This window comes from Pongo pygmaeus, chromosome 15 (assembly GCF_028885625.2).
Source record: "Pongo pygmaeus isolate AG05252 chromosome 15, NHGRI_mPonPyg2-v2.0_pri, whole genome shotgun sequence".
Lineage (NCBI taxonomy): Eukaryota > Metazoa > Chordata > Mammalia > Primates > Hominidae > Pongo > Pongo pygmaeus.
Genome location: NC_072388.2, coordinates 66,335,365 through 66,396,312, shown reverse-complemented (window position 1 = coordinate 66,396,312; position 60,948 = coordinate 66,335,365). Strand labels below are relative to the sequence as shown.

Below are 60,948 nucleotides of genomic sequence, written 5' to 3'. Positions count from 1 at the left end.
TTCTCCTACTTACTCTTACAGCTGCCCTGGGCTTGGGTATTATTGCCATTTCCATTTTGCAGATGAGAAAAATAGGCTGAGGAAAGTTAAATGAACTTCCTTAAGACACCCAACTAGGATGGAGAGTCTGAACTCAAACCCAAGTCTGCTTGAGCAAAGCCTGTCTGTTCCTGGCCCACGCCACCACACCGCTCCTCTTGCTTCGACAAGACACGAAGGCAAAGCAGGGGCTGGTATCCTTTGGTGTGCGTTAGTGCAGCAGGGGTGGTTTGTCCCAGGCCCCTTCACCTTCACCCTGTACTTGAATCACTAGAACCATGATTACTGTGCCTCCTGCACTCAAGGTCACCCTCCCAACCCCTTCCCACAATTCTGTATGTAAGTTTCAGCATTCTTTGGGTGAAAAGCCAGGGGGGCCCCTTACTGTTACAGATGCTATTTTAAAGTCCATTTCTACAGCAGACTGCTCTACCCTGTGCACGCCTGATCTTATGTCAAATGTTCTTGGTGCAAATAGAAAGGAGCTTGGAAGGAGTACCAGAAGATCTGAGTTTGAACTGCATTTTGCCTTTACTAGCAATCTAACCTTGACCAAACCATACAACCTCTCTGAGCCTTAATTTCCTCATTTATAAAGTGGGGATAAAAATAGCTGTCCTACCCAGAGAGAGAAAATATGTCAATTGTAAGGCACTACTATCTAAATTTTTTGGGGAAGAAATGATCCCTAATGTAAGGAATGAGGAAAACCCAGGTCATGGAGTTAAGTTCACCGGAGAGCTGGAGAAAGTAGAGGCTGGATGATGCCATGCATTGCGCCTTAGTTCCTAACCCTTCTTTCTGATTCTCTAACTGATATCTTAGCTTCTACAATAGAGCCTCTCTGCTAAAGGATGAAAATATTAATATTATATATTAAAACATTTTTCTTTGACCTCAATGTTTACTTTTTGTCTCTGAGTTTAAATGAAATTCACACATTTTTGCGGGTCCCTAAAAATATTGTGAGCACTGAGCCCCGCGCCTACCGCGCCTCATGCATAAGGTGCCAGGAATTCAGATCTTCCGAAGCCTTTCCAGCCCATTGTGCTTTCCTCTGCGCAATGCTGCCTCCCAGAGCCTGGGGGAGAGCCAGCTGCCAGCTGCCGGCCACAGCTAGAGAAGGAGATTAGGCGTACTATTCCTCCGTGGCAAGGGGGCACAGGGGATGGCCCTTTTCATCAGGTAGACCTTGCTGCTAGACTAGCTGCTTCTTGCAAACGTGTCCCTGAGACACTGTCTCCTGTGTCTCTGACAGTGTACTAGGGACAGCCCACATGCCTGCCTGTAACCCTGACTCTCTCCCTTCTCCCTGCCTTATCTCCAGCAAAAAAACAAGTTTTCCTGTTATCCAAAGCCTACTGTGTGCTGAGAATATTATGTGCACGATGTCCTTGGGTCATTATACTATACTTATGATGAGGCAAATCTCCATTTTACAGAAAAGGAAACAAACTCAGGGGAAAGTCTAGAGTTCCTGCCACTGGTAGCACATGGCTGTCTACTTCCTGTACTGGTTTGAGGAACCCAACATGACTCCCTCTGCCCCCATCAGAACCCACTGCTTTCCTTCTGAGAAAAATGGCTTGACCAGCCCAAGAACATGATATGCATGGGGATGGGTTTAGAAATTCTTTGTCCGCATTTCCTACTCCCAGCTTTGAGAGGCACCTTTGTTGATATTTGAATATTCTGGCCAGGGACAGGAGGTTGATGGAAGACCTACGGCCCCATCAGGCAATTAGGGGAAGACACAGGATCAGATTAGGTTTAGGTATTAGGTTCAGACAGGAGGAAAGCAGCCCAGCTTCTCACCCAGAATGGGGCAAGAGCAGCTGGATGAACCATAGGTTCCTTTTCTTAGAAGATTCTGTGCTGCCTTGGACTTCTGAGAGCTGTTTGTCACTGGGGTATGTTACAAAAAGGGGTAAGGGCTTCAGCCTCTCTTGTTGTCCCTCTCCTCATTTCCCCCCCATCCCGCTAGGTTGAAAAGCAGCCATTAGACCCCTCAGATCAGGCCTAGGCATGCATAGGGTTTGCGAGAGAATTAGAAAGGGTACCCTCTCTGGATGGGTTAGTGACAAAAGGACACCCCCAGAGGGTGTTATAAATTTTCAAAATGCCCTTTCCTCTTGGCTGAGGCACCCAGTGCCAGGACCTAGGCTTGGCGTGGGAATGGGGGCTGGACGTCATTCCCACTCCCTGCTCAGCCTTTCTGCAGGACCCAGGACCAGTACGAGGGGCCTGTCTCAAGTCAGGGCTCTCAGCTGCCGATTTCCTACGTTCGGTATTGTGGAATTTCCAGACTTTCCAGATAATATTCATTATTTTCCACCTCCCAATAAAAGAATCTAGATTGACTTCTGAAATAACATATTCTCTGTAATCTTTATGGTACAAAGCAAATCGTGAGCCTTAGAAGTTCAAGCCTTGCCTTAGGCAAATTCCTTAACTGCCATAGGCCTCAGTTTCTCCATCTTGGAAATGGGGATAAACAAATGACCTTACATGGCTGTTTCCATGAACTGACCGCGGGGTCCACAGTGCTGGCACATAGTGGGTCTGCCACACCACGTGGTCTGTGGCCCTCAGGTAGCCCGGGCCTGCAATGATATCCACAGTGGATGTTGCACGCCTGGTCCCCACAACTACAAGCTCCGGGCCTGAAAGACACTCAAATGCAGGCGGGTTGGCTAGGACAGGGAGGGCCGAAGAGACCTGCACCGCAGCCACCTGCGCCGTGGCCCGGGCAGGCGGCGTGCTCCTAGGCGCCCGTGGCGGGGCCGACCCCGGGCTGCGGGAGGCAGCGGGGTCGGAGGGGACAGCGGGCCGGGCCGGCGAGCGGGCGAGCAAGGAGTTAAGCCGGGCGGCAGAGCGAGCGCCTGTCAGACGCGAGCATGTGCAGTTTGCAACGCATCCGTACTATGGGTGAGTGCCGCCGCCGCCGCCGCCGCCGCCGGGGGCTCCTTTCCTCCCGGGCAGCGGCGGCTGCAGCCCCCCGGACCCTGCGCCGCCGCGGTGGACGCCGACACACAATGCGGGACTAGGCGCGGCGCGGGAGTGCCAGGCGGCGTGGGGGAGGCACGGCCCGCAACTCGGCGCGGGGGGAGCCAGAGCGCCGGGCTTGGGGGCGGGGAGCAGGCGGTGCAGGAGAGCGCCCCGAGTCCCGGCGCTGGAGGAGGAGCGGGAGCCAGCCCTGGAGACGGCGCTCCTGGCCGCACCTGCGCCTGGCAGGCGGCCGGCTCTGCCCAGCCCCTGCCCACGGCCCCGGCCCCGCACCGGTAGGTGCCCCCGATGCCCGCAGAGAGGCCTTTCCGCCGCCCAGAGAGGTGGCCGCGAGGGGCCGGCAGCCCGGAGCGCGGGGTGCGCGGGCGATGGGGACGGTGATGGGGAAGACTGGGCGACCGGACTTGGGGCTCTAGCAGATCCCTCTTCCTCTTTGCTTTCGGTTTCGAGGCTGCTGCCCCGGTTCGAGATCTAGCCGCAGATTAGATAGATGGTGCGCCCAGGCTTGGATTCCCTGCGGGGGATGGGCGCACAGGGGGGCGTGTTGGGGAAGGGGGTGCGCGTTGGCAACTTTCCCTGCCTGAAACAAAGGGGTGTCAGGGGGAAGCGAGGGGCAGCGGTAGGTTGACACCTCCTCTTCTTCCGGGCGGAGAGCACCCAGGAGGCCACCTCAGGAGGGTGGAGGGGGGTGACAGTCTGGGTGGAAGCTGGGGAACCAGGGCTTGGGAGTGGAAACCACGGACCCTCCTGAATTAGAGGCTGAGGACTTTCCTGAAGGGAAGGGAACGCTGCTAAAATGACCCTGCCGCCTTCTCCCCAGGGTGCATGGAAAAACTGGGTGATGGTGGACCCCACACCTAGGCGCCCTCCACTCCCCAGGTCCGTGTCCCGGGGCCCAGCCCAGCCCCCTGGCTGCCAGCTCTTCACCTGCCCTCCCTGATCTCTGGTCCTCCGTGAGAGATGCCTGGCTGGGATGGGGGGTGTTGCAGCCCAGTTCCTGGCAAGGGCAGGGAGACATTGGCCTCTTTCCCAGGTGTCTTCCTTTCCCTCTTTCTATGCTCAGTCAGAAACGGACCCCCTTCCCTTCCTTCCCGGCGACTGTCTCCTTTCTTTCCCCAGGGTTTCCCTGGGGGTGTTTGGCTGCCTCAGGTACAGAGCTTGGAGATAGGAGGGCAGAATGTTCGGGCACTGCTCAAGGCTCTCCCTGGAGGGAAAGAGCAGGACCCCAGGGAGCTGTCTGCTGGTGTAACCTTGGGGGCTCTGCTCACCAATTCTCGTGTGTTCTCAGCACCCTAGTAATAAGTGAGCTATTGCTGTGGCTATCAGTCTTGGGTAATTGAGAGGCCTGGGTTTCTCTCTGCTGTACCAGGAAGAAGGATCAAGGGAGGGCCAAGCAACCTGCCTTGGGGGTGGTATAGTGTCTTTCTCTCTAGAAAACAAATGGGCCAGTTTCCAGGTGCCCAGTCCTTGGCCTTATGTCTCCAGGAACAAGGTGCCTTCAGTTCTGAGCTGGCTTACATGTGACCACCAGCTCCTATCCTGTGGCAGGACAGCCCTTTGGGAGCTCAGATTTTTTTCCCTGTTTGGAAGACAGATACATCTGCTTCCCTGTGAGACAGAAGGCACTGGAGGGCCCCAGACTAGTGGAGGACTCTCCTGCCTGCCCGTGTGAATGACCTAATGATACAAGGATACAAGTAGGTTGGGCCAGGGTGGGCCTGTCAGGACACTTTTCTCTAGAGACACCTTGCTCTGGGGTGTGCTGAGATGACACTTAGCCCCCATCAGGGGCTTTGTGTTTGGAGACAGATATAGGCAACTGCGGACATAGCATGGCAAGCGTTGGGTGGGGACAACAGGCTTTCTTTAGTGTTTATTTTGGCCACTTATAGGTACAGGAGCAATGGAGGTTCCAGGACCAATAAGGAGTAGCAGGAGAAAACTGAGTCCCCTGAGCTATATGTTTGCGGCCCTGCAATTTGTGGCTAAAGTCAGATGCAGGTGCTGGACCAGAGAAGCACAGCTAGGCCCACTCCTATGGACCTTCCCACTCTTAACGGGCAGGCAGGATTGATTATCACTCAATTCCCCATTGGAGGGGCTTTATTGGTTTGTCCCAAGCTATTTATTCGGAGCTGAGGGTAATGATATGGAGGCCTGACCTCTGAGCCTCCAGTGGTTAGAGCATGGGCTTTTCCGTGGCATGTTCCTCAAATGTACTGACCTTAAGATGGGAAATTGATACTCTCCTAACTTCCTGTTTTGAAGTGATGAGGCATGAACTTTTACATTTATAAAGTGATTTAAGACCCTCGAGTCCTTGAATGAAAGATATTAAATGAGTTAGTGAGCCTTATACTGTGTTTATTTCAGTTGTATCAGATTTACATATTGTTTCTAAAGGGAAAGGTGTCATTTTACAGGAAGGGACCAAATTACAGCTTTTGTGATAGGCAAAGCTCAGTGTTGGTTTTAAAAGTGTAGTTTTTATCAGAAAAGCTCTCGCTGCAGCACTTAGGCAGCAAGTGTTTTTTTCTGCTTACCTCCCAGGATGGCTTGGAGGTCCTTCCTGGTGGGCTTTTTCCTGGTGTACAGTTTCCAGCTAGAATGTTAGTGACTGTCACCCTCCAGTTTCTGAGGAGGGTCTCCGATGATGTTGGGGACTCTGATGTCATAAGGAGAGACCTGGGTAAGGGCAGTAGAGTGAGGCAGCTTGGTCTTATCGACAACTATATCAGATCTGGCTGTCCTTGAGGGGAGGGAAGGGATAGCTAACCCTCCCAGAGCCTGGCTGTTTTCAAGTTTGTATCCTTTTACTCTTCTCCTCCCCCATCTCCCTACCTCCCATATACAGACAAGGTGGTTTGGGTGTATTTTTTAATTGCAGGAACATTCCTTTTAAGGCAAGGATAATTTCTGACCTGGCAAAGTCTTAGCTCCCTTTGTGGCAACACCTGGCTAAGGAGGGAACATCAGACGGGATTCTCATGTTCTGAGCTGAGGAATTTCAGCCTCTATTGGCCAGATCTTCTTCTTACTCTACATCACTTCTCAGAAATCAGGCTTTGTATTTGAAAAGTAAAGTGTAAGCTGATTTCTAGGGAAGGGGTAGGAGGGGGGCACTTTTGGTTTGGTTCCCCTTAGGGAAACTGAGTCCCACTGAGAGTTGTCACACTGGCCGTGGTGTGTGAGAAAGGAAAGTTTTCCTTTCCTGGGATTTAAGAGCGTTTAAAATCAAGTACCCGAGTAGATCCAGAGGTTATACTTTTCTGCTATAAGATAAAGATGCACTCAGAATTTACATACCAGAATTTACATCAGTACCAGGGTGTTTGATTCAAGATGTATATTTGCCTCAGACTTTGAGCTTTGGGATGCCCCATGCTGCTGTGATTCAAGCAAAAGGCAGTGGTTTTCACCCCGACACACACATCCATAGATAGAACTGAGGCTAAGTCAACCATCTTATTTCCAAGATGGAAAGGAGGGTTTGCTCTTTTCCCTGTTTTCCCATTCATCAGGCTGCATTTATACATAGTGTGGACTTCGGCTCTCCTCCCCTGTGAGGCTATACTTCATGCTCATTTTAATATCAGTTCCGCTATGTATAAATGTAGTGGAGCTGAGGTCACAGAGTGATGCTGGCCCCCTGCTCCTTCAAAGGATGGTTCCGAAAGGCGACTTTCCACCCTCCTCTGATTTTGGTGCTTCCACTTACCTTTGGATCACAATCCAGTCTGGCAATTTGAGGAGCAACCAAAGTCATTGACAATTCGCGTTTTTGAACATCCAGCTTTTCACCATCTTTACTCTGCTGGCTCCCCAGTAGGGAGTTTAATTTTTTTTCAGGATTCTTAGCTCCCAGTGCGGCTGATATTGTAGAAGAGACAGCATCTTTGAAATGAGGGCAAACCGTCTACACGGACAGGTCTCAGGTCCTCAGATTGCTCCTTCCGGCTGCTCCATCTTCCAGAAGCATGACAGTTTTTTTTGTTTTTTGTTTTTTAAATAAGACTTCAGCTGTTAATTAATGTAGGGAGAGCTAATAAATATGAAAAGATGAGGGGAGAGATCACTTTCTGCCACTCCTTTGCTTTCCAAAAGCCCCTCATTCAGAGCATACTGGATTATCCACTTCTGACTGCTTTTGCAGTTAGACTTGAATGACGAATGCCATCTAGCTGGCCCATTCATTCATTGTTTCCTTTCAGTTATTAAGAGGCAACCCTGTCACATGAGCTTCTGAAATGATCCGTTTCCATCGGAAAGGTCACTCACCCTGAGTTTTAGTAAGGCCTTGACATCAGGCCTGAGGAGCTAGGGATGCCAGCCAAGGAGATTGAAGGGCTACAAAGAGAGGATTCTTTTCTAGACTTCTGAGGGGTGATTCAGGCTTCAAGATAAAATATACTTCCTGGGGCTCCATGGTTTCATTGCTTGCACAGTCAGTGGAGGGACAGGCCCTGGTGCAGCGAGAAGCCCACCTTGCTGACAACAACTGCTATTCTTCAGAGCACCAACAGGGACTTGTTTTTAGCCCACTGACAACCCCCATCTCCTTTTTCATTGCTGTCCTTGGCCAAACCCCATTTTAGTCCCGAAGTCCTTAGTATCTCTCTCCCCCTTGTTCCCAATCAAAAAGGGCCTTTTCAAAGCCAGGAATAAGGGAATAAGGCAGCCAGAACATTGGTCTTACTTTCATCTACTTTCTTAAAACACATATGGACGAGAAATGTCATTACCACTGGGCAACACAAGCAGCGGTTCCAGATTTTTGTCTTATTTTCTTTCTTTTTTTTTTTTTGGTTTGGCATAAGCAATGAGATGACCTTCTTATACTGACCTATAGATGCTGTAAAGCTTTCATACAGCCTGCACAGTTTCTAACACATGGTGAGTGCTTATTAAATCACCAGCTGTGGTACTTGGATGTGATCAGATACCCAGATTTCTAGGTCATTGGGCAATGATTCGTTTGTGTGTGAGCTGATAGTTGGCAAAGGCTTCAGGAATCAGGAAATCTGGGATCCCTCCCTGACTCACTCACTTGTGTGACCTTGGACAGCCCACTTCAGCCCTCTGAGACTTAATTCCACAAATAGAGCTTCAGGTGGCTTCAGTGATCATGGCAATAACAATGACAGCCACCATTTATTAAGCTAAGCATTTACATATGTTCTTTTCTCACATCAATGAGATAGCTACTATTAATTATCCCCATCTCACAGCTGGAAACACTGAGGCTCTGCAAGATAAAGTGATCACTCATATCATACAGCTAGTAAGTGTCTAAACTGGGATTTGAATTGAGAGCTATCTGATTCTTTTTTTTTTTAATAAAAAAATTTTTTTTAGAGACGGGTTCTCTCTCTGTCACCCAGGCTTTGGTGCAGTGGCACAATCATAGCTCACTGCAGCCTTGAACTCCTGGGTTCAAGCGATCCTCCCGCCTCAGCCTCCCTAGGACTACAGGCATGTGCCACCATACCTGGCTACTTTTAAAATTGTTTATATGGAGACAGAGTCTCTATAACTCACTATGTTGCACAGGCTGGTCTCAAACTCCTGGCCTCAAGCAATCTCCTGCCTCAGCCTCCCAAAGTGCTGGGATTACAGGGATGAGCCACATCTCCCAGCTAGTCTGAATCGATTGTGTTTTATAAGCTTGGATCAGATAATAGAACAAATGTTGGGGAGAGGGTAAAAGTGGAGGCAGTATAGATTAACACATAAAAAGGAGAATTGACCAGGCGTGATGGCTCATGCCTGTAATCCCAGCACTTTAGGAGGCTGAGGTGGGTGGATCACCTGAGGTCAGGAGTTCAAGACCAGCCTGAGCAACATGGTGAAACCCCATCTCTACTAAAAATACAAAAATTAGCTGTGCATGGCGGCTCGTGCCTGTAGTCCCAGCTACTTGGGAGGCTGAGGCAGGAGAATTGCTTGAACCTGGGAGGTGGAGGTTGCAGTGAGCCAAGATCACACCATTGTACTCCAGCTTGGACAACAAGAGTGAAACTCCGTCTCAAAAAAAAAAAAAGAGAGAGTTGATGTGGATTAAAGACAACTAGTTAAAAGGAGACAGAAGTACAGATTCTTATTTGAAAAACATCATCTCAATGAATGTTCAGTAAGGAGAGGTCTGTACCCTGCAGTAGGGAAGTAGACCAGATGGCCTGGGAGTTACTGTAAAGGGAACACGCTTTCTGCTTGGCATAGGAATATATCTCATAAACCCCATTTCATTTTGAAACCAAAATTTTCCTCTTGCTTAACGGTCTGTTTGGGCAACATTTTTCTTTCTGTTGTCCTACTGCCACTAGTCATAGAAGCTTATCTTTGCAGATTCTTGACCCTAATCCTCATCCTCCAACCTAGTTTCTGGGCCTTTCCCTGCCCATCATTATAATTCAGTTATGGAGACCTGATTATGACTCTGGGGTCCCAGCTACACTGAGCAAGTACAGCAAACATTAGATTATCCTGTTCTTCTGAGAAAGTATTTATAGCCCCTGATTTCTCCATTCAAAGGTGACCAGCTAGTAGATTGGGATCCATTCTTGTTTGTTCCAAGCAAGTTGTCTTCTGTTTTTTTTGTTTTGTTTTGTTTTTGTTTTTGTTTTTGTTTTTGAGACAAGGTTTTGCTCTGTCACCCAGGCTGGAGTGAAGTGACACAATCCTAGCTCAATGAAGCCTGTATCCCTCTATCTCCTGGGCTCAAGGGATCCTCTAGCCTCAGCCTTCCAAGTAGCTGGGACTACAGGTGCACACCACACCTGGCCTCTTCCACCATTTTGAAGTATTCATGGAAGAGGAATGAGGGTTAAGGTGGTGGTCCAAGGAAGGTGAGCTGACCCCTCTTGGAGAGCTAGCATGAGGCTGTATGATGGAACAGTGTGCAAGGGGTCAGGAGACTTGGGTTCTCCTCGCAGCTCAGTGACTCTGGGCATGTGATGTAAGTTTTTTGGCTTTTAGTTTTCTTATCATTTGGACAAGATATTCTCTAACATCTCTTCAGGTAATAATGCTAGATGATCCAGCCTTTCTCAGGAAATAACTCAGCTGGTCTGGAACTGTCAGAAGTCAGAGCTGGGAGGGAAGAGATGGTGTTGAAGCAGAAAGAAGCCAAATTGGAAGCTAAGGGACAAAGTCAGAGCTGGAGGAATTCCCTTCTCAAGAAGGGGGTCTAGGTCCAGTCATTGCTCTTTTTTTTTTTTTGAGATGGAGTTTGGCTCTTGCTGCCCAGGCTGAGTGCAATGTGACTTCGGCTCACAGCAAACTCCACCTCCCGGGTTCAAGCGATTCTCCTGCCTCAGCCTCCCGAGTAGCTGGGATTAGAGGCATGTGCCACCACGCCCGGCTAATTTTGTATTTTTAGTAGAGACAGGGTTTCTCCATGTTGGTCAGGCTGGTCTGGAACTCCCAACCTCAGATGAACCGCTGGCCTCAGCCTCCCAAAGTGCTGGGATTACAGGCGTGAGCCACCATGCCCAGCCCAGTCATTGCTCTTTTAACCACTTCAGTGGGGCAGCTGAGAGGTCGTGTCTGTACACCCTTATACTCACCATTTCTATGTCATGGGGAGCAACACTTATGTCTTGTCTTAAAACTTAAACTGAGCCAGGCAGGGTGGCTCACACCTGTAATCCTAGCACTTTGGGAGACGGAAACAGGAGAATCACTTGCCAGTTCAAGACTAGCCTAGGCAACACAGTGAGACCTTATCTTTACACAAAATTAGCTGGACATGGTGGCGCATGTCTGTACTCCCAGTTCCTTGGGAGGCTGAGGTGGGAGGATCACTTAAGCCTGGGAGGTCGAGGCTGCAGTGAGCTGTGACCACACCACTGCACTCCAGCTTGGACAAAAGACCGAGACCCTGGAGACTCCAGGGCCTGCTTCAGTCCAGGATTCTTCCCCCATCCCTGCTCCTTTGCCACTCGGGTCTCCAGAACTTGAGGTCTCTGGTTGATGTTTTTTTGTTTTTGTTTTTGTTTATTTTAGAGACAGGATGTTGTTCTGTCACCCAGGCTGGAGTGCAGTGGCACAATCATAGCTCACTGTAGCCTTGAACTCCTGGGTTCAAGCAATCCTCCCACTTCAGCCTCCCGAGTAGCTAGGACTATAGGTGCACCACCTATATTAGCACCTGGCTAATTTAGCTGGTGCTTTCTGGGCAACTCAGTGTTAGTGAGAATATACCCTCTCTGTTGCACTAACTACCTGAAAGGGCAAGGCTAAACCATATACTCAGCCCAGGAACTCAGGGGCCACGTCTTCTTTGTTCATGGAATTGGGCTAGGGCTAGGCTATCTTCAGTTCCCTTTAAACAAGCCTTTTTCTTTTTCTTTCTTTCTTTTTTTGTTTTTAGACGGAGTCTGGCTCTGTCGCCAGGCTGGAATGCAGTGGTGCGATCTCGGCTCACTGCAACCTTCGCCTCCCGTGTTCAAGCCATTCTCCTGCCTCAGCCTCCTGAGTAGCTGGGACTACAGGCGCATGCCACCACCCCCAGCTAAGTTTTGTATTTTTAGTAGAGATGGGGTTTCACCATGTTGGCTAGGATGGTCTCAATCTCTTGACCTCATGATCTGCCTGCCTTGGTCTCTCAAAGTGCTGGGATTACAGGCATGAGCCACCGCGCCTGGCCCAAACGAAGCCAAGGACCCTTGAATTCTTTCATTCCTTCTATTTTCATTTCATCATATTCAAGGTTGAGGAGCAAATGAGTTCCCATTGAACCCACCAAACCAATATTTTCCATCCCTACCTGTCTTACATTCTCCTCACCTCTTACTCCGCTATCCCCATTATTTTTATGGGGGATACCATGCTACTGGGGGGATGAGAGATGATTTCATTTGGTACAAGGACAAACATTTCATTTTAATAGCTGTGTTTCTAATGAGTGTAAAGAAACATGACTCATTGGAATGTACTCACCAAGCAACTTAATTTTGCCTCCCACTGTCTCTTTATGTTTATCCAGTGGGATTAGTTCTTTCCCTGGTCTAGGGTAAAAACTTAGGCCCTATAACTTTTCTGGTTATTCATAGGAGACAGTTCTGTGATCACTTTAAGTCTTATACAAGCATAGTCTCGACTAGGTACAAAATACACCCGCTTTATGAAGCAGAGTCCCATGGAAAAAACTAAAAAATAAAATACAATAAAAATACATCCACTCCTTTGTCACTGGACTAGGAGGGGCAGGAAAGTGCTCACTGGGTACACTGTCTGCTGGCTTCCAGCTTCCTGGTCCATCTTTTTATCGGATTCTCAGAGAACCCTCTTTACCCTCCCAATTGCTGGGATGTCTCACTTCTATTGTCTTGAAAAGAACAAATTATCAGCCAGGTGAGGTGGCTCACACCTGTAATCCCAGCACTTTGGGAGGCTGAGATGGGCGGATCACCCAAGGTCAGGAGTTCGAGACCAGCCTGGCCAACATGGCAGAAACCCTGTCGCTACTAAAAATACAAAAATTAGATAGGCATGGTGGCGGGCGCCTGTAATCCCAGGGAAGCTGAGGCAGGAGAATTGCTTGAACCCTGGAGGTAGAGGTTGCAGTGAGCTGAGATCACACCACTGCATACCAGCCTGGGCAACAGAGCAAGAATCTGTTTCAAAAAAAAAAAAAAAAGAGCAAATTATCCTCTATTCTAGATCATTGCTCCTTCCTCAGCCCCTGAAATCCGGTGGTTCACCTCTAGCCTCTTTCAGCTAAGGTCCTTCAGTCTGCCCAAGAGACCATCTCAGAGAAGACCTGCTCTGACCTCATGCCAGCCCACATTAGTGCATGTGGCCCATGTTAGTTCAAGGAAACAATCACACATCCCTGGGCGCAGTGAACCTGGGAAGGCAGCCTGACCCCAGCTCAGCAGTCTCCCTTGGCTCCTCCAACAGCAGATGGCCAACTTGTGTCCCACCCTTTGGATGTCTCAAGAGGTGATCAGATGCCAGTCCACCATGTCCTCCCAGTTGCAGGGGACAGACATCAAGTTTCCTGAGTGGTCCTGGTGAATTCCCCTCTCACCAGCTTGACAGGAGGGCCAGTTTTCTATGGGGATAGGGTGAGATATCACAGCACACTAACAGCAACCCCAAAATTCCTCCACATAGATTTTTCCCCAGTCTCTGCCCATTCTGACCCTCTATACCCTCAGCTTGAGAGAGGGGCCCTTGCACACCTCTTTTGAAAATGCGCATCCTTCTTTGGTGTCACACTTACGAGCATTATACCTGTTGCATCTTGGTGCACCTTGGTGTTCATCTGGAAAGTGATGCAGCTACTCATTTGAGTCAATTTGCTGATTAATTCCTATAGCTGCTTTGACTGGATGTTTTAAAACTTTAAAAAATATCCAGATGCACATGGGAAATCATAAAAGCAACACAGCAATGCACAATAAAGGAATCTAAAGTGTTCTGTTGTGTTTTTGTTTTTGTTTTGTTTTGTTTGAGACGGAGTGTCGCTCTTGTTGCCCTGATTGGAGTACAATGGTGAGATCTCAGCTCACCTGCAACCTCTGCCTCTCGAGTTCAAGAGATTCTCCTGCCTCCGACTCCCGAGTAGCTGGGATTACGGGCGCCCGCCACCACGCCCAGATAATTTTTGTATTTTTAGTAGAGACAGTGTTTCACCATGTTGGCCAGGCTGGTCTTGAACTCCTGACTTCGTGATCCACCCACCTCGGCCTCCCAAAGTGCTGAGATTACAGGTGTGAGCCACCACACATGGCCTATTTTTTATTTATTTATTTATTTTTGATTTAACATCTTGTTATATGTGTATCATCAAAACTATCATTGTCACAATAAGCCCGTGATTTTGTGGATATTATTGCTTAGAACAAGGCTACAGTACATATATAATTGAAAAAAAAACTGACTTAAATAAAAAGGTTAGTGACAACTGACATTTATTGATAACTTATAATGCCAGGTTGCTGTTTGTAGTACAGTAAACATGCTTTCTCACTTAATCCTCATGAGGAAGGTACTTATATTTTCTCTATTTTACAAATAAACTGAGTCTGGGCATGGTGGCTCACGCCTGCAACCCCAGCACTTTGGGAGGCTGAGGTAAGTGGATCACTTGAGGTCAGAAGTCCGAGACCAACCTGGCCAACACAGTGAAACCTCATCTCTACTAAAAATACAAAAATTATCTGGGCATGGTGGTGGGCGCCTGTAATCCCAGCTACTCAGGAGGTTGAGGCAGGAGAATCGCTTGAATCCAGGAGGCAGAGGCTGCAGTGAGCCGAGATCGCACCACTGCACTCCAGCCTGGGTGACAGAGCGAGATCCTGTCTCAAAAATAATAAAAATAAAAATAAAAAAATAGGCCGGGCGCAGTGGCTTACACCTGTAATCCCAGCACTTTGGGAAGCTGAGGCAGGTGGATCACGAGGTCAGGAGTTCAAGACCAGCCTGGCCAACATGGTGAAACCCTGTCTCTACTAAAAATACAAAAATTAGCCAGGCGTGGTGGTGAGCACCTGTAATCTCAGCTACTCGGGAGGCTGAGGCAGGAGAATCACTTGAACCCAGGAGGCAGAGGCTGCAGTGAGCCGAGGTCACACCACTGCACTCCAGCCTGGGTGACAGAGCGAGATCCTGTCTCAAAAATAATAAAAATAAAAATAAAAAAATAGGCCGGGCGCAGTGGATCACGCCTGTAATCCCAGCACTTTGGGAAGCTGAAGCAGGCAGATCACGAGGTCAGGAGCTCAAGACCAGCCTGGCCAACATGGTGAAACCCTGTCTCTACTAAAAATACAAAAATTAGCCAGGCATGGTGGTGAGCACCTGTAATCTCAGCTACTCGGGAGGCTGAGGTAGGAGAATTGCTTGAACCCGGGAGGTGGAGGTTGCAGTGAGCTGAGATCGCACCACTGTACTCCAGCCTGGGTGACAGAGCTAGACTCTGTCTCATAAATAAATAAAAAATAAAAATAATTTAAAAATAAGTCAGCTGAGGCAGAGAGGTGAAGCAGCATGTCCGAGTCACATAATTGGTGTCAAAGCTGGGATTTGAATGGAAAGAATCTGACTCCAGAGTGTGGACTTTTAAACTACTACCCTCTGTCATTTCCCGCAGGGCAGTGGGCAGCCATGCCGAGTCATGAAGGTGGCATGCAGGGATGGGAAATGCTGCCTTAGGAGGTAATTGACGTCCTTCGCCCTGACATTCAAACTCTCCATAGCCTTTACACGCTTTTCCAAACGTATCTCCCCAGCGCCCCCAGGAACTCCTTCTATGCCCTTTCCTAGAGCCTAATCCACTTGCACAACTAATCTGGCATACACACGCCCACCCGTGCTTCAGTTGTTCCACTGCCTGAAGGGCACTCACATGCCTTGCTGCCTACCCAAATTGTAGTCCTTTTAGAAGCCAGAGACCATCTCTGCTGCAAACGTTTGTTTAACCAAAACCACTTCTGTTAGGATCTTTTAACTCCTCTTGTCATTTTATCACCAGGTCACAATTATTATGTGCTTTTATGCAAAGGACAGTGAACGACAGTTGGCAAACACGGATCCTGATCTCTCCGTGCAGCGCCACTATCTGCTTGTTAACGTGCGGTTATCTGCTTGTCTGCTAACTTCCGCAAGGCTCTCAACTTCCCTGAACATTGGTTTCATCTTTAAAGTGTGGGTCTGAATGATATCCCTTCAGTTTTTAATATTCCATGGTTGTTTTGCTTACCATATTGTCTCCACTAATTTTTAAGCTCCCAAAGGCTGGAACTTTGTTTTGTATATCTTAATACATTTCAGGACCCTGTACGAGGTTTTACACACAGAAAGTATTTAATAAGGTTGGTTGGTTGGCTGCTGGGAAATAAGCCCTGTGGTCACTCTGCTTTGGCCTTGACTGACCTTTAGAAATCACCTTCTGGGGCCGGGCGCGGTGGCTCACGCCTATAATCCCAGCACTTTGGGAGGCCATGGTGGGCGGATCACCTGAGGTCGGGAGTTTGAGATCAGCCTGACCAACATGGAGGAACGCCGTCTCTACTAAAAGTACAAAATTAGCCAGGCGTGGTGGCGCATGGCTGTAGTCCCACCTACTCGAGAGGCTAAGGCAGGAGAATTGCTTGAACCTGAGAGGCGGAGGTTGCAGTGAGCTGAGATCATGCCATTGCACTGTAGCCTGGACAACAAAGCAAAACTCAGTCTCAAAAAAAAAAAAAATAGAAATCACCTTCCGGGTGATCACCAGCAAGGACTTTGCTGTTCTTTTTTCAGCACTAGTTTATAACAAAAGTTTCGGTCCTATCTGCTGCATTTTTTTTCTTTTTTTTTTCTTTCTTTTCTTTTTTTTGAGACGAAGTCTCACTCTGTTGCCCAGGCTGGAGTGCAATGGCACGATCTCGGCTCACTGCAACCTCCACCTCCCAGGTTCAAGTGATTCTCCTGCCTCAGCCTCCCGAGTAGCTGGGACTACAGGTGCATACCACCACACTCGGCTAATTTTTGTATTTTTAGTAGAGACAGGATTTCTCCATGTTGATCAGGTTGGTCTCGAACTCCCGACCTCAGGTGATCCACCCACCTTGGCCTCCCAAAGTGTTGGTATTACAAGTGTGAGCCACAGCGCCCAATCTGTTGCCTTTTTTCTTTAGGAGACCTAACGTCATGCTATTAAGGCCCACAGTCCTTTATCTGCAATTTTGATATCTGAAGCACTATAAAACCAAAAGATTTTCTTTCACTCAAGTGACAGAAGAATCTGACTTGGTCTAACAGAGGCTCACACCTCACGGTATGAATATTCATAGATGTCCCCATAGAAATGTGAATGTGCTTGATTAGTGGGTGCTGCCCCAGACCCTGCTGTGAGGATTATGTAATTTATGATATGTGCTCTACGTTACCTTTTAAAAAATCTTTAAAATTCTGAATTCCAAGGGTTTTAGATAGGGGACTTTGGTGCTATACGACCTTCCTCAACAGAGATGCCTTTGGCACTGGAGCGGGACAGGTCTTCGGGCTCTTCAAACATAACAGAACCTTACCTGGGGCCCTGCCTCACTGGCCTGTCCCTAATCTCAGCTCTGGCTCCAATATAACTATAGCCTGTGGCCATGGCTTACCAACTCGATTTTTTTTTTTTTGAGACGGAGTCTTGCTCTGTCGCCCAGGCTGGAGTGCAGTGGCGCAATCTCGGCTCACTGCAAGCTCCGCCTCCCAGGTTCACGCCATTCTCCTGCCTCAGCCTCCAGAGCAGCTGGGACTACAGGCGCCCGCCACCACACCCGGCTAATTTTTTTGTATTTTCAGTAGAGACGGGGTTTCACCGTGTTAGCCAGGATGGTCTCAATCTCCTGACCTCGTGATCTGCCCGCCTCGGCCTCCCAAAGTGCTGGGATTACAGGCGTGAGCCACCGCCCCTGGCCCCCAACTTGATTTTTTAAAATATCATTTATCTTGGCTGGGTGCAGGAGTTCATGCCTGTAATCCCAGCACCTTGGGAGGCTGATGTGGGAAGATCACTTGAGCCCAGGAGGTCAAGGCCGCAGTGACCTATAATTGTGCCACTGCACTCTAGCCTGGCCAACAGAGCAAGATCCTGTCTCAAAAATAAATAAATAAAAATAATAAAATATCATTTATCTTGATTACTAAATATTTTGGCACTCCCTTAAATTTTGTGCCTGAGCTGAGTGCCTGTCTTGTCTCACCCTAGTTCTAGCCTGTGGGTCAATCCCTCCATTTCTCCTAACCCCACTGCCATGACTCTGAGATGAACTGGTGTGTCCTCAGGGCAGGGAGTATCTGCTGGAGGTTTGCATTTTGTTCAAGCTAGTTGGGACCTGTTGCCCCTAGGCCAAGTTTGCAGAGCAGCTGGTTCCTAGAGGCATTTTCTTTATTATTATTATTATTATTATTAACCCCCAAGTATACCTGGAGGCATTTCCTATACCTGGATGTTTCTTTGGATCCCAAATGAACCTTGTTCCTCTACTTTCATCTGGAAGGCAGCTACTCATTTGAGTCAATTTGCTGATTAATTCTTATAGCTGCTTTGACTGGATGTTTTAAAACTTTAAAAAAATATCCAAATGCACATGGGAAATCATAAAAGCAACACAGAAACACACAATAAAGTAATCTAAACTGTTCTATTGTGTTTTTGTTTTTGTTTTGTTTTGTTTGAGACGGAGTGTCGCTCTTGTTGCCCTGATTGGAGTGCAATGGTGAGATCTCAGCTCACTTGCAACCTCTGCCTCTCAGGTTCAAGAGAATCTCCTGCCTCAGCCTCCCGAGTAGCTGGGATTATAGGCGCCCCCCACCACGCCCAGATAATTTTTGTATTTTTAGTAGAGACAGTGTTTCACCATGTTGGCCAGGCTGGTCTTGAACTCCTGACCTCGTAATCCACCCACCTTGGCCTCCCAAAGTGCTGGGATTACAGGTGTGAGCCACCGCACATGGCCTATTGTTTTTTATTTATTTATTTATTTTAAGAGACAGGGTCTCACTCTGTTGCCCAGGCTGGAGTGCAGTGGTGTGATTATAGCTCAAGGTATCCTCCCACGTGAGCAGCTGGGACTACAGGCAGAGACACTGTACCCTTATTCACTTTTTTGATGCAAAAACTGTAGAGGAGCTATGACTGGGAGTTACAAGTGTCAGTGGTAGAGCCAGGCCTAAAAAGTCCTGTTTCTGGACCTTCTACTGGCCAGGAGACCACTCCCCTCCTTGATCCCCAGCCCCCAGGCGTCCTCAGATGTTGGAGGATGAATAAGCTACCCCCTCAATTGAAGGGCATATCTTTTTTTTTTAACCCTTTGTCCCTGTTTAGCAGTGATGGTCATGCCTGTGGGAATTGAGGCTGCCTTTCTCCCACCATTAAATAACCAGCCCTTCTCAGAGTCTGAGCCATAAGTATTTCTGGCACTGCCTTTTTAACCTATTGGAGGTCTTCTGGAATCATCACCTCTCTACCCCTATTCCTGTCCATGCTTCCTCACGATAGAGCATTTTCCATAAATATACTAAAGCATCCTCTTACATACTGTTTACTCATCATCTTGTCCATTAAGGAAGATATTCCGCAGACCAAGCCTGGCACCTATTTATTTGACTTCATCTAAACACATCTTTGCCTCCAGACATTGAAACATTTATCATTTCCCTGGCCTCTACAGATAACTTGTGGTCTTCTACCTATTGTCACTATGCTGGAAAATGCTGAGATATAGTGTAATTTGAATTAATCAGGGAAATGAAATTTCCCAAAGGTGCCAAATTGAATAGTTTTCTTAAGCTCCAGAGGTTGACTACATTGTCTGTGTACCCAGTTGATATCAATAAAAGACCATTAGTGGGGCACAGTGGCCCATACCTATAATCTCAGTGCTTTGTGAGGCCGAGGCAGGAGGATCACTTGAGGCCAGGAGTTTGAGACCAGCCTGAGCAACATAGCAGGACCCCATATCTACAAAAAATTTAAGAAATTACCTGGGTGTTGTGCCATGTGCCTGTAGTCCTAGCTACTTGGGAGGCTAAGGCAGGAAGATTGCTTGAACCCAGGAGTTTGAGTTTATGGTGACCTATGATCACACCACTGAACTCCAGCCTGGGCAACAGAGCAAGACCTTGTTTCTAAAATTAAATAACTAATAAATAAATAAATAAATAAAGCCATTGCCTTGGCTGGGCTCAGTGGCTCCTGCCTGTAATCCCAGCATTTTGGGAGGCCAAGGTGGGTGGATCAGCTGAGGTCAGGAGTTCAAGACCAGCCTGACCAACATGGTGAAACCCTGTCTCTACTAAAAATACCAAAAAAATTAATCAGGCATGGTGGTGTGCAAATATAATCTCAGCTACTCGAGAGACTCAGACAGGAGAATTGCTTGAACCCAGGAGATGGAGGCTGCAGTGAGCCGAGATCACTCCACTGGACTCTAGCCTGGGCGACAGAGGGAGACTCTGTCTTAAAAAGAAAAACCACCACCAACAAAACACATTGCCTTTATTCTGAGAGACTGATCACTTGAAGCCACCCTAATTCTGCTTATTCCTTCATCTTTCTTGGCATTGCAGTTTCCCTTGCTTTTAGGGCACATTATCTGAAATGGTAGCCCTGTCTTTTATTTAGTAAATATTTGTAAATATAAGTTTTTAAGAGTCACTATAATGCCTCAACCATACTCTAAAGGAGAAAGAAATAAAGGGAAAGTTAGTTATAATACTGTAGGGGTCAAAGCAAAGTCTCCCCTTTGCCTTCTGAAGGTTTGCTGAAAAACCAACTCACAAAACTCAGATTAATTGGAGAAAAAGCATATAAACTCTACTAATGTGTGCATGGGGAGAATCACAGAGTGATTGCCCACCCCCCGTCGTGGCTCAGAAGCTTATAGAACGTCTTGGCAAACCAGGTATGGGAGAGGTGCAAAGAGGAATTCTGTTGATGGGTAATAAAAGATTACTAGGGAGGAATGAATGGATCGGGAACAGAGATTAACTTGTAAAGGGTCTGTTCCAGTGTGGTTTTCAGGTGTGGTTACATTCTTGGTCTTACAGAGGAGAAGAAAAAACAATTGTTCTCTTTGGTGGATCTGGATCTTAGGCAGATAAAAGAACTTCAGAGAACTTCATCCTCCTTTGGGAGAGTTGATGGGTAGTGGGGAGAAGGTCAGAGAGACCTTGAGGTATTGGTTTCTGAGCCCCAGCAATACATCATTATGTATTCTAATATGTGGTTGCTTGGGCACAACCATACAGAAGGCAGAAGGATGCAGTCAGATGCTTGAACCTTTACATAGACTCACCGAGAATGTAACATCCACAAACACCCACAAGATACAGGTGTACTGTGTGGGTGACTCAAATACCAGGAGAGGTGCTGCTGGGGTTGACTTTCCAAAATGCTGAACCATCCCTGGTGAAGCTCCAAAGAACACAAAGTACAGTATCCCCTCCATTTTGCATGCTAATGGTGTTCCTAGACAACTCAGCATGTGTTAAAATCGTGCAAAAACCCCCTGTGTTTATTTTAGAAAGGGAGTTAGGATCTTGATATAGATAATTATAAATGGACGTTTTACCTCTGTGATGTCCAGTAGAACGTTCCAAAGTCATGTGGGAGAGTTCTTTGGTTGGCCACATGGGAATTGCATTCCAGGTGTCCACTTGTAAGTATCTGTGGCATTCCCCACCTACTATGGTGCTGACAGAGCTGCCCGTCAGTTCTTCCTCATCCCGGCACTGGAAGGAGGGCCCAGGACTGGGATACCTGCGTTCTTGGCCTGGGCTACAGTGTCTCAGTATTTGTATGACCTTAGGCAGGTTACACTTAACTCCACGTGCCTGGGTCTCCTCTCTGTAAAGGGGATGACCATGACACAGGTATCTGGCCTAACCTTGGGACGGATGCTCACTGTGCTGCCCTCCCGCGACCCCAGACAACCCAGGGCATTCGTGTATGCCCGCAGCGTATACCCCACCCACGAGCTCTCCCTCGCTGTGATTTCTCCTTACCATTTAAACATCCTTAGGTCTCTCTTACCTTGAAAGAGAGAGAGAGAGAGAAAGAAAGAAAGGCACAGTGGCTCACGCCTGTAATCCCAGCACTTTGGGAGGCTGAGGTGGGCGGATCACCTGAGGTCGGGAGACCAGCCTTGCCAACACGATAAAACCCCATCTCTACTAAAAATACAAAAATTAGCCAGGTGCGGTGGCAGGCACCTGTAATCCTAGCTACTCAGGAGGCTGAGGCAGGAGAATCACTTGAACCCAGGAGGCAGAGGTTGCAGTGAGCTGAGATTGCGCCACTGTACTCCAGCCTGGGCAACAAGAAGGAAACTCTGGCAAGCAAGCAAGAAAGCAAGCAAGCAAGAAAGAAAGAAAGAAAGAGAGAAAGGAGGGAGGAAGGAAGGGAGGGAGGGAGGAAGGAAGGAAAGAAAGAGAGAGAGAAAGAAAGAAAAGGGGAAGGGAAGAGAATAGGAAGAAAGGAGGGAGGGAGAGGGAGGACACCTCTCTCACATCTACTTCTCTTCCAGCAGCTTTTCTCTCTCCTTTTCTTCACAAACTAATTTCTCAAGAGTCATCGCACACCCTATTGAACCTGGGTAGCAGAGGCTGCAGTGAGCAGAGATCGTGCCTCTGCACTCCAGCCTGGGTGACAGAGCCAGACCCTGTCTCAAAAAAAAAACAAAACAACAACAACAAAAAAACGCCTGGAGCAGTGGCTCACACCTGTAATCCCAGCACTTTGGGAGGCCGAAGTGGGTGGATCACTTGAGCCCAGGAATTTGAGACCAGCCTGGGCAACATGACAAAACCCCGTTTCTACCAAAAATACAAAAATTAGCCAGTCTCATAACCTGGTCTCAAAATAAATAAATAAATAGATACAACATTTTTAAAAATAATAATAAGAGATAGGGTCACACTCTGTCACCCAGGCTGGAGTACAGTGGCACCATCTTAGCTCGCTGCAGCTTTGCCCTCCTGGGCTCAAGCAATCCTCCCACGTCAGTGTCCTGAATAGCTGGGACTACAGTGGGTAAAGACTCTTTCAGCTGTTTGGCTGTGCGTTATCTAACATGGCCACACACAGCTGTGACAGTGAACCTGAGGAGGAGGCTGTGCCTGTGTCTGAGGGCTTTGCTTTGGAATTAGGTGGTTGTGACGGTGCTGAGGTGTTGAAATGGGGCACCTACCCTAGAAATCCTGCCTGAGAGCTCAGAAGGGAGGAACATGGCCTGAAGGCCTAAGTCAGGCAGTGTGACTTGGAATAGCATGTAACTTTAGGGGAAATAAAATATAAAATCCAGAAGGCTGGCCAGGCATGGTGGCTCACGCCTGTAATCCCAGCACTTTGGGAGGCCGGGGTGAGTGGATCACCTGAGGTCAGGAGTTCAAGACCAGCCTGGCCAACACAGTGAAACCCCATCTCTACTAAAAATACAAAAATCAGCTGGGCATGGTGGCGGGCACCTGTAATCCCAGCTACTCAGGAGGCTGAGGCAGGAGAATCGCTTGAACCTGGGAGGCGGAGGTTGCACTGAACTGAGACTGTGCCATTGCACTCCAGCCTGGGCAACAAGAGTGAAACTCCATCTAAAAAAAAAAAAAAAAAAAAAAATCCAGAAGGCTGTGGTTTAACAAATGTAACCTGACTCATTATTATGGGTTGTGGACAAAACAGGTGTCAAAATATCTCCAGGAAATATTAACTACATATACGGATACACTCCAAAGTTTAACCCTGTCTTCTGGCATTAGGATGGATGCCTTCTGCAAGATTGTTGATCCTGGAGGGAGGAGGTGGGAGTAAATCAATGGAGAAGCAAGAAAAAGGAGGGCCAAATTGGAAGAGGAAATGTTTCCAGGAGGGATTTGGCAGGTGGAAACCCCAGAGCTGGAATTTTTGTGCCCAGTGGAGACCTCTGATGACCAGTGTGGTACTCCCTGGATTTGCCTCCATGTCTGTTCCTGGGCCCCACCCCCTGTCCTAATAAGAGGGTCCCTGATGTTTTTGCCTCTAAATTTTTTATTCAGAAATAATTTCAAATGTACAGAAAAGTTGCCAGAACAGTACAAAACACTCATATACTCTTTACCCAGATTCACCTGTGATTAACATTTTGCCCCACTTGCTTTATTTAATTTTAAATTTTTTATGTAGAGACAAAGTCTCACTATGTTGCCCAGACTGGTCTCAAACTCCTAACTTCAAGCCATCTTCCCACCTCAGCCTCTCAAAGCGCTGGGATTACAGGCCTGAATCACTGCATCTGGCCACTTCTGTTTTTAAAATTTGGTGCTTCTTCTGTAGCCTTGGTTCTTGTCAAATGTTGGGCGAGCCTTCGTTCTGTGTTCCTCTGTTGGATCTTGGGGTCTTCAGGTTACCTCAATGTGAATGCTGATTCTCTGCACCACAGCCAGCCATCACTGGCTGTGGACAGGAGGGTGGGATGTACCTGCTGGGCACTGACAAGTGCTGGTCTAGGCATCCCCTACCTCTCAACCCATGTCCAGAGTATAAGCATGGTGGGTGGGGGTGGGGCCGATTGGCCTGGCTGCTCCAGATTCAATAACCACCAATTCAGGGCCCTTCCTGTGCCTGGATTTGCTGGCTGAAACCTTGTAGCCCCCACAGCTGCTTCTCTGATAGAGCACAGAACCCACAGGCACACTGCCTGGCTTCAAATCCTAGCCCTGCCCTTACTAGCACTGTGACCTTGAGAAAGCTGCATAACCTCTTTGGGTCTCATTTCTAAATTATCTTCTCGGCCTTTCTCAGGCTGGTTTGAGGCTGTCCTAATGAATGTAATGGGTCCTCTTATCCTTTGTCAAAAGGAATGTTAATTATTTTCAGCAGTCTAATTACGTGGCTAATGAGAGACTGACTGAGATAACATTCCCTTTAATTACTCTTGCCTAAGTGCTATTTGGAGCCATATTTTAAGCATTAGCAAGACTGCGTGCTTTCTCAGTAGATGGAGCTGTCCAGCAAGGGGCTGAGTGAAGGGCAGGGGTTGTTGGGCTTAAGGCTTATGATGGAGGTGCCTGGTGTGGCTGGGGTCAGTGTCCAGCTGAGTGCATGTTGGCCTTTCCTGTGGGCTGTTACTTAAGGAAAGGAACAGTACCAATTGGTTCAGATGGAGAGCAGACAGCAACTGTCACAGATTCCCCAGAACAACTCTCATCCTTCAATTAAAAAAAAAATTTATTTTTAAATAAATAAGTTTATTACATGTGTGAGCCACTGCCCCTGGCCTTACCCTGTCAATTTCAGACTGACATCCTTATAGCTCCAAGTCCAAAACAAAAAAGAAAAGGATGCCTCTTTTGTGGTCTCTGTGGCCATTCCAACAAGAATCTCAGGATTGGCTCTGATTGGAGCATGTATCCATCCCTGAACCAATCACAGAACCAGGGGAATGTGGTGCTGTGATTGGCCAGGCTGGGCCTGATGCTCACCCCAACAGGCAGGGTATTGACAGCATCCAAAGCACACTGACCCTCAGTGTTGGAAATAAAGCTTGGTGTCGCAAAGTGAAACCAGCACTCAGGCAAAAAAAAGTTTTCTCAGCAAGGCAATTTACTTCTGCAGAAGGGTGCTGCCTGTGTCAGTTACGATCACGAGAGCACACCGAACAAAGGAGAGCAGGGGTTTTTATCCCTAATGCAGACCCTGTTCCTGTGTCCTCCCTGTGTTGGCTGGGGTTGGACCGCACAATCTAAACTAATTCTGATTGGCTACTGTTGACATCATCAAAGGAGGCAAGGGTGGGCACTTGACGGAAAAGATGAGTACATAGGTGATGGCATATTCTTGGGCGTGTTTGGGTGCAACAGAGGTAGGGAGGGCTGATAGATGGATGGATAAGATTACTTTCAGAATAGAACAAAGAACCAGGAACTGAAACCTTTGAAGATAAACTGTGCCTAACACCAGCTACTCTGGCCTTGCTGTTTCTCAAACTTGTCTAACTTTCTCCTACTTCAGGGTCTCTTCACTAACTGTCCTCTCTGCCTGGAATGCTTTTCTCAAAGTTCTTTGCATGGCTCTTCTCATCTTTCTAACCTACACCCAAATGCTACCTCCTTAACATTTAAGACTCACCTTCCAGCATCCGGTTTCTTTCTTTCCCCCACCTGGCCTTCCCCATCTTCATGGCATAATATTAGAAATTATAGTATGTTTGGAGCTGCTTAGTTATTGCTAATCTCCCACCTGCCTGTGAGCTCCAAGGGGGCAGGAACATTGTCTTGTTCACACATGGTACAGTACCTGGCCTTCACTGGGTCTCAGTAAATATTTATTGACTGCTGGAATACAACACCTTGAATAAACAAACCAGCTACCACAGGACTTCTTGGACTAAGTTCCCTCGTTGTTTGGAAATCTCTAGGTGGCTTGGCTGTACAGGCTGTGAAAAGTGGAGTCCTGTTGTCACACCATAGGAGTGGTCCAGGCTTGTCTTCTGAAAGCCCTGCTGGGCTTCTTTCTGCCTCCCTGGTGAGGCAACAAAGGGGCAGGGTCCCCGTCTCTTCTGAAGGTGCAGTGTGGCGGGGTAACCTCCAGGACACCCTAAGGACATGGGCAGTAGTGGGGAGAACCCAGATAAAATCCTGGTCACTTTGCCAGTGAAGCTGTGAGGCCGCTGCCTCTTTTTTCTGACTGACAGGAGAAGGCTTGCTGGTCTCATGTGCAGAGTATTCTAGGGCCTCTCAGCTGCTGCCTGATGGGATCTGCATAGGGGATTATTGATGAAGGCAAGGTGAGGCAGCTCTTTACAGTAACACATGCCTCGCTCTGGGATGGCGGCCAGGCAGCTAATTAGAGAGCCCAACAGCTGTCCAGCCTTTCAGGCAGCAAGCAGCAGCTACTGATTGCCGGGGGTGGGAATGGGAGGAAATAGACATGGGACCAGAGACCACCCTCCAAGGTGATGGAGTTGGGTGGTCAGGGTTTGCTCAGTGGGGGACTTTGAGAGGGGCGTGTGAGATAGAGTGGGCTAGATGGGGAGGAGGAAGGGGGAGAGGAGAGGGAAAGGACAGGTGGCCTCCAAGTGAGACAGAAGACAGTGGGGTGAGACGTTGGGCAGGCGGGGCAATGCAGCTTCCAAGCTCAGAGCAAGGGGCACAGAGGGGAAGGACAGGGCGCCGTGGGGTTGGGGCCTGGCTCCCATCTCCATGCACCTTCCCCATGCCAGGCAGGCTCCCACGGCCTGGGCCTCTCCTTGCTTCCTGGGGGAGCTGGACAGGCACAGGCTTTCCCCTCAGGGGATCTGGAATACTGATTGCTTTTGTAGTTGAGCTTGGCCCCTCCTTGGTGTAGGAAGTTACCAGATCCATTTGTGCTCAGGGCTTTTCTTACTCTAGGATAAGTAAAAGTGGCTGTTCTGAGTCACGTGGGAAGAACTGGGGGCTTTGAGTAACCAGAGGGCTCCCCAGTGGGCCTTTAGGCATCTTCTCTACTTTGTGGGCACCTGGGTCAGAGTGTAGTGTAATAAGAAATGTATTCGGTCTTTGTCCCAGGTCCCTGTCACAGAGCTCCTAAAACCCTTGAAATTTCCTGAGTGAAAGGAATGTCTTTTGTTATTCATAATAAGCACCTTTGATAACACCTGAGTTTATGCTAATGAAGTTACTGGGAAAGTGGTGGGGTGGTGGAGGGGCTAGACAGCCTCAGGATGGAGACAGTCACCAGAAAGACCAAATGCTTAGAGGATTAGAACATTTGGCACCACCCTCCAACCTCCAAGAAAGGTGTGGGAGGGTGGAGATCAAGCTACATAAAAACTCTTGAACAAGATTTGATAGGTTTCTGGGTGGCTGAACATGTGGCGGTGCTGGTGAGTGACCCCTAATACATCACCCTATCTATCTCTGCATCTGGCTGTTCATCTGCACGCTTTGTAATAAATCAGTAAAGGTAAGTGTTTCCCCGGGTTCTGTGAGCCATCCTAGCAAATTAATAGAACCCAAGGAGGGGGTCATGGAAACCCTGGTTTGTAGCCAATTGTTCAGAAGCATAGGTGACGATCTACTACTTGTGACTGGCATCTGAAGTGGGGGCAGTCTTGTGGGACTGAGCCCTCAAAATGTGAGATCTGCTGCTATCTCAGGATAGATAGCATCAGAGTTTAAATGAACTGTAGGAGACCCAGTTGGTGTCCGCTGGAGAAATGTTTGGTGTGGGGGACCCCCTCCAGGCCCACCCCATATCTGGTCACAGAAGTGTTCTGCTTTGAGTGTGACAGCAGAAGGAAAAAACTTTTTTTCCTTTACAGGGAGATTTGGGGAGTGTTAAGGAAAAGGAGAGTGGGGGTAAAAAAACAGAGGTAGTGTTTGCCTGCATGCTTTCTGGCTCCAGTGTTAGGTTCCAGGCCAAGGAGAGGATGAGGGGCCGGGGAGAGAGATCTGGTTTTTAGGTTCTGGTCAGAGAAGCAGAGACTCAATCCTGCAAGCCCAGCTTACCTTAAATAGTTATAGGAAAGGAGAGAAAATGGTGCAAAGGGAATTTTCCTGCCAGTAGCCTCTTTGGGAAGTGAATCCTATGTGCATGAAAACTGATGTGGCTTTTGAGAATGCCAGCACATTGTAGAAATAACAGAACAGGAGTTGTTATTCTCTGACCTGAACCTGTGCTTGGCCCCTTGCCCACGTAGGAGCCTGCAGTATCTCCCCTGATGCCTGGAACGGTCTGTTCCTGCCCCAGTCTTCCTTGCGTGATGTTGGACATGTCTTCTGTATTGTGCAAACCCAGGCCGCCCACTCTGCCTCTCTTCATTCTCTGGTGGTACAATGGCTCCTGGAGATGGGAGAAAGAAGAGTGAGCACACTCCCTGCTTCCTTCACCTGCAGAGACAGCCTTGCCTGTAATAAACCAACATGTATGGCCCATCTGTGATGGTGGCCTATAAATCAGAGAAAAACACAAGACATTGCTATGTTTGATTAGTAACGTTGAATATTTCAGTCGCCCAAGAATTTAAATGTAGCTGGGCCCTTCTCCACCTTGCCTGTCCATCCATCCAGCAGAAATTTTATGATCTCAAGAAATTCATAGCGTGGTGGGGGAAACAGACATATAGAAAGAATTTTAAGATGGGGCGATATGTTTCAGTTGAAGGATGGTCAGATCCCCCGGGAACATCAGTGATGGAATGACCCGGAGGCTGTGGGACGGCATCGCAAAGGAGTGAGGAGGGACAGGGTCTGGAAGAAGGAGTCAGAATGCTGGCTGCAGAGGAGGGCAGGAGAGATGACAGGGCTTGAAACAGGCCGGTGGTCTCTGCTTCTTCACGCTCCCAGCAGCGTCTCAGGCATATTGACCAGAAGCTGCACGGACAAACTCAGCTATAAGTTTGCAAAATAAGCAGCTTACTTGGAACAGACTAAGTAGATTACACTGACTCGAAGACCCTTGTGTGCAGACATGTGCCTTAAGGATGAGATTTGGGTGGGAAGCAGTTCGAAGGCACATCGTATGGGGACAGGGTGATTCTGGAGGCTGAGGACTGGGATTTGAATCAAATGTTTGGATTTGGCCAAATCTCTTAATGTCCTGAACCCTCTGTGTTTTCATTTCTAAAATAGAGGTGACCATTTCTGCCCTTCCTGCCCCTCAGGAGCCTGAGAAAATCATCAGAGATGATCTAAGTTCCATCCATATGTTAGTTGCTATAAGGGCTCATCATTCATTCATATGTTCCAAGAACCTCTGGTTCAGGTCCTGCAGTCCTCAAAGGAGCCTCATGTCCCCTGTCCCCTGGGACCTACTCTTGGGGGATAGGGAGTGTCAGTGAGGCCTAGGGACAGCTTATGCACTTGGAGGAAGAGGTGCACCATCATCTCGTCCTCCCTGCAACTAAGTTTTTCCTGGGGAAAAAGCCTGCAGACCAGGAAGCGGGAGGTGTCTGGTGGGACGCTGCCCTCAAAAGGAGCCTTTCTGAGTGCTGGGGCTTCATCTGCCAGGGCTGCACCCCAGCAGGCAGTGGGCTCCCAGAGCTGGCTGCAGTAACCCGCAGGCTGTGCCGGCAGGATGTGGTCTTTGGTTTCTGTTTCTGTTTTAGTTCTGACTTGTGCCGTGGATGTGGCTGAGGGCCTAGGGTGGGAAGAAGTCTCCACAGGTGGGATTGAACTCCCCAGGCACATGGTCCTTGTGGTGCTGGTGGAGAGGGAGTCCCAGAGGGTTCGGACATGCTCCGTTAAAGCCTTTTCCTCAAGGTGATAGGTACGTGTCAAGGTGACCCCTGTCCTCCATCCGGCAGGCTGGGATAAGCGGGAAAGATGGACAGATCGGGGCGGGTTGGAGGGTCCCGTTTGTGAAGGAGCTGGGGAGGGGGAGGCAAGGCTGAGCACAGCAGCCCACTGTGATGCTCTCAGTGCAGAGGCCCTGAGGGGAGACCCAGGGGAGCACCCCCCGAAACCACACCATACAGTGAGTTTCAGGTCCCTCGCTCCTGCCCTTTCACTTCTCCTCGGCTGCCTGGCTGCCTCACAGGTTGTCAGCTTGAGCAAGGGCCCAAGTGGCCTCTACTCAGAGAGCCTGGGGGTCAGAGGGGAGCGGGGAAGGTGGACGTGAGCATCAGCACAGACCAGCGCCTCTGGTCCATCCTGCCTGGTCATCCACAGGGGAGTGCCAGCTCCCACCCCCAGCCACATACTGTTCTCAGCTTCTGAGTGGCTGGGCTGTGCCAGAGGGCCATGCTGGGCCTGAGTGCTGTCCTTGGGCATATGCAGATGGTGCTGTATCCAGGGGGTTTTCAGGGAAGCTTTAGCACTTTCATATTAAAACAAAAAATGTTGGAATCTCCATTAAATAATCAAATCTTAGGGATAGTATTAAAAATGTGTACATGGCTGGCCAGGCACAGTGGCTCACGCCTATAATCCTAGCACTTTGGGAGGCTGAGGTGGGAGGGTTGGCCAAGAGCTTGAGACCAGACTGGTCAACATAGCAAGACCTGTCTCTATTTGATTTTTTTTTTTTAAAGTACATGGCAAAGGGCATTATAAAGTAAGATTTGTATTAGCTTGTAGCTGGTTACTGATGTTCATAGGAAGGGCCTCAACCATAATAATGGTAAAATAATAAAATGGGATGAATAAATATTAGAGAGGTAGAATTGTACATAGAAAGGTTTAGCACACATTTTGTTTTTCTGCACGAGTGGTTGTTCTCTGCTTTCAAAGTGCTGAAACAAATGTCCTACATTGTCTGCCTTCCATGAGGTTCTGACCGCCCTTGAGAACAGATGTGCCCACTACAGGGTGAAGGTGAGAATGTAATTTGAAGCTGAATGAGAATGGAGCTGGATTCTAAAATTATATCCCCTCTCAGATTCACAAGTGTTCACACATTCAGGCAAGAAGCCCTAAGTCCTAACCCCTGACGTGTGGATTGTCCAGGACCATCCCAGACTCTTGTGGCTGGATTAATCAGACCTGAGCAAACTGGATGCAAAGAGGAGGGGGCAGGTTCCAGGAGGGGGCCCTGGTGGCCAGGGTGGGATGAGTGTCTGGTGCTGAACCCAGAGCCCAGGCCCTTGCAGTGTTTGCCTTGGATCTGCTGGGGGCAGTTTAAGCTGATAAAAGCCTCCTCTTTTATTCCCAGGGACACATGGAAGCTGCCAGCCCCCCAGCCAAGGATCAGCTGAATCCTAGGGCTGATGCTTGCCTGCGTTGCTGAGAATGGCACTGAGGCCCAGCCAACAAAGTTTAACCTAGGACACTCCTGGACAGTGATCCTGATGTCTGTTGTGAGCTGCACACTCAAGGGTGTGATAAGTGAGTATGTTACAAGTACCCAGGGGATCACCAGCCCAGCGATCCTGCCTGCTTGGCACCTCATCAACATGGGCATGAGTCTGGAGGTTCTAGTTCTGAGTCTGTTCCCCATCCAAGGTCCTGTCACAGGGCTGCAGTTCTGCAATGGGAGGGGAATGTCAAGCAATATTGGGCCATCACATGCTGGAGCCGTCTTATGGCCACATGGCCTCTAAAAACCAGGCCAGACCCAGTGTATTAGTTTGTTTTCATGCTGCTGATAAAGACATACCTAAGACTGGAAAATGTATACAGAAAAAGAGGGTTAATTTCACGTGTCTGGGGAAGCCTCACAATCATGGTGGAAGGCAAGGGGAAGCAAGTCACATCTTACAAGGTTGGTAGCAGGCAAAGAGAGAGAGCTTGTGCAGGGAAACTCCCCCTTATAAAACCATTAGGTCAGCCGGGCACAGTGGCTCATGCCTGTAATCCCAGCACTTTGGGAGGCTGAGGTGGGTGGATCACAAGGTCAACAGATTGAGACCATCCTGGCCAACATGGTGAAACCCCATATGTACTAAAAATACAAAAGTTAGCTGGGCGTTGTGGCACATGCCTGTGGTCCCAGCTACTCGGGAGGCTGAGGCAGGAGAATTGCTTGAACCTGGGAGGCAGAGGTTGCAGTGAGCCAAGATCACGCCATTGCACCCCAGCCTGGCAACAGAGCAAGATTCTGTCTCAAAACAAAACAAAACAAAAACCCATCAGATCTCATGAGATTTATTCACTATCACAAGAACAGCATGAGAAAGACCTGGCCCCATGATTCAATTACCTCCCACCCAGTTCCTCCCACAACATGGTGGAAATTCAAGATGAGATTTGGGTGGGGACACAGCCAAACCATATCATTCAGATTGGCTGGCGTGAGTGAAGCGAGCACCCACACCTGGGAAACAGCATCTACTTTGGTCGTCAGGCTTCAGATCTGTACAGTGAGGACCGTGCATTACCTGGGACTGGACTCTGCCCAGAAGCCATGAGCAATGCATGTGGTGCTGGTCTAGGAGGCCTGGAGTAGGGCATCCAGGGCCCTGGGAGGTGGGGGGATTTGTGAGCCTTAGCTGCCATAAGAGTGACCACCAGGGGATCTGGAGGAGCAGGTCCTCTTGCTTTTGTCACATGTCAGTAGCAGCATCTCCTCAGCAAGACAAACTCGAGGTAGGGTGAGAGGCTCCTAACTGCACAGCCCTGCCTGTCCTCACAGGCCTTTCTTTCCAGCCTCAGCCCCTGGATTTTCCTTGATGATGCCTTAAAAAATGACAATTGGCTGCTTTCCCAACCCCCAGAGGCCTGTCTGGCCTGAAGGCTGTTATGTCTGTGCAGGGCCCGTAGCCTGGTGGGATCAGAGACCTGCAGGAAGGAAGCTCCCCAGAAGGCATGGCAGGCAGAGCTGGGCTTTTGCAATCTTGAACAGACAAGCTTTTTTTGGAGTTTCTAGGCTGGTCCATGGGAGCCCAGAGCTTCAGATTCCATGCAGGAATTTGCAGGGAGTAGAAAAGGGGTAATCAAGTCTGTTTCCACTTTAGGTAGATCTTGACTCTCCTAGTTGAGAGTTTATAATTCAGGGCCAGAATCTGTTTTCCACTCAGCCTGGGCTTGCAAAGTCAGTTTGACTGGAGTGTTTTTCAGGAAGTGTGTTCTTGCGTTGATTTGTAGCCAGGGTGGTGTGAGCAAGCCTAGACTGTAGGAGGAAGGGGGTTGGGGGTAAAGAGATGGCCATGGATGCCTCTGTGGGAACGTGGTGACTCAGATGGGAGACACATCTCCCCAGAGCAATTTATGCCATCAGCCTTAAGGCTGTTGTACCGTTTGGTTCAGTGATTCCCCTTCTGGAATTATCCATTAAGATATCTTATTAGGAAATAGTACCAGAGAAGAAAAGGGCTAAATTCTTCCATTACAGGCATTAAAGGTAATTCTCGTTATATCATCTGTAGTAGTAGAAATGGGAAACAACTGGTCCCTTTGGACATCTAGGTTAAGTAAATTACAGTTTTCCGCTTGCTGGAATACTACACAGCCATTATAATAATGAGCACAGAGGCTATATAACAACTTGGAAAAATAGTTATGACAAGTGAAAATGGCAGGTTGCAAATAAGTATATTATGGTGACTTGTAAAATACACACATAGGAAAATATTGCAAAGGAGAAATGGTAATCGCTGTTAGTTCAGAATTATGAATGCTTTTTCTTTTTTTTTTCTTTATTAGAAATGAGGTCTCACTATGTTGCCCAGGCTGGTCTCAAACTCCTGGGCTCAAGCAGTCCTCCCGCCTCAGCCTCCCAAAATGCTGGGATTACAGGTGTGAGCCCCCACGCCCAGCCTATGAATGCTTTTTCTATGATGCATGGATTGGCTTTTTAAAAAATAAAATTGAATCTGGATGACTACACAACATACCATTAATAGTGACTTTCTCTAAGATGTGTGATTACAGGGAACTTTTGCTTTCTATGTCATTCTGTAATGTTTAAATTTCAGCTGTGAGCACATGTTGCTTTTATAATTAGAAAAAAATTAAATGCTAGAATTAAACGTTTTAGAAGGCTGTATTTCTCAAGAAAGGAGGGAAGAGAGACTGAGGCAGCTAGCTGTTTATACCTGCCCTCATCAGTGTTTAAGGGCCTGGGCCTGTTTGGGCCCACTCATCCATCCATTCATTCTACAAGTATTACTAGGTATTATTGCCAGGCACCACTCTAGGCACTGATTACACAGCAATGGACAAGACAGTGCCCCCGCCCTCATGAAGCTTTCATTCTAGTTGAGGAGAGACAGACCATAAATAAGTAGCAACATATCAGAAAGTGAAAGTGCTATGTAGAAAATAAAATGGAATGATACGAGTGACAGAGAGGCTATTTTGGAATGGAGGAATCAAAAGTCCCTGAGATATGACAGCTGAGCTGAGATCTGAATGGTAACAGCAAGGCAGCCACATACAGGTCTGGGATGCCAGCCTGCCGGCCCCCCGTGCAGGGCGCCCTTCACTTCCTGAACCCCAGGTATCTCTGTGCCAGAACTGACTCCATCCCCCAAGTCCACTCACCCTGCCCTGCCTCCTGCTGGGGTTTGCTTGGGATCTGAGGCCCCCTGAAATCCTCTGTGTTTGGACCGTTGCTCCTGACATGCTGGCTGTTGCTCCTCTGGGCAGCTGGCCCCTGCTCTTGGCTGGTGTCTCCATGGCAGGGCTGAGCCATCTGAGATTCCCAGGAGCACTAGGGTGGGCTGGCAGTCAGGGGGCCTCTGGGTTGTGTGTGTCCTGGTGAGGGGCCTTTGAATGGCGCATGCCTTGAGGCCTGAGAGTTAGTTGCTGTCATGGTCCTGTGACTGTCAGCTTTGACCCCGGATGGCCTCTGTGTGGATCCTGAGGAACAGGCTGGGAGCCTTTAGGAACTCTGACACCCAATTGCGAGGTTTGTTAATGATCCACCTAGAAGTTCACAACCTTCTCCTTGCTTCCTGTTGTCTCTCCACATACCCTCCCAGCCTTCCAGAAGCAGGAACTCAGATAATGGTAGTACCCTCAGAGGAGCCTGTAGTCAGCCTTGGGGGCAGTGCAGTGTGCTGATTAGGAGCAAAGACTCTGGAGCCAGATTTGTGGGGTTGGAATCCCAGCCTTGCCTTTTATAGTTATTAGAATGTAGGCTCAGCCATGTGTGGTGGCTCATGCCTATAATCCCAGCACTTTGGGAGGCTGAGGCAGGCAGATCACTTGAGGTCAGGGGTTCAAGATCAGCCTGGCCAACATGGTGAAACCTCGTCTCTACTAAAAATACAAAAATTAGCTGGGTGTGGTGGCGGGAACCTGTAATCCCAGCCTGTCGGGAGGCTGAGGCATGAGAATTGCTTGAACCTGGGCGACAGAGGTTGCAGTGAGCCAAGTTCACACCACTGCACTCCAGCCTGGGTGACAGAGTGAGACACCATCTAAAAAACCAAAAAACAAACAAAAAAAGAATGTAGCCTCTTTCTGCCTCACTTTCCCCATCTGTAATATGGGCTTGAGGATTTTTTGAGTTAATACATGGAAATACTGAGAAGAGCACCTGGTTATTATTATTATTGTGACTTGGGAGGTGGAGGGAAGACTTCATCAAGGCCTGCAGTATCACTAATCCCAGGGGCTTTCCTTGGGGGGTGCCCACAGCAAAAGGGTGGAAGTCTGCGGCATGTGCACCAGCCAGTGGCTACAGGAGTTTCCCTCCACTTGCTTCCCTTCCGGCCCTGAGCAAGCCCTGTTTTCCTCCCTGCTAACTTGATGACAACAGGGGAAGTTCAGGGAGGTTTCTGCCCTTTCCTCATTGAAGCCACTCACCTTCAGCACAGAGCCACCCAAGGGCTCCTGAAGCTGTCCCCCACTGCCTTGCCCTCCGGGTTCTCCTAGAAGCGCTGTGGGTCTCCCCAGAACATGGAACTGTAGTGATGGGGGTGCGTGGGGATGGGGAGTGAAGCTTGGGAAGTGAGTGGAATGAAAGCGGAAGGCCTTCCCAGCCCGGTTGCATGGGAGGGGAATCCCGATTTTCTGGCCAGATGCTTCTCTGGACAAAAATTCCCCGTCATTGTGTTGTGGCACCTTAGCCCCCTGAAACAAGATGGGAGTTTTTGACAAAACCAAGGGCAGTTATTCCATCTGGTTTTGCCTTCAGCCTGTCTTAGACTTTTATGTCAGCCTCTTTACCCCTCTCAACTGCTGGCCATGTCCCCTGCCACCCTGTGGAACAGCAGGCTCGGAGAGCAGCTGGTGAGATGCTCTTAGTGAGCAGGGCTCTGAAAGCCAGCTCCCCTTCCCCTTCCCCATCACCTGTTCCCTTGGAGGGGTAGTTCCCAGCCCTCACAAGTCGCCTTGAGTCCTGGCCCTTCGCTGGGACTCTGGTTGCCCAGGCCCTTTCATCAGATATGAGGACTTGGATTTGAGTGTTGTTCAATCAAACCCTGCTTGTGAAGCTGTCCTTTGCTCTCCAAACTCTGTCCTCCTGCATTCAACCTTGCTCACACTCTCCTCCTCTTCAATCCACCCTGAATTTCTGTTCCTGGGCTGTCCTATCTTCATGTCACAGGTCTCAGGACAGTTTTGTTTGTCACCAGGAGAAAGAAGCCAAGGTCCCCTGAGCTGCCAGTTCCTTCTGCAGCAGGCTTTCCCGGGGCTCTGATCCCAGGGCTGAGCAAGGAGCTAGTGGAAGGGGCCCGGGGGTACAGGGAGTCAGGTGGGTGGAGGCTGGGGCAGGGAATAGGGGCCTGTCAGGCCCTGTATGGGGTGGGTGAGCCTGTCCTAGCTCAAAGTTAAGCACAGCTCCTGTGCTGATTAGAAATGGGTTTGGAGAGTGGGGTTCTGAAAACGCATCCAGGTCAATGCCCAGCCTCTAATATTATCATCTTCCCCACCACAATGGGAGCTGCCACCTCAGCCAATGACACTGTCTCCTATTCCTTTCTCTTCAACCCCATCTTCTGCCCTGACTCAGGTCTTTAATTTCCCCTGTTGGTCTTGCATGGACCAGCTATGTTCTCCTAGTTCCGCCCTCGGACACTGTCTGACATTGCCGTGGTGTGCTTCCCCTCCATCTACTACCCATGGCTTCCTGCTGCCCAGAAACAGAATCTGGGCTTGGGGCACACCCTGTTTCTCTCTCCCCCATCTCGCTTCTTTGTTTTTCTTTCTTTCTTTCTTTTTTAAGAGACAGGGTCTTGCTCATTGTCCATGCTGGAGTGCAGTGGCACAATCATAGCTCACTGTAGCCTCAAACTCTTGAACTCAAGGAATCCGCCTGCCTTAGCATCTGGGACTACAGGCACACCACATCAAACCAGGCTACTTTTTTTTCTTTTTGTAGAGATGGTGGTCTCGCTATGTTGCCCAGGCTTGTCTCGAACTCCTGGCCTCAAGCTGTTCTCCCACCTCAGCCTCCAAAAGTGCTGGGACTATAGGCATGAACTCCATCCTCTCTTCTGTTCAGCAGCTTCCTGTCTCTCACCCTATGTTTCTCTCTCCCTTTGACAGCTACCCCTTTCTTCTTGCTTCTGCTCTGAGGGTTTTGGGGTCTGACTCTCCCAAGTTACCTGCTGGGGTTGGGGAAGAGACTGGACCCTCCCATCTGTTACCAGCTGGGAAACCATTCTGGGCCATCCCAGAGAGATCAGAGGCAAGAAGAGCAGGGTTTAAAGTCAGCCTCAAGGCTGGGGTCTGGCCTGAGTGATGAGATCCACACAGTCATGTCAGGCTGCTGCAGGAGAGTCCCTGTGAGGTTCCCGTTCCCTCAGCCCAGGCCCTGGGGGTTGGAAGAGCCAGGGGGATACGTGCAGGTCATGGGGCCTGAGTCGGGGTAGGAGGTCCAGAGGTCTCCACACCCCTGTGCTGTGCCATCTGTCTCAGGCCCTCAGTCCACCTCGGTGTGTTCCCCTGGAGCCTGGATCTGTTCTCTCCTGCCGGGGTGTAGGAGATTAAATGAGGGGGTGAGAGGCTGTTCCCCTTTCATTCCACCGTCTTTTCAAGTCTGCCCCTCGGGCTGGCTCTGACACCCTTCCTCTTCCATTCATCTCTCGGTAGCCACAGGGAAGCTGGAGGCTCACCTTCAGTCTCCCGGGATGTCTGTGGGAGTTTTGTTCTCCTGAGGGCCATATGTGGGGTTATTATTGCCACCCGATTTCTTGGCTCGCTAGCTTGGTGCTCAGGGTTGCGATGAAGACCTAACCTGCTTGACAGGAAGGGCTGCCTAGAGGCTGCCGAGAGCAGGGGCACAGTGACCCTGCATCAGGTAGGAGGTGGTGTAAAAGCAGGAGGGGCTGTCCAGAGGTCTGGCTCTGTGCCAGAAATGACAGCTGCCCTTTCTGGAGCCTTAGCTGTATTTTAAGTAGTGTATATGTACTAGTTCATTCATCCTCACAACAGCCTTCTGTGGTCATTACTTCCATTATCCTCACTTTACCTACAAGGTCTCTGAGGCACAGGGTGGTTGGGCAGCGTCCATTAGGTCTCACAGGTGGAAAGCATCAGCCAGGATTCCAACCCAGGCAGTTAGGATCATCTGGGGTCCCTGAACTTAACCAGCTGGCCATATTGATACCTGTGAGGCATGGTTTGTTGTTGGATGACCCAGGAGGGAAGAGCCTGCAATAATTTTACGTGACTTCAGGTTTCTTTGGGTTCATTTGCTTAGCAAATTCATTGAACACCTTCTATACACAAGGTATGAATACGGTGAATACATATTCATTCCACAAGCATTTTTTTTTCTTTTTTGAGACGGAGTCTCACTCTGTCACCTAGGCTAGAGTGCAGTGGCGCTATCTCGGCTCATGGCAACCTCTGCCTCCCAGGTTCAAGCGATTCTCCTGCCTCAGCCTCCCAAGTAGCTGAGATTACAGGCGCATGCCACCATGCCCGGCTAATTTTTGTATTTTTAGTAGGGATGTGGTTTCACCATGTTGGCCAGGCTGGTCTCGAACTCCTGACCTCAGGTGATCTACCCGCCTCGGCCTCCCAAAGTGCTGGGATTACAGGCATGAGCCACTGCACCCAGCTTCCACAAGCTTTTTTTTTTTTTTTTTTTGAGACAGAATCTTGCTCTGTAGCCCAGGCTGGAGTGCAGTGGCACGATCTCACTCACTGCTACCTCCACCTCCCGGGTCCCAGTTCAAGCAATTCTTCTGCCTCAGCCTCCCAAGTAGCTGGGATTACAGGCACGCACCACCACACCCAGCTAATTTTTGTACTTTTAGTAGAGACAGGGTTTCACCATGTTGGCCAGGCTGGTCTTGAACTCCTGACCTCATGATCCTCCCACCTCAGCCTCCCAAAGTGCTGGGTTTACAGGGTGAGCCACCATGTCCAGCCTCCATAAGCATTTTTAAGATGAAATTTCAGTTTTATAAAAGTTATACATGCGTGTTAGGAAAAAAAAGTATGCAGAAAAATATAAAGAAAAAAATCACATATGATATCACCATCCAGAGATGATTGTTGTTTAATTTTTTTGTATATGTGCACATATGCATGCCTTTGCAGAATCGGAGTTAGGTTGAATATTCAGTTTTGAATCCTGCTTTTTTCTCTTACCACTATCTTAAACAAGCATTCCTCAGGAGGCTGCTGGTGCTGGTGTTCAGATGAATCCAGTGAAGCAGAGTGCTCACTATTACCACAGAGAAGGGAGGGTGCAGAAGTGGGCAGACAGCTCTGGAGTCAGGGTGCTTAGGAAAGTCCTCACAGAGGAGGAGCTGGGTCTTAAAGGAGGGTTCACCGGCCCTGGGTGGGGCCCAGGTAGCAAAAACAGCAAGGTAGACATCTGGAGGACAGGATTGGAAGCAGGGACAAGTTGTGAAGGGCTTTGCCAGCCGTCCCCAGGGGTTTGAGCTTTATTTACTCTGTAGATGTTGAAGATCCACTCATGGGCTTCAAGTGGCGAGAAACATCGGATTTGCATTTTAGAAAGGTTGCGTTTTTTCTACACACTCTTTCATCCTGTGATGAGTGAATTAGAAGGAAGAAGGCAAAGCTGGGAGAACTTTAGAGTCATCCAGGTGAGACATGATGAGGGCGTGAACCAGAGCAGCGGCAGCAATGAGAAGAGTAATGAAGAGAAGGGGATGGATCCCAAAGATATTTAAGAGGTGGTAAGGGTGGGAGTTAGTAGCTGATTTGGTGGCTTTCCCTTGGCCAGTGGGATGTTGGTGGGCATGGCTTAACCAGAGTCTTGAACCACACATGTACAGCTGGGCTTGCTCAGCTTTGTGCCTCTGCCCTTGCCATGAGAAGAATATGCCCAGGCAAGTCCACTGGGCCCTGCAGGAGGATGAGAGACAGGTGGAGTGGAGCTACACTGCCCCAGCCATCCGCCAACCACAGACATGTGAGCTGTAACAGTAGACGGTAGTTGTTTTAGGCCAGGGTTTTTGGGATGATTTGTTATATGGAATTGCTAACTAAGAAATGTCTTTATTCTTGTCTTGAATGCTTACTGTGTGCTGGGCTTTGTGCCGGGCACTGGGAATACTGTGCTGAACCAGGCAGGCAAGGCCCTCACTCTCAGGAACTCATGTTAGGGTGGGGATGTGGCAGAGGAAGCCAGACAGACTTCGAGACCTCTGGTTCTAACTGGGTGCATGGTGGTGCCATTAATTGGGGTGGGGGTCTTAGGAGAGAAACAGGTTTTGGGGAAAAGATAATGGGTTTGATTTTATTTATTTATTTTTTAGAGACAGAGTCTCACTGCATTGTCTAGGCTGGTCTTGAACTCAAGAGTTCTGGGCTCGAGTGATCCTTCTGCCTCTGCCTCCCAAAGTGCTAGGATTACAGGCATGAGCCACCACACCTGCCCATGGGTTTGATTTAGGAAGGGAGTCTGGGATGCCTGCGGGACATTAGGGGGAGCTGTCTAAGGAAGAGCAGGAGCTATAGGTGCAGCACACAGGAAAGAGGTCTGGCCGGGGACCGAAATTCTCAATATAATATAACAGAAAATAACGTGTAGCAAAGGGAGTGAGACAGAGTAAGTGCTGTAGAAATTCAGAAGAGGAAGAGAGGACTTGGGACCTGGGAGAATGAAAGAGATTTTGTTCTGAAGGTAACCTGCAAGCTGGTTTATACTCACGGAAGTGAGAGGAGAAAGGCACGCCTAACAGAATGAATAGGACCTACAAAGGCATGGAGATGAAAGACAGGAAGAGCTGGATTGTGAGGAAAAGGCTGAAGATGTCAATCGGGGCAAGGTCATGAAGAATCTTGAATGGCAGGCCAAGGATGCTGTTGTGTTTCATTAGGAAATAGGGAGCTATCGAACATTTTGTTTTTGAGACGGAGTTTCGCTCTTGTTGTCCAGGCTGGAGTGCAATGGTGCAATCCCGACTCACTGCAACCTACACCTCCCAGGTTCAAGCGGTTCTCCTGTCTCAGCCTCACAAGTAGCTGGGATTACAGGCGCATGCCACCACATTTTAGCTGAAGCAGGCCTGGTCACATTAATACCTACCCATCCATTGTTTTTTTGTATTTTTAGTAGAGACGGGGTTTCATCATATTGGTCAGGCTGGTCTTGAACTCCTGACCTCAGGTGATATGCCCATCTCCGCCTCCCAAAGTGCTGGGATTACAGGCGTGAGCCACTGTGCCCAGCCGCTATCGAGCATTTTTGAGCAGGGGAGTGACATTTGGTACGTATGTCTAACAGATGGGCAGTCGTGTGCAGGGGATGAGTTCTGCAGTAGAAAGCAAGAGATATTGGTTCTAATCTCAGCTCTTCCATTTACTGGCCCTGGGATATGGGGCAAATGATGTCCCCTCTCTGAGCTCTGTCTCACTGCAAAAAAATGGGAGTAAAATTTTCTGACCTTCACATGAATCTTTTTTATTTTATTTATAAATATATTTTTTGGAGACGAAGTCTTGCTCTGTTGCCCAGGCTGGAGTGCAGTGGCATGATCTTGGCTCACTGCAACCTCCGCCTCCTGGGTTCAAGCAATTTTTCTGCCTCAGCCTCCCAAGTAGCTGAGACTACAGGTGCATGCCACCACACCCGGCTAATTTTTGTATTTTTAGTAGAGACAGGGTTTCACCATGTCGGCCAGGTTGTTCTCAAACACCTGACCTCAGGTAATCCACCCGCCTCGGCCTCCCACAGTTCTGGGATTACAGGTGTGAGCCACTGCACCCAGCCTGAATCTTAATTATGTAAGAACCATGACAAAATGTGAACGAACTACTTGGAAGACCACAGAGCAATGCACAAGGATGGGTAGCTATTAATGTGACCAGGCCTGCTTCAGCTGAAATGTGAGGCTGGAATTCCCAGACAGGTGTCCATACTACAGATGCCATTTCCTTAACCTCTGTCTTTTCTCGCACCTTGGAGAGGGGATCGACAGAGATGTGAAGCCATTAGCAGCTGGCAGAGCTAGGATTTATGTTCTCAAGCCCTACCTTCCCATTCTTGATGCAGTCCCACACCTCCCTCCGCATGAACAGGACACATCATTTAGAGAGGGCCTGCCCAGGACAGGCCTGCGTCAAGGCCACAAAGCACCGGCCTGTGCAACAGTCACTGTCCTCAAGGAGTTCACATGCTAGTTGGATCATGAGAGCATGTACCTCAAAAAGCCATTGGGGTGGCACCTGATAATGGGCCAGGTAAGTGGTGCAGACAGTCGCTGGTGGAGGGCGAGGAGAAAGTAGAGAGAAGCAGCATGGGAGCTGGGCCTTGAAGACTGGTGGGGTTTAAAAGAGGGGAGGGAAAAGGAGCCAGAAGGACTGGGGAGGACTCTTTCCTGTGTCAATCCATTGGTTTCCCCTCAACACTGAAACCAAACACCAAAACCCCATTTAATGGAGCAAAGACAAATGTGACCACAATGAGAGAACCACCTCACACCCATTAGGATGGCCATTATGAAAACAAAACAGAAAATAACAAGTGTTTGGGGCGGATGTGGAGAAATTGGAACCCGTGTACATTGCTGATGGGGAATGTAAAATGGTGTGGCCACTGTGGAAAACAGCACAGTGGTTCCTCAGAAAGTTAACCATAGAATTACCATATGATCCAGTATTTCCACTTCTGCATATGTACTTGAAAGAGTTGAGAGCAGGGACTCAGACAGACCTTTGTACACCCGTGTTCATAGCAGCCTTATTTTCAGTAGCCAAAAGGTAGAAGCAACCCAGGTGTCCATCAATGGATGAATGGATAAACAAAATATGGTGATATATACAATGGAATATGATTCCGCCTTTAAAAGGAAGGAAATTCTGGCCAGGCACAGTGGCTCACGCCTGTAATCCTAGCACTTTGGGAGGCCAAGGCAGGCGGATCACCTGAGCTCAGGGGCTTGCGACCAGCTTGGGCAACATGGTGAAACCCCGTCTCTACTAAAATTGAAAAATTAGCCGGGCATGATGGCGTGCGCCTGTAGTCCCAGCTACTCAGGAGTCTGAGGCAGGAGAATCGCTTGAACCCGGGAGGCAGAGGTTGCAGTGAGCCAAGATTGCGCCACTGCACTCCAGCCTGGATGACAGAGCGAGACTCTGTCCCAAAAAAAAAAAAAAAAGAAAAGGAAATTCTGACATGTGCTGCAACATGGATGAACCTCAAAGACGTTAGGCTAAGTGAAAGCTAAGCCAGTTATGCTAAGCCAGTCACAAAAGGACAGTGTTTGTATGATTCCACTTATATGAGGCACCCAGAGTAGTCAAATTCATAGAGACAGAAAATAGAATAGTGGTTGCCAGGGGCTGAGGGTATGGGGAGTGGGAGTTTGTATTTAATGGATACAAAGTTTCTGTTTGGGACAATGAAAAAGTTCTGGAGATGGTTGGTGGTGATAGTTGCACAACAATGTGAATGTACTTAAGACCACTGAATTGTACACTTAAACATGGTTAAAAAATGGCATGCACACACACAAGGACAAATGTGATGAGTCACTTACATCTCAGAAATATGAGTGACATGGAACTGTTTGAGAAGAAGTGGAGGAAGAAATGGGGTCCCCAGTGGATAGGCCTGCGAGAAATCAGCAAGTAGTCTAGAAATGGGGCTGATTGGTGGACCAGGCCAGCTGACTCTTCAACTGACCACAGATAATCCAAAAAAGCTGTAGGGAGTACAGACACATCCCTCTAAGTAGCATTTGGGTAGAGTTGCAGAGAAGTCAGTGGGGTGGGTGGGTTATTCTGTTCTTTGCTCTGTTTTTTTTGTTGTTGTTTTGTTTTGTTTTGTTGGAGACAGAGTCTCACTCTGTCGCCCAGGCTGGAGTGCAGTGGCGCAATCTTGGCTCACTGCAACCTCTGCCTTGCGAGTTCAAGCGATTCTCCTGCCTCAGCTTCCCAAGTAGCTGGGATTACAGGAGCGGGCCACCACGCCCGGCTAATTTTTGTATTTTTAGTAGAGACGGGGTTTCACCATGATGGCCAGGCTGGTTTGGAACTCCTGACCTCAAGTGATCCGCCCGCCTCGGCCTCCCAAAGCGCTGGGATTACAGGCGTGAGCCGCCGCGCCCGGCCCTCACCTGTCTGTCTTGTGCCCCCCGCAGCCAGCCCCAGTCGGCGCCATGGCCTCTGCCGAGCCCCTGACGGCGCTGTCCCGCTGGTACCTGTACGCCATCCACGGCTACTTCTGCGAGGTGATGTTCACAGCGGCCTGGGAGTTCGTGGTGAACTTGAACTGGAAGTTCCCTGGGGTCACGAGCGTGTGGGCTCTCTTCATCTACGGCACCTCCATCCTCATCGTGGAGCGCATGTACCTGCGGCTGCGCGGCCGCTGCCCGCTGCTCCTGCGCTGCCTCATCTACACGCTCTGGACCTACCTGTGGGAGTTCACCACCGGCTTCATCCTGCGCCAGTTCAACGCCTGCCCCTGGGACTACTCCCAGTTCGACTTTGACTTCATGGGCCTCATCACCCTGGAGTACGCCGTGCCCTGGTTCTGCGGGGCCCTCATCATGGAGCAGTTCATCATCCGCAACACCCTCCGCCTCCGCTTCGACAAGGATGCTGAGCCCGGGGAGCCCAGCGGCGCCCTAGCCCTGGCCAACGGCCACGTCAAGACTGACTGAGTAGGAAGCGGGTGGGGGGCCTGGGGATCTCTCATGGAACTCATGAACAAAGAGACCAAGCTGGTGAGGTTTCCCCATCCATGCAGCAAAGGCCCTGCTCCGGCCAAGCCTCAGCCCTGTAGGGCACACAGAGCCCCCTAACCTCCGCGGGGGCCGGTGTTGGGGGGCCGTGGTCAGGTGTTGGGGGATGGGGTGTGGAGGCAGCAGAGGGACATTGGGAAGGGTCCATGGATCGCGGCCCAGTTCAGGGGTTGGTGCCAGGAGGCCTGTGGCTGAGCAGCGATGGACTATGTAGTTGACTTTGGAAGCAGCAGGCCCTGTCCTGGCCAAGGGACAATGAGAATGGGGCCGCAGGTGGGAAGCAAGGCCTGACCTCCCTCCCTCTGATCTGGATTTAGTTGAGCTTTGGCTGGTTCCATTAGGCAATATTCAGGTGCTTGCTTGCAACCAATACCTCCCCAGGGGCCTGCTGAGCTGCAGCCGAGGAGAGACTGGGCAGCCAGGAGGCTGCGTGGCAGCAACGCTGGTCTGCAAGGGCTGGGGGACCCTCCCTTGGCTCCTCTCCCCTCCCCCAGGGCCCTGCGCTGCTCCCTTGGCCTTCTGGGGCCCCCGTGGTGCTGGATTCCCACCAACCTTGGGCTTTTGGAGGTTTCAATCCCCGTGTGTTCGGTGGCGTTTCCCCCTTTTCTGTCTTGTTTTCAAAGCCTTTACCACTAGCAGCTCTTTATCCACGTCGGTCACCACACCTGCCCCACCCCAGCTCCCTAGCCAGCACAGGAGCTGCCAGAGATGGAGCCCTGAGACACCCCCAACCCCCACCCCCTTGCAGTCCTTCCCTCCACTGTTCGGCTGGCCTGATGCCTGGGGAGTTCTTGAGTTACACCTCCCTACCCCCAGTCTAGTGGGCTGTGGCAGTGCTGCCTTCTCAGTGCCTCAGCTGAGAACAAATGATGCTCTCCAATGCACAGGCAGGCTGGGTTAGGCCCTGTGGATCCACAGTGGGGACCTAGAGGCAAGTCAGTTCGGTGGGGAAAAGACAGAGTTCTAGGTCATCTATTCCCTGCCTGGTTTATTTTCAAGCCAAAACTGAGCAGTCTAGCTTTCTATGGGTTGGAGAAGCCAGGTATCCAGCATTGGAGACTGATGGAGAATGAGAGGAAGAAAGAGAGGAGGACCTTGCAGCTGTGGAAGGCTCCTTGGAGCCTCCTTTGTGGGAGGGTATCAGTGCTGGTTCTGCCAGAGCCTCATCCCTGGTAGCAGAACCTCAGGGCTGCCCCTCTCCCCAAACTTCTCCCAGCAAGGCTGACCCTTTGAGCTTACTCCTTAAACAGTATTAACCCTGCCACACTCATGGGCATTGGCACCTTGGTTCCCCTGCCCCACCTTTGTCCTGTGACAGGTCCATTGCTGGCAGTGGACAGGTGAAATACTCACTCCAGCCTACTTCCAGCTCTGACTCTCACTCCTCAAGGGGAAGGGTCCGTTAGAAAGTGGCCCATCCATCCCATGGTACATGGTCTCTTCTTGACCACACTAGGACTCTTAGGTAGTAATTAGCCTTTCCCTTTTTATGGATCATTACAAAGTGACGGTATCACCTGTGGAGAGAATGTCCTCTTCCCTGCTGGCTGCCCTGCCCATACTGTGCAGGGTGTGGTGGGGTTCAGGGTGTGGTGGGGTGCAGGGTGTGGTGGGGTGGGCCACAGTTGTGTCCTAGGTCTGGAGAAAAGCTTGCAGACTCTGCCTTTGGCAAGATTTTCTGCAGTTAGCCCTGTCCAGAGCAGAACGAAGGGTATTTCCTAGCCTATTTCCTGGGCAGGCTCCTCAAATCCAGGGATGAACTACTTTTTGCAGGGGCCAGCCCTCCTTTTGATTTTATTGTGGCCCCAATTCCAGGGCTTTGGGGGTTACAGAGAATCAGGCTTCCGGTGGGAGTAGATTGTTTTCCATCTATAGGTGGAGGAAGTTCCAGGAGGAGAATATTGTCTGGCTTCCCTGTTCTCTCTGGACAGTTGTTTCCTTGGTTCTCTCTCCAATTCCATGTTGTCTTAGTCTCCCAGCACCCCTTCAGGCCTTCCATGTGGGCCCCTAGACCACACTACCCACCTTCACACTCGCATTCCACAACTGAGTCCAGTGGCCAGCTTGTTGATGCCTCCATAATTCTCAGCCAGAGCAAATCCTTGGTTGGCCCACCAGGTCTTGCTGCTCCAGAAGTTGCCTTGTGGGCATTCCCTGGCACCATTTCCTCTCTGGGTCCTATACGTTCCCAAGTTCAGGAGGTCCTGGGGGTATGCCTGTGTGCCTGGCAACATCCAGCATTGTGTTTCTGCTCCATCTAGGTGTCCCATTTCTCCAGTTGCCCCTCATAAGGCATCAAACCTCCAGCAAAGGAAGGCAACAACCCATGGCCTGACCACGGGATCTACAGGTTCAGGTCTCACCAGGGATAGCCCAGACTTCAACTCTTGCTTTTTTAGGTATCAGGGCCCCAATCCCTTAGTGGCCAGGGACTCAAAGTTTGGAATAATCCCAGTCCTGCCAAGCATTAAGGGTGCTGGTGGGGAGTGTTTGCTGGCTGTTCATGAACCTCTGGTGTCCTGGGCCTCTCTCCACTGGACATGGCAGCATCTCTGAATTACAGATTGCAATGTGTTGCCCTGCATGGTTGAACTGCTTCTGACATCTGCTAGGCATCCCATGTGCCCTGTGCCCTCTTCAATGCCAGTGAGTCACAATGGCCTATGCTTATTCACAGCAATAATACCTAGGGAGTCCCCATGAAGCCCTTTTGTCCTGGTCCCTCACTCTGCATGGGTCTCCTGGGGAGGCAGCTGCTGAATGGGTCAGTTCATGAGAACCTGCATTTATGAAGCCCTGGGCTGTGCAGGCATCACCCTGGGATGCAGACAGGTGAGAGGCCCAGCCCTTAGGGGAGCCATGGCAGGGAGAGTGCCTTCCACCCTGAGGCCACCCAGACCTGGAGATGCTGCAGGCCTCAGCACTGCTAAAGGGCCTTTGAGGTGTGTGGGACTGTCTCCCAGTTGGGCAGCTCATGAGAAGGACACACGACCAGTTTGTGCGCCTATTGCCTGCTCTGTGTCTCCGTTGGTCCCTCTGTCTCTTCCTTTTCACATTTGTGCACATAAAATATACGGTGTTTGTGTTCCAGGACTGGTTCTGGCCCATCTGTTTTTCCTCTTTTGGAGCCACTTTCTCAGGGGCTTCTGGAGGCCAGGCCCTTTGCACCCTGGCATCATGCCCTCCCGAACCAAGAGGGCTGCTGGCGAGGCTGCCCCGTGGAGGGGGCAAGTGACACTCCCTGCCAATCCTTGCTGTCTCTGCTCTGACACTCTGGTAACCTGAATTCACACCCTGACCCCAATTCTCAGGTGGCATAATGTGATCCAGGCCTTACTTTGGTGCTACGCTTCCAGGCAGAGGGGGATCCCAGGCAGTATCCAGGTTGACTGCAGGTTGGCTGCAGCTGCCCATGAGACAAGCTCCTCCTGGAAACACCAGCCATGACCTGGGACATCTCATGAGGCAGGAGGGAGCAAGCAGGCTGGCTAAGGGTACCCCCAAAGACATGGAAGGCCAGAGCCCTTTACTTTGAAAGTGATGTTACATTGAAAGTCATGCTTTCAAAAAACAGCTCTGCACTCCTCTCTGGCAGCCCTGTTTTTTCGGAGAAGTGCATTTGGAGGGAGTAATCTCTCCCCCTTTATGCACCTCTGCTCCGTTGAGCTTCCCTGTCCTCCCCTCACCACCACTGCCACCAGGCCGCTGTCCACTTTCCTCCTTCCAGGAAGAGGATGGAGGGTTCAGAAGTTGCTCAGTCAGGCTGGGCATGGTGGCTCACACCTGTAAACCCAGCACTTTGAGAGGCTGAAGCAGGAGGATTACTTGAGCCCAGGAGTTTGAGACCAGCCTGGGGAACATACAGAGACCACCATCTCTACAAAAAAAAAAAAAAAAAAGCCAGGCATGGTGACACACACCTATAATTCCAGATACTCAGGAGCCTGAATCAGGAGGATCACCTGAGCCCAGGAGTTGGAGGTTGCAGTGAGCTATGATTGCACCACTGTACTCTGGGTGACAGTGAGACCCTGTCTTGAAGTTGCTCAGTAATTTCAGCCAAACGCAAATGGCATGGGCCCCCTGTCACAGCTGGATTATAGAACACCCACTGCTTTTCTGGATGGAGTAGACAGTGTGCTTTCTAAATCATCGGGAGGGCCCTCTGCCTCCCTCACTTGAAGGTTTTCATTTCTTGGCTGAAAGCTTTTTCCCTTATGAAAATGAGCTAGCATAAATCCCCAGCAGTCATTTACATGTTAGCGTAAACAAATATACAAGGTAGTTCTCTCAGAACAAGATTTTATAGAAAGAGGCAAGCAAAGTGAAACAGGGTCTCCTTTATGGAACTTCAGAGAAGAGGCAAGAGGCAGGTCCCCGAGCAAGAAGACTGAGGGGGCCCAAGACCCTTTTTTTTAAAAAAAAAATATTATTATTATTATTTTTGAGACAGAATCTCGCTCTCTTACCCAGACTGGAGTGCAGTGGTGCAATCCCAGCTCACTGCAACCTCCGCCTCCCAGGTTTAAGTGATTCTCCTGTCTCAGCCTCCCAAGTAGCTGGGATTGCAGATGCATGCCACCAGGCCCGGCTAATTTTTGTATTTTTTAGTAGAGACGGGGTTTTGCCATGTTGGCCAGGCTGGTCTCGAACCCTTGACCTCAGGTGATCCACCCGCCTCGGCCTCCCAAAGTGCCAGCTACTTCCCTACTCTAGTCAGTGGGTGCCTGCCTTTCTTGACACTTTCCTTCCTCACCTCCTCCACCCCTCCTTCACCCAATCCAAAGGGCACTAACAACACTATGTGGAGATAAATGCCCCAGGAGAGCTAACACTAAGGACTTCAGCCACATCTTCTGAAGTCTGCCTGGACTTTGTGAAAGCCTAATGTTTACTGACAGTGAGTACATGACCGTAGTCTTGCCTGGTCTTCCTGGGTGCCTATCTCAGAAGGCTGCAATGTTTACACTGCCCCGGTACAACCAAGGGAGGGAAACAGAGGAAAAGGGAGTGACTGATTCCTCATACAGCAGGTTAGAGGAGCCAGGTCTTAAAAATTGAAACACTGGCCGGGTGCGGTGGCTCAAGCCTATAATCCCAGCACTTTGGGAGGCCGAGGCGGGTGGATCACCTGAGGTCAGGAGTTCGAGACCAGCGTGGCCAACATGGTGAAACCCCATCTCTACTAAAAATCCAAAAATTAGCTGGGTGTGGTAGCATATGCCTGTAATCCCAGCTACTCGGGAGGCTGAGGCAGGACAATCGCTTGAACCCAGGAGGCAGAGGTTGCAGTGAGCCGAGATCGCACCATTGCACTCTAGCCTGGGTGACAGAGCAAGACTCCACCTAAAACAACAACAACAACAACAAAAAATTGAAATAGCAGCTGTGGTTCCCAGGCTGGCCTCCAGACTGCCAGTACCATGACTGCGGCCAGGCACTGAACTTCGGGCCCTACATGCATGCTCTCATTTCTTCCCATTTCAGATGGCCACCATAATTTCTCTGTTTTATGGGAGAGGTCTGTTGGCAAACAGTTGGCCACCCAGATTTACCACATTTCTCTGCAGAACACTCTCGTTCAATATAAGCAGAGACCTTCCACGGGGGGCAGGATTTGTGGTGAGTCCAATGCCCCTTTGTACTTGATGAGTTTCCGGATGCCTTTTGAGTCCAGCTCATGTGGGTGCTATTTGCAGTTAAATTAAAATGTTTGGGAATGGGAGGGAAGGGAGAGAGAGGGAGTTATAGGAAAGGAGGTGTAGAATGCCGTCTTAGCCAAGACTTAAGACAACTGGCACAAAGATCCCGCCTAGTGGAGGAGAGCTGTGAAATTGTGGCCTCTACTAATGCTGAGTTTAGCCTTGATACCCTCTCCCCTCCCTCCCTCCTTCCCACCCACAGCCTTCTTTTTGTCCTGGGCCTTTTCTCTTTCATCCTATTTCCTTGTCTTGGCATGAAACCTGGGCCCCTGGCTGTCAGTGCCTTCAGAGTGTTTGAAACTACCAGCTGAAACCTTTCTCCTAACAAGATAAGAACCTTCTGCCGGTGCCTTCTGAAAACCCAGATAGGACTGAGAACTGACCTGTTTAACTCATCAACTTCTTATTAGATACCTGCAGTGAGCCAAGGACCAGGCTAGTTCCTGTGATGCTGAAGATGTTGAAGGGAAGCCCATAACATAACAACGTTGACCAATCCTCCAAAAAAGAAGCTCTAACAGAGGACCATGGCTGTCTACAGGGTTGGGTAAGGATTCCTCCAGGAAGAGACACTTTTCACACACTCAAAGGTTGATAGGTTGATTACTGATACTTCCAGAGATAGGCTGGAATCTTTTTTTTTTTTAGATTGGGTCCCCCTCTGTCGCCCAGGCTGGAGTGCAGTGGCACGATCTTGGCTCACTGCAACCTCCACCTCCCAGGTTCAGGTGATTCTCCTGCCTCAGCCTCCTGAGTAGCTGGGATTACAGGCCCGTGCCACCATGCTCGGCTAATTATTTTGTATTTTTAGTAGAGATGGGGTTTTGCCATGTTGGCCAGGCTAGTCTTGAACTCCTGACCTCAGGTGATCCACCTGCCTTGGCCTCCCAAAGTGTTGAGATTACAGGGGTGAGCCACTGTGTCCGGCCAGGCTGGAATCTTATTGTCCAGAAATGCAGACATTTACTGTGCCCTGCAAGGTGCCTAGCTGGGTACAGTGCCGAACAAAGCAAGCACGTAGTGAGTGCTTTAAGAAACTCTTGACAAGTGGAGTCTTAGTGAACCCACCCTAAAGGCCAGGCTGAGTGTTCCAGAACACCAGTTCCCAGGCTCTTTTGGGAACTTGAAGCTAGGAATCTATTTAGACAACAACCATCCATGCCATTTCTGTGCCCACCAACATAGAGCAACTCACTGTCCTCCTCCCTCTTTCCAAACCATTAATCCCTGCAGAGCCCTGCCAGCATTTCCCTCTTAGAGTCTTCCGGCCTTGGCCAAAGACCCAGCTCCACTGATCCGTCCATTGTTTCCTTCTGGTAATACACTTTCTTGGTTTGGGCAAAGGTAGCCTTTTAGTGCCAAACAGTACAGAGAAGGAGATCCACAGACGATATGGTCTGGCTCTTTGCCTCTGTCACAATTACAGCTTCTAAACAGAAAGGAAGTTTTCTGGTTTAGAAGGGTCCACCAGATGGCGAAGGGTCCTGGGGCTGAAGCTTCTTAGTTAGAGTATGGGGTTGTATTAGTGTCTTAGGACTGCTGTAACAAATTACCACAACATGAGTGCTCGAAACAATGGAACTGTGTTCTGTCACACTTCTGGAAGGTAGAAGTCAAATCAATGCGTCAGCAGGCTGCATCTCCTCTGAGGCTTTAGGGGAGGATCTGGCCTTGCCTCTTCCAGTCTCTGGTGGCTGCTGGCAATCCTTGGCTTCCTAGGCTTGTGGCAGCCACTCCCATTTCTGCCACCATGGTCACATGGCCTCCTCCTCTTCTGTCTCTTAAAAAGACACTTAACATTGCATGTAGGGTCCACCCAGGTAATCCAGGATGATCTCATCTTAAGATCCTTAACTACATCTGCAAAGACCCCTTTTCAAAATAAGGTAACATTCACAGCTTCAGGGGGCTTGGACATGGCTACATCTTTTGAGTGGGTCACCATTCAACCCACTATAGGGGTCGAGGAGCAGATTTCTGCTGAAGCCCTTGCATTTTGTACCCACTTAGGAATTCCATGAGGACTGAGAGCTGGAAGCTGTGTGTGGCCATCTGGGAGGGAACGCAAGGATTTAGGCATCCCAAGATATACCTGTACCTGTTGTGAAGTTTCTGTTTAGATGCAGATCTGGTCAGGTGGGACCATTTCACTCCCTACTTCAGACTCTTTAATGATTTCCCATTACCCTAAGGATCAAGCTCGACACCTTAGCGAGGCTTACAAACCCTTTGTGGTTTGGCCTCATTTCTCACCTCTGCCCCAGCCCTGTGCCATCCAGGGAGACTGACTTGTAGTTCTCCCTGCAGCTCCCGCTCACTGCCTCTGGGCCTTCAGCCCCTATGTTACCTCTCCCTGGAACACTCTTTCTCCTCTTAGCCCAACTGGAAACTGATGAGCTCACTTAAAGCTGGCAACATTGGTTTCTATCTCCGTGGAGCTTCCCCTCGCTCTGCCTTCAGTTTACAAACCCAGTCCTGGCGCCTGGAAGCCCTCTGTGTGCCGGTCACCAGCAGAGTGGCTACGTTCTTCCAGTGTTGTCAATGCAGCTGACTTTGGTCATCCATTCACCTGCTGTGCACCAGGGCCTCCCTGCGCTAGGCCTGCGGCACAGCAGGAAGCAAGACAGACTCCTGTGTCCTCGCTGTAGGATGCCTTCAGTGGAATTACAGGGTGCCGACAACTCTGATGGCTCACTGTTAGGGGAAGAGGGATTAACCCAGATCCAGAAGGGGAGATCACGAAATATTTCTGTCTGATTTAGCCAGGACAGGGGGTGAAGCTTGAGGTGAGGTGAAGAGCAGGCACTCCAGGTTGAAAGCACAGCATGTGTGAAGGCTGAGAACACGCAGAGAACAGAACTTGCGAAAATAACAGATCGTGATACATTAAAACAGGGTGGTGTGCAAATGAATAGGGAGCTTCTCTAGACTGGGTAGCCCCAAAAGGTCTGCCGGAAGAGATGCTATTTAGTCTGAAGCCTGGATCGTGATGAGAGTCCCCCTGTGAAGGTGCGGGGAGAGTGTTTTGTGCAGAGGAAACAGCTGGTACAAGAGCCAAAGACGGGAATGAGCTCGAAGAGTTTGAGGTACAGATAAAAGGCTGGTGTGGCTGGAGCGTGGTGGGGGAGAGGGTGAGGAGGAGTACAGGATGCGGGTGAGAGAAGCAGGCAGGGGTCAGAGCCTGTAGGGCTTTGAAGGGTGGGCGCAGGGGGACAGAGGGTGATGGATGTGATGGACAGAGGGTGATGGAGTGCTTTTAAGGAAGACCTGTGGGGCCTCACCCAGCCTCTTCCAGGAAACCCCATTCTGAGGAGGGGGGCACAGGCCAGGGGAGGCTGCAGGGAGAGTCTGGGGTCCCAGGTACCCTTAGCCTCCATCCTGTTCTCTCAGAGGCCATGGATTGGGATCAGCGGGACTGGAAATATGGATCTGTTTTGTTTTGGCAAAACTTTCTCTGTACCTGCTACGTAAGCACTCCTACCCTGGGGTAGATTGCACCAGGTCAGGTGGTGCAGATGCAGGGCTGCTCTCTCTCTCTCTCTCTCTCTCACACACACACACACACACACACACACACACACACACACACACACCATGTGCCACCTCATGCACCCTAACCTTTGTGAGCTGGGTCTGTTGAGGCCCTCCTGAAGCTACCTGGGAGCTCAAGTCCCACAGATCCTTGGAGTCTCAAGGTTGTTGGCAGTATTGGACCTTCCCAGAGTAGGGCAAAGGTAGGGAAGAGGTAGCAGAGGTATTGACTCAGACAGACTTTAGTTCTAACCCTGTCTCTACCGCTTACTGTCTCTATGATTTTGGACAAGAGACTGAGCCTCTCTGAGACTTACTTTGGTGTATTTGGCTCAGATGTAGTTAGTTGAGTTGAGTTCACTGGGAGCACATTCTAGCCTCCCCCTAGGCTGAGTGCAAAAGTTAACTCTGCTGATGGTCTAGAGCAGCCAGCATTAGATGCTAGCTTGGCACAGCAATCTTTTTTTTTTTTTGAGACGGAGTCTCGCTCTGTCTCCCAGGTTAGAGTGCAGTGGCACAATCTTGGCTCACTGCAACCTCTGCCTCCCAGGTTCAAGCGATTCTCCTGCCTCAGCCTCCCTAGTAGCTGGGACTACAGGCGCATGCTGCCACGCCCAGCTAATTTTTTGTATTTTTAGTACAGACAGGGTTTCATCGTGTTAGTCAGGATGGTCTCGATCTCCTGACCTCGTGATCCACCTGCCTCAGCCTCCTAAAGTGCTGGGATTACAGGCATGAGCCACCTTGCCCGGCTCCAGCAAACATCTTAAAATGGAATAGACATCCACGTTATTAAGTCTTGTGGGCATTGCCTTTGGTTTTTAATATATTTGAAAAAAATTTTTTATTAAAAATAGAGATGAGGTCTCACTATATTGCCCAGGCTGGTCTTGAACTCCTGAGCTCAAGTGATCTTCCCACTTCGGCCTCCCAAAGTGCTGGGATTACAGGTGTGGGCCACCGTGTGCAGTTGGGCATTGCCTCTGGGCATTGCCACAGGGATTTTTCACAGCCAGCTCAGGATCATCACCCTGCTGGTTGTAGGATGACCAGCTGACTTGGTTTGCTTGGGACTGAGGGGTTTCCTAGGTCATGAAACTTTCACTGGCAAAACCAGGCAAATCAGGATGAATTAGTAATGCCAGCTAGTGGAAGCTTACAGCATCCTTACTAATTGCAATATAGTTATTTCCTGCTTTGCAGAATGACCCCTTTCCCATTGGCTATGGTATTTGTGGGTCCTCTTCTCCCCAGGCCAAGGATGGACTTCTAACCCAAACCAGAACACTCAACCTCTTTCCCTTGATTTGAATCTCAACACAAAACCTAAACAGACTGTCCAATAACTCCTGCTACCTGGATCCTTGGAGGTGTTTGGCTTTTTGTTGTCCTCTCAGTTTGTTCTTCAGCCTTTCCTTTGACTCCACGAGGTGCCCCTCACAGCTTTCCAGTAAATTTCTTTGTTGGCCGGGCGTGGTGGCTCGTGCCTGCAATCCCAGAGCTTTGGGAGGCTGAGGTGGGAGGATTGCTTGAGCTCAGGAGTTTGAGACTAGCTTGGGCAACATAGCAAGATCCTATCTCTGTTTTTTAAAGAAATTAGCCAGGTGTGGTGGCTCATGGCTGTAGGCCTAGCTACTTGAGAGGCTGAGGCAGAAGGATTGCTTGAGCCCAGTAGTACAAGGCTGCAGTGAGCTATGATCACTGAACTCCAGCCTGGGTGATAGAGTAAGAACCTGGCTCTCTAAAAAGTAAAAAAAAAAAAAAAAGAAAATTACTTCAGTTAGTTGCAACCAGTCCCTTTCCCCATTCTCTATACAGCAGTGAGAACTTTCTGCATGGGGACAATCCAGATCCCTGCCACTCTTCTGACTTCTTTGTAAACATGTGACCATCACCTGTGATCATATCTTTAATCCTCACACTCCCCCATCCTAACCTTCATGAAATGCTGCTCATGCTCTGAGCTAGTATCTCTCATCTAACCCCTACCCCACCTCCAGGAGAACTCGCCTGTTACAGTCTATGCCTGATTTAGCCGTTGTCCTTTTCTGCAGTAGAGTCCCCAGGAGTTCTTTAGGGACAGGCAGTCAACGACAGCTGGTGCCCAGAGCCTCCCTGGCTTGCCCACTGGGCAGCTCCAGGGACAACCTGACCTGCCCAATCAAAGCCAAAGGTCAGAATAGGAGGCAGAACGTCACCTGGCCCTCTTCAAACTCCAAGGGAAAGCCTGTTCCTTGGATCCTTTCAGAAATAAAAACAAAATGACATCAGGTGTTATTTAGTGTTATTTTGCTGACTTTCACTCAATCTGTTCTCCCAGGATCTCAGATTTGCTGACCAGCAGGACCAGATGGCACCTTTTGCAGGACTATCTTATTGTTTCTGCCTTTGCATGTGCCCTGAGCAGCCTAAGAAACAATTTTTCTTCTTCTGACTGTGCATTGTTTCTAGTTTTTTTTTCTTCCTATGACTCTGCTGAGGGCACGTGACACCCAATCCTGGCTTACGTTTCATATCCTTGAGATGACAGCTGACTTTGTTGTCCAGAAGGAGGGAGAGTGAGGGTAAGGGAGGGGGAGGGAAGGGAAAGTACCAGAAAACGGAAGGGGCTAGATTGCTCCAGGTTCATAACTCTGATTGCAACCACCCTCTTTCTCAGCCTTTCTGGAATGTGGCTGTTTATGCTCCATGTACCCCTGGGAACTTCCTGATTGTCCAACAAAGATTCAACACCCCAGGCTTTGGAGTCATTAGACTGGAGTTTGAATCCCAGGTTCCTGACTCAAGTGGGCATGTTATGTAATCTCTCTGAGACTCAGTTTCCTTATCTGAAAATGGGGCCAATAATAGTCTAGACCTCCCAGAGTGGTGGAGATTAAAAGAGGCAATGATTGTCAAGTGCTTAGCACCCAATCAATGTCAACTATTAGGAGAAACATTCTCCTTCATTCCTTTCACAGGGAAAATGCAAGGAGATGCCACTCCAGCAAGCATTTCTGGAATCCTGCTGGCAAGATCATAATGACCAAAATTATGGGCTTTAGAATGGTCTTCATCTAGCCTGTACTATTTATAATGAATAGGAAGGCAAATTACTTAACCTCTCTACACACAAGTTTTCTCATCTGTAAAATGGAGATGGTAAAACCTACTCTATAGGATTATTGTGAAGGTTGAGTTAAATAAAAAATGTCTAAAATGCTTTATACAGGACCGTGATCCCTTACCCCAAACCCATGGGATTTTGCAAGACTTTTTGGATTCCAGAAAGGTAAAACATTTATATGCTGTATAAGCTAGGTGTTAGTCAGCACCCCATAGTCAAACACGTCATTATTTCTACACAGAAATCTATGAATGTCCTACTACATGGGGTAAAGAGCCTTTTTTTTTTTTTTTTTTTGAGACAGAGTCTCACTGTTGCCCAGACTGGAATGCAGTGGTGCAATCTCGGCTCACCACAACCTCTGCCTCCCGGGTTCAAGCAATTCTCCTGCCTCAGCCTCCCGAGTACCTGGGACTACAGGTGTGCGCCATCATGCCCGGCTAATTTTTGTACTTTTAGTAGAGATGGGAGTTTCACTGTGTTGGCCAGGCTGGTCTCGAACTCCTGACCTCATGATTCGCCTGCCTCGGCCTCCCAAAGTGCTGGGATTACAGGTGTGAGCCACTGCGCCTGGCCGATAAAGACTCTTAATTTCCTTACAGCCTTACCTGGCAAGACAGGCAAGACAAGTGTTATAATTCACACCTCACAGATAACAAACTGAGGATAGGGAGCGTAGGTTGTTCAAGGCCATGTGGTCCATAATTAGCAGCACCGGGATCCCTGGGTCGTCTGGTGATCTGGCCCAGGGACTCCTCCCATGACACCACACAGTATGAGAGACATGACCCTGTTATAACCATCCCTTTTGCTGAATGAACTTTACAAACAAACGGAGGCGGGGTGTGGGGAGCTACTACATGGTCACCTTTTCTTCTTGTCTTTCTAAGTGTATGTTTATTTCTATATTCTTTTCAGATTCTGCTTCTTCCATTTTGGTACCTGATACACGTTTCTCTGTATTAAAATAGACAACATACTTGCTTTTTAAAATAACTGTAGAGTCTTCCAGAATCTTAATATAACCCGGTTAGCTTAGCTATCCCCCTACTGCTGGCTATTTGCATGTTTGCAATTTTGCACTGTTCTAAAAGAATGCTTCAGTCATCCGTTTTAAACTTTGCCTTGGGGATGAGCAAGCACATTGATTTGAAATCACCTGTCCCTTGAGCCCCCAGCTGGCTGGCAGCCCTGGGAGATTGTCTTTCCAGGCACTTCAACGATATAATTGTTGTTCCCAATCAACGAATCAATTAGTGTTTAATTGAGCGCCTATGTGAGGAACAGCATGTGCGCTCTTTGGTGCTGGGAGGCACAGAAGCCCAAGCGACGTCTCTGACCCTCAAGAAGCTTACGTGTAACCAGGGAGGCCTTTCAGCTTCAAATCAAGCTGTGTTTGCGTCCAGCCAGTAAGACCTTCTAAGCAGGGCTTTTCAAGATGGGTATCAGGGTGTGACGTGCATGGTGAAAGCAGGAACTTTAAATAGGTCTCTAATCTATCCTCTTGCCTGTGAAGGGCATCGGTTTCATTCAACAAGAAGGTGCCAAAAATGAAATAGTGAATAGAGAAAACAAGCTCAGGAGTTCCATGAAGCCTTCCCTGATTCATCAGGTTTTGCTATCAGACTCTAATGGTTAGAGTGAATCATTAAAAACCAATAGTATAGGCCAGGTGCAGTGGCTCATGCCTGTAATCCCAGCACTTTGGGAGGCCAAGGTGGGAGGGTTGCTTGAAGCCAGGAGTTCAAGACCAGCCTGGGCAACATAATGAGACCTCATTTCTACAAAAAAAGTTTAAAAAATTAGCCAAGTGGCTGGCTGTGGTGGCTCATGCCTGTAATCCCAGCACTTTGGGAGGCCGAGGCAGGTGAATCATGGGGTCAGGAGTTCGAGACCAGCCTGGCCAACATGGCGAAACCCCATCTCTAACAAAAATACAAAAAAATTAGCCTGGCATGGTGGCAGGCGCCTGTAATCCCAGCTACTCAGAGACTGAGGCAGGAGAATCACTTGAACCCAGCAGGTGGAGGTTGCAGTGGGCCAAGATCGTGCCATTGCACTCCAGCCTGGGCGACAAGAGCAAGACTCCATCTCAAAAAAAAAAAAAAATTAGGCAGGCGTAGTGGTGCACTTTGGTAGTCCCAGCTACATAGGAGGCTGAGGTGGGAGGCTTGAGCCCAGGAGATCGAGGCTTCAGTGAACCAAGATCAGGCCACTGCACTCTAGCCTGGGTGACAGAGCGAGACCCTGCCTCAAACCAAACCAAAAAATAAGTAAGGAAAAAAATTGTGTATAAAGTGTAAGTTTCCTGACTCCCCTTGGTAGGGAGTCAGTGAAAAGACTAAACAGGACCTGGTTCTACCTAGCTTCCCTTAAGCAAGGCCTCTCTCTGTCTCCCCTCTCCCATCCTTCAAATGGGAACAACAGTAATGCTCTATGGGATTCATAGGCTTTTGACTAGTATCAATCGAGATCCTGACAAATGCTTAGAAAGAACAATATGTTACCCAAATGGGGATAACTGTTACCCACTGGGGATGCTGGGGGGACCACATCTCCTTCACTGTGGTATCCCGAGCACCCGGCACGCTGCGGGTCTGGCAGGTAGTAGGAGCTCAATAAACATTTGTTGAACGAACCAGAGAGTTGGCAGGGGTTATTATGAGTCCATAAAGGACAGTGTACCGCACATCAATTCATCAAATCTGAGGAGGAGGCTCCTCACCCCCCACTCCAGCTCCACCCCACAAATCCATCTTCCACAGGGCAGTCTCGGCCTTTCCCTGTCACCCTGTACGCACCCTAATGGGTCCCCCATTCAGTACAGCAAAGATCCGAAGGTGAAAGTTCACCCTGGGACGGGTGAGCGAGGAAAAGTCTCAGCTCTCAGGTTTCAAGGGCTGCAGCACTCCCTGTCACAACGGATTGGCCAGCTCTACCTTCAATTCCCGCTCCTGGCTGCTGAAGCAGGGGAATGTCAGGCCACAGGGATCCTTAGCCAACAGCAGCACTCGACCAGCTAAGAAGGATACTTGGCACCAGAGAGCAGCCCTGCCCTTATCCCCCGCCAGCTGGGGCCTCAGGTGTTCCGTCACCTCAGAGGCCAGCCAGCCTGCTGCTCCTGGAGCATCTGGTTACCAATAAGAGATGACAGCCTACAGCAGGGGAGTCACTTCACAGTGACTAGAGCCCAGTCCACTGGCTGGACTTTTCCAAAGAGATTTCCTGTTTTTCTAGAGCCAGTGTCATCCTCACTGAGAGCTCTTAGTGAGCCCCTAGTGGGACTTTTGTAATAAAGTCCTATAGCTGGGGGGCCGTGACAACTGGCTGCTTTCCAAAGTCTGTGGCTTCCTTCTTTAGTCATTTGTTTGTTTGGTTTGGTTTTACAGACAAGGTCTCTCTCTGTTGCTCAGCCAGGAGTGCAGTGGTGCCATCCTAGCTCACTGCAGCCTCCAAACTCCTGGGCTCAAATGATCCTCCTGCCTCAGTCTCCTAAGTAGCTGGGACCACAGGCACATGCCACCACACCTGGCTAAATTTTTAAAACATTTTTTGCAGAGACAGGGTCTCACTTTGTTGCCCAAGGTGGTCTCTAACTCCCAACTCCTGGCCTCAAGCCATCCTCCCA

General features: G+C 49.4%; 1 protein-coding gene across 5 annotated transcripts; it reads left to right on the top strand.

Moving 5' to 3' along the window:
* Window positions 1–2,889: 2,889 nt before the first annotated feature.
* Window positions 2,890–48,074, top strand: TMEM229B (transmembrane protein 229B). 5 transcript variants are annotated; one of them, XM_054448263.2, is made up of 4 exons: window positions 3,045–3,320; window positions 15,146–15,210; window positions 31,136–31,308; window positions 44,379–48,074. In XM_054448263.2, the coding sequence occupies exon 4, from the start codon at window positions 44,397–44,399 to the stop codon at window positions 44,898–44,900; it is 504 nt and encodes a 167-aa protein (XP_054304238.1). In that variant the 5' UTR covers window positions 3,045–3,320; window positions 15,146–15,210; window positions 31,136–31,308; window positions 44,379–44,396; the 3' UTR covers window positions 44,901–48,074. The 5 variants fall into 5 exon arrangements, with proteins under 5 accessions (XP_054304239.1, XP_054304238.1, XP_054304237.1 ...); XM_054448264.2 differs by lacking the exons at window positions 3,045–3,320; window positions 15,146–15,210 and adding an exon at window positions 2,890–2,967; XM_054448262.2 differs by lacking the exon at window positions 15,146–15,210.
* The last annotated feature ends 12,874 nt before the right edge of the window (window positions 48,075–60,948 follow it).

Excerpts from the sequence above, each read along its gene's own strand:
- TMEM229B (XM_054448264.2), top strand. The coding sequence starts at position 44,397 with ATGGCCTCTGCCGAGCCCCTGACGGCGCTGTCCCGCTGGTACCTGTAC.